Here is a 72089-nt window from a genome sequence, read left to right as displayed (position 1 = left end):
CTCAGGGCACTGAGAGTTGGAACATTATGTTGCAGTTGTATAAGACGTTGATGAGGCTGCACTTGGAGTACTGTGCACAGTTATGTTACAGGAAGGATGTGATTAAACTGGAAAAAGTGCAGAAAAGATTTAAGAGGATGTTGCCAGGAATAGAGGGCCTGAGTCAGAGGGAGAGGTTGGCCACACTCTTTATTCCTTGGAGAGTAGGATTTTTTTTAGAGGTTTATAAAATCATGAGAGGCATAGATAAGGAAGATGGTAACAGTCTTTACCCAGGGAGGGGAGTCCAAACCTAGGGGGCATAGATTTAGGGTGAGAAGGGAAAGATTTAAATGAGACTTGAGGGGCAACTTTTTCATGCAGAATATGGTGAGCATATGGAACGGGTTACCAGAGGAATTGGTTGAGGCAGGTACAATAGTATCATCTAAGAAACACTTGGATAGGTGCATGTAGGGGCGGGGCTTAGAGGGATATGGGCCAAAGGCAGGAAATTGGAACTTGATGGTTGGCACCGTGGTCAGCATGGACTTGTTGGGCCAAAGGGTCTGTATCCGTGCTGTATTGCTCTACGACTCTATGACTCTAAGTCTCAACTCTATGACTAAGTCTCCATGTCCAATTCAATTTCTCACCGCCAGTTCCCGTAACTCATTCATAGCTAAGTGCATAAACTTCTCCCAGAGAAATTAATTATTCTTGACTAAATCTTTCCTGACTTAATCTTAGACAATATCAGCTGGTGAATTAAACCCAAATAACCCTATCCAAAAACAATTTTGTACAACTTCTAATTTAATTATGTCATTTCTCTGTGGTTTAGAATTTTTAATGCATGTTAATATTTTATTTTGGAGCTCTGAAAAGCTTTTCTCTATTGTATTTACATAATAGATTGAAAACATATTTGTTTGATTAATTTAAATCTTGAAAATGTCCCAGAAAAACCACAATATTGTCCATTGTTTTTCATTTCAAGATCCGCAATCTAAACATTTTTGGATGAAGAGATTTTGTTTAATTTCCGCAATTAAAATGAATGTAGATGGAATGCTAATATCACAAACTTGCAATATTACAAACTTGCTCACAAAACACTGCAGCTAGCCGTGGGATCTCTATGGACCCACTGACTATAAATCAGCACATCCTGACCTTTTATCTCTGTGTCCCTCTCCGCAGATGCTACCTCACTTGCTGTGTGGTTATGAATGTTTATTTTAACAATCCTGGTTATCATTAAACTCTGTAATAATCAAATATATTTGCGGTTATTTTATATTTTCCCATTTCAAGTAATCTTGTTAAATAGCTAATAGATGACAAAAACTATGAAGATTGCATGAGTTCAGAAGGAAGCGGAGAGGACTGAAACATACATCACAGTGCTGTGAGGCCAGGTTTCACAGAGCAATTGTGTCAACCTGCCTGCCAATATGTATCTTCCAATATTACCTATTTGCAATTATGGTTTTACCTTGGAAAGCCTATTATGTGAAATAAATAAATCAGCAAGTTTGTCAAGGTATAAATTATTCAAATTGAAATATCATGACAGGTATTTGACATCACGAGCATCTGACTTTTATTTTCATCAAAGAGTATAATTATTGCTCTTGAGAAATAATATAATGTCAAAGCTACAGGATTGTTTTGTTTAGGGTGTGGAGAGGAGGACAGAGATGGAAATAATTAATCTAACATAAATACTGCTGAGATAAACACATATCTCTTTCCAATTTGGGAGCAGTCATTTAAGATTGAGGTGCTTGGATTTTTTTCTTGCAGTGCTTGAGAGGTCAAGTGATTTACTTCTGCTCCTGTTTTTTTATAGTTGAATTACCGATACTTTTCCTCCTTCACCCTTCAGGTAGACTATGTAGATGAGTATTGATTGAACATGGTTATGGTGCAGACTACAAGACAGTTGAGTTCAAGAATTCACCTGATTTTCCCTTTCTCCAACCTTTATTCTTGTCTCTCTTTTCAGCTATTTCACTGAACAAGTATAAGAACCTGTATGGAAAGCATAAAAAACAAAGTAATATTTCATTCGAAAGCAGCAGAGTTCTGCTCATTTGAGGCACTTCTGCTTTTCTCCTGCTCTCAAGGAAATATGCCTACTTAAGTAATGCTTCTCATGAGCTTTGATTTTACAGACATGAGTAGTTTAGTCCAGTCACTGTTGTAGTGTAAGAAATCAAGAGGCCGATTAGTGCACAGTAAGAACCCACAACTCTAATGTGGTTTTCTGTTTTTATTCATGCTGACTGCTAGATAACAATTGACCAAGGGATCTCTTTCTGAACTTACAGAATCATTAAGTGTTACCCCGGTCCAAATCACATTATAGAGCATAGAACAGTACAGTACGGGCCCTTTGGCCCACAATGTTGTGCCAACCTATCTAAATGTTATCCACATTCAATCTATTCCCCTCTCTCCTTCACCTCCCATTACCTTTTATATTTTTCTTTCATCCATGTCTAAGAGTCTCTTAAATGACCCCATCATATCGGCCTCTACCAGCACCCCTGGCAGTGCATTCCAGGCACCAACCAATCTGTGTGTAAAAGATCTACCTCTGACATCTCCCCTGAACTTTCCTCCATGCACCTTAAACAAATGACCTCTAGTATTGGCCATTACCACCCTGGGGAAAAGGTGCTGGCTGACTTATATTCAGATAAGTTCTGATGATAAGTTCACTGCGCACCTGTAGTTCTTCACAAAATATTACAATATTACAAAATATTACCTTAACCCTCCCCAATACAATTTCTCCTGTCTCAGTTCGTAAGCGTCTCATTAATATTCCTTCATGCATATCCCTTCCTGACTATTTTGTATGTTTCTTGCGAGCCTACTCTTATTTTCCACTTCTCTTTTCTTACCAATGTATTGGTCCTTCTTTGCTGAATTTTGAAATTATCCCAACCTTCAAACTTGCTCATTTGGCGACAATATGTGTCTTTTCCTTTGATCAAAAACTATCTTTATTTTCTCTTGATAGCCACCGTTCAACTAATTTTCTTATTGGACCTTTTTGCCTTAAAGGAATTTTTTGAACTGCTAAACCATGTATGAATTCTTTAAATGTTAGCTATTCCCTGTTTATTATCATATCTTCCAACCAATTTGGCAAACTCACTCATCATGCATTTGTAGTTTGCTTTGTACAGATTTAAGATGCTACTTTCAGACTGAAGTAAGCTAGTTTCAATTTTCATATCAAGCTCTCTATATTGTGATCTCTATATTCTAAATGCCTCTTAATTACTAGATTATTAATGAATTCTGCTCATTATGCAATACTAGATCAAAAATAGCATGTTCTCTTGTTGGTTCCTCAAACCCACTGATCTGGAAAACCATGGAAGATGTTTAAAATTATGAAGAGTTTCCCTTGAAAGACTGTTTCCACTCTCAGGACAATCAGTAATCAAATGAAGAATGTTTTAAGTAATTTGCAATTAAGTCGGAGAAGAAATAAGAGAAACTATTTAAAATAATGAGTTCATTCTGATCAGAAATAAATAAAAAGTGCTGGAAATATTTAATTGCTCAGACAACATCTGTGGAGAGAGAAGCAGAGTTAATGCTTTGAGTCAATGATCCTTGATCAGAAGTGGGAAAAGCGAGAATGTGTGTGTTTTTGTCCTGATTGGAAATGTAGTAGAAGAAGATTCAGAATTGATGGTCAAAAATGAATTGGATATACATTTGAAAAGAAAAATGTACAAAGTTCTTTATAAAAGTTGTAATTGTACTGTTGCAAAATTGTGGGATTTTGATTTCTGATATCTAATATCACTTCAGCCACAAACCTTCACAGCACAATTGATTTGTGCCAAGTATTAGAATGATGTCTTTCATGATTCACCGATTATAATTTACTAAGAATGCACAGTCTAATTTTCTTTTAATTTACACAGTCAGCTACTTTCTGCCGACCCACCCCAATGACTTCAATGGGAAGGTAAATCAGGTGGTTAGGTAATAGGTGGAAAATTCAGTACTGCTCTTTTATCTGCCCTGGTAACAGTTGTTACTTGTTCACGACCAAACCCTTCTTGCCCTTGGGGCACTTGACCTCCTTCACCTCTTCCAGCTGGTATCCCCTTGTGTACCCTCCACTCCTATTAACTTACTCTTCAATCTATCTCAGTGGCAGGCCTTCAGCTTCCATGCCCCTATCGTCTCTATTTTCCAGCCTTGCTTTCACTCATCTGCTGAACATCATCTCTCTTATTTCATCTGCATCAGTGGCACCATGTTTCTTCTCTCCTGTTATGTGTTTTGAGGCACTTTAATACATAAAGCCACAGAAATAGGTTCTAGTTCTTCTCACACAGGCTGATGAACCTGTGGAATTCCCTAAACCGGATAAGCTGAAACACAGTCAGCGACAGTAGCAACAGGCTGAACAACAGAAATCTAGTGGAGACACAAGAGACTGAAGATGCTGGAATCTGGAGCAACACACAAAGCGATGGAGGAACTCAGCAGATCAGGCAGCATCTATGGAGGGAAATGGATAGTCGACGTTTTGGGTCGAGACTTGTCTTCTGGACTGAAAGTTGTTGGCTACTCAGTGCTGGACAGAGTACTGACTATTACTCATGTGGCCTCTCAAATGCTACAGAGATGCAACGTTTAAGGAGGAAACATTTGTTGACGCATTGTAAGGGAATGTTTCGAATTGCTAACACAATGAATGTAGATAATGACATGTCCAGATTGTATTTACTCAATATATCATGGATAAAGTGTGCTTTTGAAAAGAAAAACTACTCCAGTGGTCATTACAAACCTTATGGCCAGTGGTCAGGTGGTGAAAATGGATGAGGTCTTATTCCTCCTCAATTCCCATTTCCCATCAGCCCACACTCTCTTCTGATTTACGAGCTGAAGGATGCACAATCACCTCTTGCTCCACCCTCCCCTAACCATTAACTTATCCTGATGCCTTTCCCTTTCTGGTTAGCCAAAAGCTCTCTCCCTCTGATCAGCGAATTATGGAGCTGCCTTGTGACATGTCTCATTGCGATTATTGAGGATCTTTAAACTATATAATTTAAATGCCAAACAAGAGTTGTTTACTGCATCTGGAGACCCAACTCAAATGTGCATTCCATGGTAACCAATGTCATTCAGTGCATGTCTAAATTTGGTTTGTGCAGCACCTGAATAAACAGGTCTACAAGATTCAATCTGAAGCCAATATGTTTATCTGTGCACCACAACAGTGCTAGATTTGTTAGATATGGCTCACCTAGTATATCATGACTGACTTGGATTGGCTCACCTGGTATATCGTGACTGACTTGGATCGGCTCACCAGGTATATCGTGACTGACTTGGATCAGCTGACACAAAACCAAAGTAGATAACTGGTTAAACCAATCGGTCTGCATTTTCCTATTTCTCCTTCCTTTGCTTCTTAAATAATAGTGACATCTGAAATATTCCGATTTAAAGATATCATTTTTAAATATTAAAAAAACTGTGGAATTTTATGGCTAATACATCCACAATTTTCCACTTATTTCAGAAAATATTTTGGATAATAATTGGCTTGCGAGGATTTTTACATAACAAACTGCAAGGTGGAGTCTCAAAACAACTATCAATCAGTCCTTACAACAATAGCGTCGGTGACAATTTTCCAACATTTCTCACCTCATAGGTGATGCACTGTGACTTAATAATCCTTCACTTCTCATGTCCACAATGATAGGAACAGGAATGTGTCACTTATCTCTCTGATTCTGTTCTGGCATTCAACCAAATTATGGCTGATCTGTATTTGTATCTGCAAGTGTTGTGAGAACGGGAGTGGATGTTGGTGGAGAAGGAAGAGTATACCAGAGAGTTGCAGATGGAACCATCTTTTCAGTCACTCCCGATATAAGATCACTGAACTGAAATATTAATTGTTTCTCTCTTCATGGATGCTGCCTGACCTGCAGTTGTATTTCCACCATTTTCTGATCTCATTTCACACATTCTGAGCCACAAGAGGTTCTGAGCTACGTGGAATCTATTGACAATACCTGCCTGATTTTGAAAAACCATCTCCCGATCTCTTGGACCCATTCTATTGAATGCTGTTGCCAAATCATGAGGCAATTAACATGCTTATTTTTGAGCTGGCTGAATCAAGTTGTAAATGTCAATGTTTTTGCTTCTTTCCCTTGTTCTTTCAAAAACCTGTACTAACATTTCATGTTATATTCTCATATTCTCTTACAACCTAGAAAGAAGATTATTCAGTTTATCAAGGCTAAAGCAGTTCTCAGACCAAACCCATCAATACCATTCTCTTTTTATTTCTCTGCAACCTGGTCTCTCTCACGTGTCCATCAACTGTGCCCTGATTTTCCCACCACTATTTACAGTAGCCAATTAACCTACCAATTGTCATGATTCTTGGACTCTTGGCTCTGTTAGGCAGCAGAACCAGCTGCTGTACACTATTAACATTAATGACTGGAGGGTTTAACATACAAAAGCAGTTTTTCCTGGCAGGGTGTGAAATGAGGCAAAGAAATATGTTGAAAATGTACTCACCTTCAGAAGGCGTCTGAAGGTGGGGCCTGTCATCAGAAACCAAATCAGCTTAGCCTCAACGTGCTTTTACTTGATTACAATTCACTATTATAAGATAATAAGATAAGATTTCTTTATTAGTCACATGTACATCAAAACACACAGTGAAATGCACCTTTTTTGCGTAGAGTGTTCTGGGGGCAGCTCGTAAGTGTCGCCACACAGCTGGCACCATACTGGACGTGGTACTAGGCAATGAGCCTGATCAGGTTTCGGATCTCTCAGTGGGAGAGCATTTTGGACACAGTGACGATAACTCCTTGATCTTTACCATAGCCTTGGAGAGAGATAGGAGCATATGATATGGGAAAGTATTTAACTAGGGAGGGGGAATTATGATGCTATTAGGCAGGAACTTGGGAGCATAAATTGGGGACAGATGTTCTTGGGGGAAGGGCACAGCGGAAATGTGGAGGTTGTTTAAGGAATACCTGCATGGGGCTCTGGATAGGTATGTCCCATTGAGGCAGGGTAAAGATTGTAGAGTGAAGAAACCATGGTTGACACAAGATGTAGAATGTCTTGTCAAGAGGAAGAAAAAAGCTTATCTGAGGTTTAGAAAGCAAGGATCAGACACAGTTCTGGACAATAGCCAGGAAGGAGCTTAAGGATGGACTTAGGAGAGCTAGAAGGGGGCATGAGAAGTCTTTGGTGAGTAGGATCAAGGAATCAAGGAAAACCCCAAGGCAGTCTACGCATAGGTGAAGAATAAGAGGATGACTAGAGTGAGGGTAGGACTGATCAGGGATAAAAGAGGAAACATGTGTCTGGAGTCGGAAGAGGTAGGGGAAGTTCTCAATGAATACTTTGCTTCAATATTCATCATTGCGAAAGACTTTGATTTTTGTGACGATGGCGTACGACAGACTGATATGCTTGGGCATGTTGACATGAGGAAAGAGGATGTGCTGGAACTATTGAAAAAACATGAAGATAGATAAGTCACCAGGGCTGGCTGGGATATATCCAAGGTTGTTACGGGAAGCAAGGGAAGAGGTTGCTGCGCCTTTGGCGATGACCTTTGCGTCCTCACTGGCCACAGGAGTAGTGCCAGATGATTGGAGGGTGGCAAATGTTGTGCCTTTGTTTAAGAAAGGGAGTAGGGATAACCCTGGGAATTACAGACCAGTGAGTCTTCCTTCAGTGGTGTGCAAATTACTGGAGAAGATTCTTTGAGACAGGATTTATGGTCATTTAGAGAAGCATAGGCCGATTAGGGGCAGTCAGCATGGCTTTGTGAGGGGCAGGTCATGCCTCACGAACCTGATTGAATACTTTGAGGATGTGACAAAGCACATTGATGAAGGTAGAGCAGTGGATGTGGTGTACATGGATTTTAGTAAGGCGCTTGACAAGGTTCCTCATGGAAGTCTTCTTCAGAAAGTCAGGAGGCATGGGATCCAGGGAAACTTGACTGTGTGGATTCAGAATTGGCTCGCCCATAGAAGATAGGGCGTGGTGGTAGATGGAGTGTATTCTGCCTGAAGGTTGGTGACCAGTGGTGTTCCGCAGGGATCTGTTCTGTGACCCCTGCTGTTTATGATTTTTATAAATGACTTGGATGAGGATGTGGAAGGGTGGGTTAGTAAGTTTGCTGATGATACAAAGGTTGGTGGTGTTGTGGATAGTGTAGAAGGTTGCTGTAGATTACAACAGGATATTGATAGAATGCAGAGCTGGGCTAAGAAGAGGCAGATAGAGTTCAACCCAGATAAGCGTGACATGATCTTCAGGAGATTGAATTTGAAGGCAGAATACAAGGTTAATGGCAGGACTCTTTGCAGTGTGGAGGAACAGAGGGATATTGGGGTCTACATCCATAGATCTCTCAAGGTTGCCACGCAGGTCGATAGGGTTGTTAAGAAGTTGTATGGAGTGTTGGCCTTCATTAGTCGGATTATTGTGTTCAAGAGCCACAAGGTGATGTTGCAGCTCTATAGAACTCTGGTCAGACCACACCTGGAGTACTGTGTTCAGTTCTGGTCGCCTCATTATAGGAAGGATGTGGAAGCTTTAGAGAGTTTGTAAAGGGGATTTACCAGGATGCTGCCTGGATTGGAGAGCATGTCTTATGAGGATAGGTTGAGTGAGCTAGGACTTTTCTCTTTAGAGAGAAGGAGGATGAGAGGTGAGTTGATAGAGGTGTACAAGATGATAAGAGGCGTAGATCGAGTGGACAGTCAGAGACCTTTTCCCAATGCAACAATGGCTAACAGGAGGGGACATAATTTTAAGGAGATTGGAGGAAGGTATAAGGGGGATGTCAGGGTTAAGTTTTTTACACAGAGAGTGGTGGGTGCTTGGAATGCATTGCCTGCAGAGGTTGTGGGGGCAGATACACTAGGGACATTTAAGAGACTCTTAGATAGCCACATGAATGATAGAAAAATAGGGGGCTATGTGGGAAGGAAGGATTAGACAGATCTTAGAGCAGGATAAAATGTCGGCACAACATTGTGGGCCGAAGGGCCTGTACTGTGCTGTAGTGTTCTATGTTCTATGTTCTAACATAGCATGCCCACAGCTCCTAATCTGTATGTCTTTGGAATGTGGGAGGAAACCGGAGCACCCGGAAGAAACCCACGCAGACACGGGGAGAATGTACAAACTCCTTACAAGATGGCATAGTTCTAATTTTTGTTGGACATGCATAAATTAGTTCTAATTAAAATACATTAGAACTACTCTTAATTTTTGCTAGATATGACATTTCTGAAATTAAGTACACTTGGGCCAAGTTAATAACTTTAAAATGGACACTCACTCAAGTAACACCAAGGCCAACTATTTCAGAGGGATTTTGCAGTCCTAATGATGTGACCTATAACTTTAAAATATAAAACAATCTGATATTTTGACATTAACATTTGATGTTAAAGGTGTAGGAAAGCATGGAATCCAGCTCATATAGTTTTCTGACCCAGATAAGTTTAACCACATCTATGATTTTGAATATGCTTATCAAATTTGAAAAATTCTAGAGAATAATTCTCAAGAAGCAGTGTTGGAGCGATTAAAAAGCATTAAGGTAGATAAGTCCTCGGGGTTGGATAGGATATATCCCAGGTTACTATGGGAAGTGAGGGCATTAACGATGATCTTTGCATTCTCCCTGGCCACAGGGGTGGTACCAAAGGACTGGAGAATGGTAAACATTGTTCCATTGTTCAAGAAAGCTAATAGGCATAATGCTGGTAATTATAGACCAGTGAGTTTTATGTCAGTGGTGGGCAATCTATTGGAGAGGATTTTTAAGGACAGGATTTATGAGCATTTGGAGAAGCATAGTCTTATTAGGTATAGTCAATGTGGCTTTGTGAAGGGCAAGTCATGCCTCATGAGCCTAATAGAGTTTCTCGAGAAAGTGACAAAACAAATTGATGAAGGTAGTGCAGTAGATGTGGTACATATGGATTTTAGCAAGACATTTGACAAAGTTCCCCATGGTAGGCTCATCCAGAAAGTCATGAGGTATGGGATCCATGGGGAATTGGCTGTGTGGATTCATAATTGGCTTGTCCACAGAAGGCAGAGTGTGGTTCTAGATGAGTATTCAAGCTGGTCGGTGACTAATGGTGTTCCGCAGTGATCTGTTCTAGGACCCCTGTTTTTTGTGATGTTTTATAAATGACTTGGATGAAGAAGTGGAAAGGTGGGTTGGTAAGTTTCTGAACTTATCAGAAGTTAAAAAATATGAATTTGAAAAATTAATTGGGACTGAGGGGTGATTAAATTCTCATGAACTTTGACCTCAGCCAAACATAGAAGACCTTTCTCTGCACAAAGGAGGCTTGGAGGCTGAATACGTTCAAGACCTGAATTGATAGATATTTGGATATTAAGAGAATCAAGAGATATAGATTTGGTGCAAGAAAGTGATGCTAAGGTGGAATATCTTATTGAGTCTTAGAGCAGGCACAAGAGATTTAATAGCTTACTCAAGCTTTTATTTCTTATGTTGTCATGTCCATAAACTCCAACACATAAAGAGATCATGCAGTTTATCATTGGTGTTGGTGCGCCATTGGTGGAAAATGATTGGTGATGGCCTTGGATGTATTTCAGTCAGGTGGCTGACCAATGACAGTAGAAAGTTCTCCCTTCAGAAAACTTCAGGTTGGAGTTATTCATCTTGCAAGACTCATTTAATTTCCTACCTGATTTGTGGATGAGCAGGAAACCCACCAGCTTGTATGTTTTACATTTGTCTTGCTGGAAGCCTTTGGAAAACACAAGTGCAATGCCTTAGTTGGAGATTGTATTCCTGTCTGCCTTGACCTGTCCAAAACAGTGAGTTAGAAAAATAGGTCCCAGGTTTCCCAATGTCACCTCAGATGTGCTGCTGGAGAAATCATAGGTGAGGTAGGATATTTATATCCAGTGAGGAGTTGCCCTGGGTCTGGGCCTGTGTATGAATTCCTGCCATAGAGCTGACACTATACATTTTCCAGGTCTGAGTAAACTCACACTGGTGTGAGTAAACCTTTCAAAGCTACATATGAATTGAGTCCCAGCACAGTTTCTGGAAATTGTTTGATGGGCCTAAAGCTTAAAATAGTACATAATTTGTCATTAATTTGCATTAATTTAACCTGAAGCCATTTTGACTAAGCTTACTGAAGGACCTCCAATATTCTCTGGAGCATGGAGAATGGAAGCCTTATGTGGACCATTCCTCCACAATCCCACACCCAGAGGGTGGACTGAATGGACGCAGAGTGGGAGGTGGGGGCTTTGGGCAGATGACAAAGGGCTGATCATGGGAGGGATGTCAGGAAACAACTGGCAGGAGGTGTTGGGTTGATTAATGAAGGAGGATTGTCAGGAAATGATTGGGTGGTGGGTCAACCAGATGAAAGAGGGAGTGGAGAGCAGATGTAAGTGGCAACCATGCAGATAATGATAAAGTCAGGCAGATGTTTGTTAGGGTTGGGGAAGGTGGCCGAGGACATCAGAAGCAACCATATGGTGGGTAAAACTGTATTGTGATTGCGATCATTAGCAATGAAAATTCAAATATACCACCCCTACCTGGAGTAAAATGGGCATCCCACTCTCTCACAGCAGCCCAGGTAGTGTGGAGCCCTCCAACCAACAATGAGGGAAGTATTCCAGTTAGATCTTTATCAGTATCCTCATGGATTTCATCTGCGTAGCCGAGATTTGCCAATGCTTTATTAAGTAAACGTGGCACTTGAATTGGTGTTGCTGCACATGTCCCATGACTTCCACAAGCAAGAGGGTCACATGCAATGATGTGTTAGCAAGAGTTTTATGCTGGTGCCTTCTCCTCCAATCTGAAATTAGCTCTCCAAGTCCAAATATTTGGGATTCCCTTCCTCTGTCGGATAGCGTTCACACTCCTTTTCATCTAAGCCCTGTGGACCAAATTTTTTATTCTGTTTCCTGGACAGAGGTATCATTCTATTTTGCATTCATTTATTGGTTTCTCCAATCCATACCTTGAACCAGCTAAGGTTTTTTATATCACTGTTTAGATTACTCTCTCTTATTACTCAATAGACAATGTAATAATGAATGAATTAAAATCCTCTGCTAAATCTTAACCATAATTGAACATTATATACACAATGTAATTACAAAGCTCTCTGCAATATAAAAAATCTTGGCTGAGGAAAAGTTGCTGTGGAAGTTGTCTGGATAGTTAAGGCTGGGGCTTCCACATGCCCTTTGAAGAGAGAGTGAATCACAGAATTAATAACTGAAGAGGAAGTCATCTGAGTTACAACATTGTAAGCTCTAAACCTTTCTGTTGCATTCCCTGCAATACACAAAAAGTGCTGGAGGAATTCAGTAGGTCCCTGTACCCTTTATATATTCATCCTTTGATAATATTCCTTTTAGAACATAGAACATAGTACAGCACAGGAACAGGGAAATTGTTGCAAAATAATATTACCCAACTTTAACTTCTTACTATAACCTGTGATAAATTCATTACCTTCACCTGCTGAACTAATGAAAATGCCGAACTAAACTGATCCTTTCTGCCTACACAATGTCCATATTCCTCCATTCTCTACACTTTCATGTGCCTCTAAAAGCCTCTGTCATATTTGTCTCCACCAACACCCCTGGCAGTGCAATCCAGGCACCCAGCACTCTCTGTGTAAAAAACTTGCACTGCACACCTCCTTTGAATTTACCCTCTCTCAGCTTAAATGCATGCCTTTTTAAGATGGTGTTATAAACTCAGCCATCATCCAGTTATGATTGAGCTTTGTAAGTTGTAATAAGGAATCTGCAGTCAGAGTTCATCACTTGTACAGAGGTGGAGAATGTATCATGGGTTATAGTAGCAAGTTAAAGTTGGATAATATTATTTCGCAACAATTTGCAATATTTTACATCATATGTTAAGCAATTTTACATAACATCATTCTCATTATGATACAGAATAGCTGTTCACTCTGTTATGTCTCTACTAGTTCCCAGCAGAGCAATACTATTCCCACACATATTTCCCTGTAACTTATTTTACCTCATGTGCCCATCAACTTCCCCCAGTTCTCCTGCCACCTGAACTAGGAGTAATATTATAGCAGCCACTTAACCTACCAGCACATCTTTAGGATGTGGGAGGACCCCCCCAGCTGAAACCACACAGTCACAAGGAGAATGCACAAACTCCACACATACAGCACCAGGCGAACCCGGGCTGCTAGAGCTGTGAGCTGGCAGCACTAACTGCTATGCTGCTCTGCCACACTGTAGCACTGTGTCATTCTTATGTCTTGCATTACTTCTAGTGTTTGTATTTATATTATTTTATTTGTGGTATTTGTTTAGTTTTAATGAACATTTAAAAGAATTTTGGGTTGTGCTGTTCTGAGTTTTGATCAGTTTGACTCCACTTGTACTGGTTCAGGCCAAATTTAAAGGATAGGTGTAAGGTCTAGAATACCTACCCTGGGGCATCTCATAAAGATTAGGATTAAAAAGAATAACATTTTCAGAACACTTGAATCAACAAGACATAGAAGGGAATGGACCAAATGTGAGTAAATGTGTTCAGTGGAGATAGGTACAATGGTTACCATGGATGCAGTGGGCCAAAGGTCCTGTTTGTGTGCTGTGTCACTCAATGACCCTTTGAAAAATACTCATCTAAAAGGGAGTATCTAAGGTACCAGCACCAACCTCCATCAGGATGATGAGGTAACTTGCCAGGCCTCCATCCTAATGCAATCCCAAGAACCCAAAACCCAAATCGCTGCATTTAAGAGGGAGTTAGATAGACACGTAAATAGTCAAGGCATAGTAGGATACTGCCGAATACGGGTAAATGGGATTAGTGTAGAGGGGTAAAAGGGTTGGCACAGATGTGATGGGCCAAAGGGTTTTCTTCTGTGCTGTACGACTCTATGACTAAGGGTAGTGAATGAAATCATACCTGGATTCACACTTGCAATAGAAAGAGAAATAGAACAATAGAAGTAAAAAGCAGATGATATTGTATTCCGGGAACTAATTCAAGACTAAGTCTGGCACTTCCTGTGTCTGAATATTAGGAGGCACAAGATTTCTCCATTTAGCTCTACAGTCAGTTTGACATCACAGTGGAAGTCTCTGCTGGATTGGTGGGGGAAGAGGCAGTGGGTGGCAGGGGAGTATCTGCAGGCCAGGCATTACAAGGCACATCTAAGCATTGCCCATTCTGGCAGAGTAGGAGAAGTACCTGCACGATTTTCTTGAGAAAAAGAGTTAATGTGAATCATCATGCTGTAAATGGATATGTCATTCTCATATACTGTATAGGCAAAACAGGTTTAACAACATTAATCAGGGAGAAATGGCTTGCAGAAACTTTGCAGCCAATCACAACATGTTGACAGTATAAATTTTGACAGAAGTTTATCAGGAGTCAGTGTAACAGAAGGAGCAGCAGAAAGGAGGATCGCTTCATTGATAGAACCATGGCAGCATGTGAGTTGAAATAAAGCTTTCTGTTTTAGGGTTGGGGGGCTGTAGAGGTGGGTGGTGGTGCAGAAAAGGAAAGATTTTATTATAGGAAGCATTTAGTAAAGTTAACAACTTTATGTGTGCATTAGAGAGATTACTATGTTGAAGCAATATTTTTAAAGAATAAATTTGCCTGGATACAAAACATGTCAGAGGAGTAGACTTTTATTTTAAACTTTACTTTTGAATTGCTGTATTGGAAGGTATATCTATGGAAAATACAGACACTTTATTGCAAACGCAACTGCCTAATGTACAAAGAGCATATTCAATTTATTTTACTGGACCTTCTTTTTAAAAGCCATTCACAATCCCATCCCACCGGTACTTTCCTCATAACGTGTTAAGTTTTATTTTCCACATGAATTCTGTTTTCTGTCACTACTTCTGAAAGGCACCTCAAGCAAACAGACATCCTTAACAATCTACTGCACAAAAATGTTTCTCCTCACAACTCCCTGAAACCTTTAGATAGCAACAGTTCTCACAGTTACCTTGATCTCTTAAGAATTAGTAAACCTCATTGTATTTTCCATGTAACTGGTGTTGTTTTGAATGAAGTCTTGAAGTGTCTCTAGTATTTATGATTATCTGAGCAAACCCCTTCAATATCATAGATGAAGCATCAATACCAGGCACAAACAAGGTAATTATCCTCTTCCCTTCTCTGTTGTATTTGTACATAGTATGGGGTGGACAATGGGAGGAGAGGCAGTCCATGAATGATATCAAGAGTAATGTGTTATCAAGTGATCATAATGTGATATCAAGAGTTCAGGAGCAGCATGTTCCTGTTAGGGTGATGCGTAAACCTGGCAAGTTTAGGAAACGTTGGCTGACAAAAAATATTGAGGCTCTGGTCAAGAAAAAGAAGGCAATGTACATTGGGTTTAGGAGGTTGGGGATGAGTGAATCCCTTGATGACTATAAAAAGATTAATAATACTCTTAAGGGGGAAATTAGGAGGGCAAAGAGAGGGTATGAGATGGATCTGGTAGGTAAACTTAAGGAAAATCCCAAGCGGCTCTATAACTATGTTAAGAATAAGAGGGTGGCCAGAGAGAGAGAGAGTAGGTCCCCTTGGAGGTCAACAGGGCCGCCTATGTCTTGAGCCGCAGGGGATGGGTGGGATTTTTAACAAATATTTCTCCTCGGTGTTTACTGAGGAGAAAATCATGGTTGCTCAAGAGATAAGGAAAACAAGTGGAGATATTTTGGAGGACATTCGTGTTATAAGAGAGAAGGTATTTGTTGCATTACAGCACATTAAGATGGATAAATCTCCAGGGTATGAGCAAGTGCATTCTTAGACTTGGAGGGAGGCTAGAGAAGAAGATATTTGCTTCATTGTTAGCCAGTGGTGAAGTTCCCAAAGACTAGAAAGTGACTAATGTTCTGTTCTTTAGGAAGGATAGCACGGACAAGCCAGGGAACTACAGCTGGTCAGCCTGACATCAGTAGTAGGGAAGTTACTGGAGGGCATTTGGATAGACAAAGTCTGATCAGGAGGAATCAGCATGGCTTTAGGAGTGGAAAGATGTGCTTGATAAACCTTTCAGAGTTTTTTTTTGAAGAGGTAACCAAAAAGGTAGATGAGGGTAAGACAATGGATGTTGCCTATTTGGACTTTAGCAAGGACTTCAACGAGGTCCCACATGGTAGGCCGGTCTGGAAGGTTAGGTCCCATGGAATCCAGAGAGAGCTGGTTAGGTGGATTCAAAATTGGCTTGGAGGTTCGAAGCAGAGGACGGTGGTTGAAGGTTGTTTGTCAGAATGGAAGCCGGTGACGAGTGGTGTGCCACAAGGGTCGGTGTTGAGACCCTTGTTACGTGTTATTTATGTAACTGATTTGGATGCGAATGCACAAGGCTTGATTAGTAAGTTTACGGATGACATGGAATTAGGAGATGTTGTTGATCATGAAGAAGGTTACCGTAGATTACAGGGGGATCTTGATCTTGAAGTGGTCCGAGGAATGATAAATGGACTTCAATACAGATAAGTGTGAGGTGATGTACTTTGGAAAGTCAAACCAGTGTAGGACTCATACTATGAATGGTGGTGCACTAGGAAGTGTAATGGAACAGAGGGACCTTGGAGTACAAGTGTATAGATCATTGAAAACAGCATCACAGGCAGACAATGTGGTGAAAAAAGCATTTAGCATGCTGGCCTTCATCAGTCAGGGCACTGAGTATAGGTGTTTGGACATTATGTTGCCATTGTATTGATTGCTGATGAGGCCACACCTGGAGTACTATATAGAGTTTTAGTCACCCTGTTATAGGAAAGATGTAGTTAAACTGGAAAGAGCGCAGAAAAGATTTGTGAGGATGTTGCCAGGTCGAGAGGGCCTGAGTTATAGGGAGAGGTTGGCTAGGCTAGGTCTTTAATCCTTGGAATGTAGGAGGATGAGGGGTGACCTTATAGAAATGTTTAAACTTATGAGAGGCATAGATAAGGTGGATGGTAACAGTCTTTTTCCAGGGTAGGGGAGTCCAAAACTAGGGGCATAGATTTAGGGTGAGAGGGGAAAGATTTAAAAGGGATCTCAGGGGCAGCTTTTTCACACAGGGGATGGTGAGTATATGGAACGAGCTGCCAGAGGAAGTGGGTGAGGCAGGTATAATAATATCATTTAAGAACTACTTGGATAGGTTCATGCAGGGGCGGGGCTTAGAGGGACATGGGCCGAAAGCACGAAGTTGGGACTAGCTGGGTGGGCATCATGGTTGGCGTGGACTCATTGGGCTGAAGGGTCTGTGACCATGCTGTATTGTTCTATGACTCTATGACGCATTTACCCAAAATTTCTCATCCGTTCTGAACGACTTGTGAAGGTATACTGCAATTAAACAGTGTCAAGGGGTATCAGTTTAACAACCAGCTGTTTATAATTCTGTTTGTTTTGGACTGGGGCAGCCAATCTAAGGTGCAGTTGCTTGCACTCCAGTATGAAATTGTTCATTATCAAAGTCAGACTGACTGGTATCCGGCCTAATATTTGTCTCCCATTTTGGGCAGACAGTGTATCAAAGCTGCTACACATTGCATACCAGTTGCGTACTAAGCAAAAACAATTACGGTCCATTACTATATGTCACTATTCTTAACCTTCGTGCCAATTCTGTATATTTGCTGTATTGGTTAGCAATCCACCATCACATCAAGTAAGTTACTTAATCTCCTTTTCATAAGAATAGCACCTACAAGAATTTTATCTGAATCTACGGAGGTTGAACCAGAAAGAAAGTGACTTTTATGCGATTTTCTGGGGTTCTAGAAGGTGCCAACAGCATCTATCTCAGACTTCAGGTGCTCAAAACTGCTGCAAGAGATTGCATTCTTTTAGCCGCATTTTGAAGCTAACTTTGCAGAAGTCCACCTTGAATGGAACCTTGGACAGGAGTGTGCAGACACAAGCTACACTGCGAGAGTCCTGTTTGTGTCCTGCATTCATATTTACCAAGACTTCACCTAATGGAATGGAGACTTAAAAATATTACTTGTAACATATTTCAATGCCCAATGTTCAGGCACATCTCATAATGTTACCATCAAATGTGAAAGCTCTTCAATTTCCTTTCCACAAAGCTGGCAGCAAGGCTGATGGTATCTTCATGTTACGGCATATGTTAAGCCACTGAAGCTAGTGAGAAATTAAAGGGGCAGCATTATTAGCCACATCAAGTGCATATTATCAGCCCATAATTTTCCTTCTAAATACTGGTGAGTTAAATACTGTTTTTGCTTATGTACATGTAAAGCTACAGTACCATCAGCCAATAGTGTGTTGCTAGTGGGGTGAAAGAGAGAACAATGCTGGACCTACAGCAAATCACAATATATACTGGAGACAGGATTTAGTATATACAAGTTTGCTGATCATATAAAACTAGATGGGAAACTTACCTTTGAGGAGGAAATGCAGAGCTTGTAAAATGATATAGACAGTCCAAGTGATTGGCAAGAAGGTGGCAGATGGAGGTTTATGTGGGCAAAAGTGAGGTTATTTACTTTAGAAGGAAATCTAGAAAAATATTTTCTTTAAAAAAGTGAGCAAACAGGAAATGCTGGGGTGCAGAAAGACTAAAGCTGGCTGGTTCATAAGAAACAGAGAGTGAATGTATAGAGTACACATGCAGTAGGCAATGAAGGAGGCAGATGGCATGTTGGTCTTTATTGTGAGGGAGTTAGAGTAGAAAAAAGAAGCCTTACTAAAGAGGTAATGAGCTTTGAGACCTCATTTGAAGGATAGTGTACAGTTGGGCCTCCATGTTTGAAGTAGGACACCTCAGCCTTGCACTCAGTTCAGTGTAGATTCACCAGATTGGTTTGAGAGGAGAAACTGAGTAAGATTGGCTTCATTGAATCTTAGAAGAATGAGAGGTGATCTCATTAAGACACCTAAAATTCAAAGAGGGTTTCATAGGCTGTTATCTCTTACTGGCATTGTATCAGGATAAATTATCAGACGTGAAGGGAATGTGCTTTATGTAGAGGGTTTAAACCTTTTAACTTCCAGCCAAGAGGGATGTGGATTGTCAGTTGCTGAGTATATTCAAGGGCAAGATGGATGCTTGGATGCAAGGCAATAAGAGGAGATCAGATGGGAAGGTGGATGAGGCACAGGATCAGCCACGACAGAAGGCAGACCAGGTTCAAAGGACTGTTATCTGCTCCTCCTTCTACTTGTTATGTTCCAACTGGAGAAATCCATCGGTTGCTATGGAGTTGCAGTATTATGTTGTTAGTTTAGTGAAAACAATTGATTCATTTTCTGAAATAAGTGACGTAAATGGTAATATACTTGCTCTGCTTTGGGAAATATGTGATTCTAGTGTGGCTATCTTTTGTGAACAGAATGCACATGAATCACAACTGATTCATTCTCTAAAGTGAGCATATTTAACTGACATTTCCTATAGGGTGATTTAGCTTCTGTAAACTTACACTATAAGCTTTCTCAAGTTGCTATCTGAGTGTACTCATCTGTTTGTTTCAACCGCACCCACAGAAAAACTGTCCTGCATTCAGTATACCCACATTAAAAAAAAGCTGGCAATAGAAGCACTTTCCATAGATGCAGTAATCTCACGATTAATAACTATATCATCATATCATATAGAAGTACCACTCCTCTCAATAGAAAAATCTAAGGTATTGCAAGATATTTATGGGTGTGGAGAACCTTTCATTCGCTAAGTAAGACAACTACTATGTTACTAGTCTCCCACATAACCACACTCAACGATGTTCACTACTGCTTCAAAAATCTAGATTTCTTGCCTCCACCATTCTACAAAGAAGGCACTTCTAACCATTGACCACCAATATTGTGTGATAGGGTGAAGTAGAAGTTAACAACACAGCTTTTAACAGTCTATAATTAATTTACTCCCCCAAAAGTCTAACAAATGTGAAATTATATTTTCTCCTCATAAAGATTGTAGTTCTCTTTACACTTGACTGTTTACTTTGCTTTTTATATGGATTCTGTTGCAGTTGCTGAAATGAGTTACACTGCTGATTTTCACTGTGAGAAGAACAACCAGCAGCACAGGACTGATGAGATCACCACCAAGCGACTGATTATCAGGCGGGGACAAACCTTCCACATCACGTTGCGAGTGAACATGAATGAATATACCATAGACCACAACAATATTTTGTTCATTGCTGAGACAGGTAGTTACTCATGAACGAAATAGGGAGGTTTGAACCTTAAGAATAAAATTTATTATAGTGTTTCTAAAACAAAAGAAATACACAACAAATTCAACAGATACCATTATGAATGTTGTTTCTTGTTACATTTTGCAATAATGACTTCAGTGAGGGCTTAAACACTTCTCTGAAAGGAAACTTAAACCAACAAAAGAGTTGTGGAAATCTGAATTGCTTCATCCAAAAAAACCAAGAATATCAAACCTCTCTCCTTAAAAAGGCTAAACTATGGGAAATATTGCTATCACATCACTCAATGTTTGTTAGGTAATGGTGTTAATGGATGTGCAGCAAAGGTAAATGGGACTGAAGAACATGGTTTAATTTTGGAACAGGTTTGAAGGGAGGGCTGAATTGCCTGTTATTCTCTGTATTCCCATTTTCTAATAACTCAGGCAACCAATCCTGATATAAGTAAACCCATAAATCCTATCATAAAGTGTTGGACTCATACAGCACAGAAAAAGGCTTTTTGGCCCACTTAGTCCATGCTGATACTAATTCCCTTTATCAGCATTTTGTCCACAGTGTTCTACAGCTTAGCGATTCAAGTGCTTTTCCAGATACTTTTTAAATGTTGTGAGAGTATGTGCTTTCACCCAGTGTGTTCCAGACTCCAATTCTTTTCAGATCCCCTTTAATCCCCTTTAAGATGCATTTCACTGTGTGTTTCGATGTACATGTGACTAATAAAGATATCTTATCTTATCTTGTCTCTTACTCCTCACCTTAAACCCATGCCTTCTGGTTTTCCTGTTGTGGAGTAAAAATTCTCATGATCCACCTTAGATATGCCTCTCATAACTTTGTATATCCTGATCAGGTCCCTACTCAGCCTCTTTTGTTTGCTCAACTTCTGGGATATGGTCAGGTAAAGAGCTGGTCTTTTAGACAGCAAATTCCAACATTTTCATTTCCTCCAATATTAGTTGTCCAGCTCACCTGAAGAAATTGCCTTGGTTCTCCTTGGGTTCTGATGACCAATGCTTGCTGCTGGGAAGTACCCACGAAGTCTGAATCATTTTTCATTGAGTTAATGAGATTCTAAATCTAGGAAAAGAAAACTACAAAATTAATTCCTGAATTATTAAATCATTCACTCAACGTGAGTATCAATGGTAAGACCCAAGTTTATTGTATATCCATAACCTCTCATTTTTGGAGGGTATTAAGGGTCTGGTATAGAACAGATGGGTATGGATCTCTAATTTCCTTCCCTGGAAGACATTTGCACAGCTAATATAGGTTGTCTGATCCTCAGAAGTTCATGGTTGCCCTCACTGATTCTGGGTTATTAAACAGATATCTTCTGAAAAACTTGAAATTATCATGTATGGAAGCAAACTAATTGGTGTGAAGACAGCGTGGTAACAGGCCCTTCTGGCCCAACGAATCCACGCCGCCCATTTTAAACCCAAATTCACTTACCCGTACATCTTTTGGAATGTGGAGGAAACTGGATCACCCGGAGGAAACCCACGCATACCTGGGAGAACATACAAACTCCTTACAGACAGCAATGGGAATCGAACCCCGATCGCTGGTGCTGTAATAACTTGGCGCTAACCTCTTTTGGAGAACAGCTTCCTGATTTATCACCACACAGTTACAATCTATCCAGATGTTGGCTTAGATTAATTTCTTTTCTTATCCCATGTCAGGACCAAAACCTTCAGAAGCATCTGGAACAAAAGTCTTATTTCAATTAAGATCAATTGATCCAAGGTGGTGGAGTGGAGCTGTTGTTTCCAGCACTGGAACGACATTGGTCCTGACCGTATCCCCACCACCAAATGCCAGGATTGGACAATATACTTTAACTCTCCTGAGCCCCATGGGACAGCAGATCATGAAGTATCGACTTGGAGAGTTCATTCTACTTTTCAATCCATGGTGCAGAGGTAGGCATAATTTTAATACTGTACTTGGGGAATTTGAAGCACACATTTTATTGGTGAGGGCCTCTATAAGGTTAAATTTATGTTATTCATGAAAACTTTGATGAACCTACTGGCATTTTGTACGTGGCCACAAATGGATGATCCCACTTGCACATGCATCAAGACATATACATATTCCAGTCACGAAGAAATCCTTTCAAAATTCGTAAAGGAATTTCTTTACCCAGAAAATGGTGAAAATATGGAACTTGTTAGCACATGGAGCAATTGAGGTGAAGAATATAGACGATTTAAAGAGTAAGCCAAATAAAGAGAAAGGAATGGAAAGATATGCTGAGAGAATTCAATGAATTAGGGTGAAAAAATATGAAGAGCTTTGAATAATCAGATCTTTTAGTCTGTTTCTCAGTTTTAAATTCCAAATAATTTTACATGGTTTTTATATTTCATTAGTAAATGTGTATAAAAAACAGAGCCACTACGTTTCATGACATAAACAGGCCAAACTAAATTCCACAGCAGACACTCAGTCATCTCTATCTTGTCAATCTGAATGCCTGGAGACATATCATTCGCATTACAATGCACTCTTCCAAGCATATAGTGCCTACAAGTAGATTTCTAGACAGATTCTTCTCAACAGTACAGGAGTCACACCTGACATGGAAAAGGTCAACAAATTCATTCTGATTTTACCTCGAGTGAAGGCAAAGTTAGCAGCATATTGTTGGTGCCAGGGTATTTATTGAATGCAAACAATATTCTGCTGCTCATGCATCCCTGTGAGACACTGCAGTCTGAAACTTCTACCATGTTTCTCTGTCTCCATATCTAACTTAGCACTTACACGACATCATACATGCTCATGCCTTTAGAGCAATATGGCTGCTGATTAGCATGGGGAATCATGGTTCTTTAATTAGAGACACAAGAGACTGCAGATGCTGGAATCTGAAGTAAAAAACAAATTGCTGGAGGAACTCAGCTGGTTGAGCAGCATCTGTGGGGGAGAAAGAACTGTCAACATTTCAGGTCAAGACCCTGCATCAGGACTGAGAGTACAGAGTAAAGATAGTCAGCATAAGGAGGATGGCAGGAGGGATGAGACAGGCACCTGTGGCTGATAGGTGGTCCAAGAAGGGGTGAGGGAGGGGCTTCTTTAATTCCCTTGCCCAGACCCCTCCTGCTTGGTTAACAGTGAAACATGCACTTCTACCCCAAGACTAACATAGAACTAGGCAGCCAGAAACCTTGGTTAGGGAATTGCCATTGTCTATCACAACCTCCCTGGTTAGCTTTAGACTTTCATTGTCTCAGCTTTACAGTTTTTCCAAAGTAGTTGTACTTCAAATAGTAGGCCCTCCCTGTCCCAGCTTCCATCTTGCATCACAGGTAGAGACTTTGTTTTGTTTTAAGTGCATAAAAGACCCATTCTCTTTTCCATTAAAGCCATTACAGTCACAGTTCACTTGTTAGGATTTCAAAGCATTCTGAATTGATGCTGAAATGATAAATAAAGTGTGAATAGTAGTTGCACACAAAATGAGCAATGGTGCGAATTGACATGAGCAGCCACATGGGAAGTCGCTTTGCACATGTATAAAAGTGTTGATCAAGAGACAAGATTGCTCATGAATCGGGCCAAATTTTAATGTGGAGCTATGAATCCAACTGGGAAACCTTGTACAGCTGTGAGGTATGCTGCTGTGGAAGCTGGGGCAGAGTGGGGACCAAAAGGTCGTCTGCCTGGGTCACTGGCTAAGGCCTTCAGAGACAACTGGTAAAAGAAAGGCCATTATTGGGGATGTGGAGGGAGGGTTTTGGTTGGTGGAGCTGGGACAGGAGAATGCTGACCTTTCACAGTAAAGCCAGAAAAAAACCTTTGATTGACTTTTCTGGTGGCGGCCTCTGGCATAGCTTTCAGGAAACATTAGGCTGTCTGGGGAATATCTGAATACATTAGCTTCAATAGGCAGAAGATGTGCTCTGATCAGTTGCAGTCTCATTTTGCCCAGAATCCTGAAACAAACATGGTGCTTCTACAATAAGCCTTACACCACAGAACCATAGAGTCATACAGCAGAGAAACAGGATCCTCAGCCCAGCTCATCCATGCTGATTATGAAGTATCCACCTATACTAATTCTATTTACCAACACTTTGTCCCTTGCCTTCTATGCCTTGGCAATTCAAGTGCTCATCTGCATACTTCTTAAATGTTGTGAGATCTCTGCCTCTACCGACCTCTCAGACAGTTCATTCCAAAATCCAACCATCCTCTAGGTTAAAAAAGTTCTTCCCTATATCCCCTCCGAAGCTCTTACTCCTTACCTATGCCCTCTGGTTATAGGCACTTCTGCTATGGGGAAAAGTTTACTATTGTCTGCACTATCTATGCTCCTCATGATTTTGTACACCTCTATCAGCTCTATTTATCAGGTCTCATCAACTTCAGTCACGTACCTCTGACACATGTGGAGCAGCCCTACCCAAAAAGGCAGCACACCTCAGGTTTGGACTGATCATGTGCACCCCACTTTGGACTTCTGGGTTTTAAATGCCTTTAAAAGATGTGTGGCATGATTTAAATTCTTGATTGTGGATGTGTACATTAAAATTTAAGCACAGGTCTACAGATTTATTGTAAATATATCTTCCATCTATTTGCTGTTCATAACTAATAGTCTTCAGTTTCTTGCGTTTGAAACTTCAGTTTCCTAATATGGGCCTGAGGAAATTTTTGTGCAGGTCTTTTTAATTCACGTATACACATTGCAAAAGATTGCTAAGTTATTAAAGCTGTGCTGTGCCCTGTCAGAGGACGAAGTCTTTCTGGATAGTGAAGAGCAACGACAAGAATATGTGCTGAATGAAGACGGAATCATCTATAATGGCAGTTGTCACCAGATTCAAAGTCGCTCATGGTACTTTGGACAGGTTTGTGAAATAATGAATCAATTTTCTATTTCAATCTGATTACCAGATTTAACTTTATCCTTTGCCTCCATTTGAACTTCATTTATTCACCACTGCTATCCTCTTGACTTTCATTGCCTCCTAGTCTACCAATGATTCATGTTCATTCTTGTAGGCCCTAAACTCTTCACTTCCTTCCGAATCATCTGCATCAACTGTCCTTTAACCTATCCCTTTGGTCATTCATTTGCTCACTGGTCCTAGTGTTTAGCATGGTGTCAATGTTCTCTTCACACTTCTGTGAATATTTTGGAATATATTATCACTGTAAAGATGCAACAGATGTAAATTATCATTTATTAGATGACTGAGTTCAAGTTACATCTTCCAGGGCTTTGGAACCTACATTCAACACAACAGATAAAGCAACACTAAACCCCTTGCTGACCCAATGAAATTTGTATTAGAATATTTGTAATTCAAATCCTGCAACAAGTGTGGGCTTCCTGCCTGGGATTCCAAACTGAAGATATATGCCCTGAGAGTAAATGTAAAAGTTTATATTGTGTTCCACTGTTACAAATCCTGTAGACTCCACTAGTGTTGTATTATTGGTTTAACACTTTCATACAGCACAGAGGGAGGGCACTCACCCACCCAAACCCTATGACAATTATTATCCAATTGCTTTTGTATCTATTTCCACCAGCCTATCAGGAGCGTAATCCAAATCTTAACATTGATTTTCTTCACATCTCTTCTACTTCTTTTACCAATCACCTTATATTTGGCCCCACTTTAGTAATCAGAAAACATCTCTTTGTATAAACCCTGCATCACTTTAGACAGCACTCACAAGACTCATTAAATCATCTCTGCTCCAATGAGAACACCACTAAATCTCCAGTTAATTCACACAACTGTAATCGCTCATCACTGGAAACATTCTAGTAAGTCTGCACCCTCTCCAAAATACTCTCACCCTTCCCAATGTGTGAGCCAACTGTTAAATATAATTCTTTGACTTTTCTCAGTACCTCAACATATGAATGTCAACTTTCCATTGAGCAGAAATTGTATTGTATAGCACCTCAGTTTTGTGTATTATCCAAATTAAGGTCTATGTAAATTAAAACTTGTGAGATCTGGGGACTTACTACATCGATCGCAATGTCTGCACTGTCATTTAAGATGCCTCTGTATACCTAATGCATAATGCACCAAGGTCACTGGGCCAACACAGGACTACCCAATTTCAAGGTGCCACTTCCAAAATTTTCAGTCATGCATGCATGGCCCATGTAGTCCACAGGCTTTCCCTGCAGGAGCTGCTTTTCAGTGAACCAATGAGGTCAGATACGTTTTTACATTGCCCTGAATCTTGTTCTCCCTCCAGCTTCTCCAGGTCATAGATTTTCCACCATCCTACTTACCTTTGGACCTATACGGTGTGCAATTTTGTCCCTAATATCATTTTCTGAAGCTGTAATAATGTACGTATCTAACAGCTGCACTTGAGCTTAGAACAATCCCCAAATCATTGACAATTTGGCTACCATTGCTTCCATCCTGATCTTACCTCCTCCAATCCCTGGTAACACTGCTGGTTGCTTGCAAATGGTTGAAACACAAGTAATTCAATTTGCGGTGAAAGCTTTTCATAGAGTCATACAGCACAGAAACAGGCCCTTTGGCCCAACTTGTCCCTGCAGACCAAGTTATCTACTTGAGCAATTCCCATTTCCCTGCACTTGGCCCATATCTCTATAAACTTTTCCTATCCAAGTACCTGCCTAAATGCCTTTTAAACGTTGTAATTGTACCCGCCCCTACCATTTCCTCTGGCAGCTCATTCTATATACCCACCACCCTCTGTGAGAAAAAGTTGCTTCTCGGATTCCTTTACCCTATCACTGCCCATAAGTGTCAGGAACACTGCACAGACAAATGCACAGCCCATAAGTTTCAGTTAGACTAAGAGAGGAGGTCACATCCTTTCATATACTTGTTATTCTAAAATCCCAACACAACGTTCATTTTTACTAGATAGTGAAAACTGCAATGATGTAAACGTTTGTTTCTCTTTGGTGCTCTATGTCTTGCAAACATTGTAGGGTCATAGTTCAACTAGCTAAATGTTTGGCAGCATTCTATAAATTAAATTTAAATTTAAATTTTATTTACAGCGTGGTAACAGGCCCTTCTGACCCAATGAGTCCACGCTGCCCATCTTAAACCCCCAAATTAACCTACCCGTACGTCTTTATAATGTGGGAGGAAACCGGAGCACCCGGAGGAAACCCACGCAGACACGGGAGAACGTACAGAGAGCGACGGAAATCGAACCCTGGTCGCTGGCACTGTAATAGTGTTCTACTGGGTATTCTATTGAACATTCCACAAGATTATTTCCTTACCTGCTATTTTATTTTTGTCTCTTACTATTGTCAAAAGATTTTGTCAAGTGAGCGTCTGTTTTGGACTGCACCGATCAACTGATAATAATAGTTGCTGAAGCAAAAGTGTGCATTTATATGAATGTCAGCAAGATTGGCTGAGAGGAAATGAATTAATGATTTTATTCCTTCACAGAGAAACATATGGACAAAATAAATAATCTGTGTAACAACTCAAAGTGGAGCACCTCTGCTGCCAATGAAGCAAACGATCATTCATTTGAGCAGGGTAACAGCCCTGCAAGTTCCTGATGAACAAGTCCTCTTGGATCTTGTCTCCATACCCTATTTTCTTTTACAAATTGCTCTCTTCAAATGGTGTAAGATGTTGGAGCAGAGCTTCAGAAGTCAAGCACCCTCAATTTGCATTTATTTCACAAGGATTTATCCTTTGGGTTTTTCTACAAGTATGAATGTTGTGCTAAGAGCTACTGATATATAATGGGCCAGAAGTGCTGGGACACCAAATAAGTGAGCGAGGTGGTTGTAGCCCAGAGCCCACTATCATTGCTGTCATTGCAGACTTCAGTGGCAGTGAAGGCTATACAGATGTTGTATTTTATTGGGGACAACATGTGCCCCCCAAGAGAGGGCAATTATTAATGGGCCCAACTGAGGCCTGCAGTGGGATTGATGATGAACTGGTTTTGTTGGGTAGTGTGATGGGAGGAAGATGAGGGTGTGAGGGCTGGGGAGAGGAGGAGGGGACAGAAATATCAGTTGAGCAATTGGCCATGTTAGTCTTACACTGGAAAAAATATCACTGAATGCTTCAGCAACTAAACACCAACCAGTCCTTGAGATAAACCTGTATTCTTATTGCTGCTCGCGTAATAATTTTACTAAAACTTTATTATCACTGAACATTTCTCAAACAGTATTCACAGAAATATCAAAATGTTTTTCCATTTTAGTTTGAAGAAAGTGTTGTGGATATCTGTCTTAAGATTTTGGATAAAAATATCAAATGCCAGAATAACCCAGCAAAGGACTATATACGCAGAAATGACCCTGTTTATATCAGCAGAGTTGTGACAGCTATGGTGAGCATTGAAATATTAAAGACAATATTAGTAAGAATAAAAGTGTGGATAACTTCTGATGGTTCCAACCTTGTTTCTTTGTTAAGTCATGCATTCATTGATTCTCTGACTCTGCAATACCCTTGTCCAGATCACCACCAGTACATTGAGACTGGAATGTTAGTTGTGGTCTACTGCCTTTTAAAGTATCACTGGACGAAGCTTTGAGAGGTCACTGGATATCTTTCATTCTCCTTTTACAGCACTGTCTCGGTGCCAATTTGAATTCTCACCCTTAACTTGGTCTGCACTACTCTGGCTCCTGAGTCAAATATTTTGTATTCTATTTTTGAAATTTTCCCCTATTTCTTTGTTCCTCTCTATGTTTCTTACTCTCTCTTTTCCTCTTTCCCACTTTTTCTCTCTTTTCTTTCTTTTATTTCTTCCTTATCTTTCTTTTTCATTTCCACATTCTTGTTTTTCCTTTATCTTTTCAATTCTGTCAATCCCCCCACCCCACCAACCCACTTCCAGGCAAGAAAATTAGTTGGAAAACAAAGCTGTATGTTGCCAAATATAATAACTGAAAGATACAGTAACTGTGAAAGTGGAAGCACTCTAGATCTTGCTTTTACTGAGTGATTCTTTTTTTTGTTCATATAACAGACTTTAGTATTAGAAAAAGAAAGATTGGATGGATTAAGTATATTCTTTCATACAAGGGTGACGATCTTGTAGCACTGAAGTGATACTACCACTTATTGCATTTCAAGATCATTGGGTGACATGGAAAGCAACATTAGTTAATTCTATCTTCAAGGAACATGTCAAAGAATGAATCTTTATCTATTTCCTTCATACTTTATTATTTGAAACAAGGATCTCAATCGAAGTTACATATTGAATTTGTTTTAGTAGTTGTATATTCAACTGTGTGTGCATTTAATGTTGCATTACTGTGTCAATGCTGCAAATGTGTGAATGCACTTGCAAAAGGAAGTTCCGTGCTGCATTGACAATTCAGCAGATTGATTCTACAGAAGGGAGATTTGTGCTATGAAGGGCGATTAAGCACATTGGGGCTGCACTCTCTAGTTCAGAACAATGAGAGGTGACCTCATTGAATCATCCAAAACTCTCCCAGTGGTTGACAGGATAGGTGAAAGGATATGGATTTTCCTGGCTATTGTGCAGGAAAGTGGCAAGATCTTATTAAATATCGGAGCTGGCACAAGGGGTTGATGGCCTCACTCACCTTTAATTTCTTACGTTCTTCCATTCCAGCAGAATGCAGAATCCCAATGAATCCAAAGACTTGGTTTTGGCTTTCAGTGCTATTCTTTCTGGCTTTAACGCAATCTTCCTCACATTCACATGTTCATTGCTATTTCTTCGTTCATGTTTTATGATTTTATTTCTGTAGTGTTTCTTTATTAATTTGGATGGTTAAACAAATTAAGTCTGATGTGAGAAATGATCTTCCAATCTTACTATTTCTTTGTTAAGGGCTTGATTTTATAACTGAATTCAACAATATCCCACTTTATTGCCAAGTTCATTACAGCTGCCTCTATGCTCTGCGGACTAGTGTGTGACCACACAAATTGTGGCCAAAGGAAGAAAATGCAGTAAATTTTAAAGAGGATGATATGCTCTTCACGTTCAGAGGAATGTGGAGAAGTCTGGCATTTTTGTAATAAATGTTTAATGAAAAACTAGAATGCAATAACTTATGGTCACATCCTGAATGGTGAGCTTTGATACTTTGATACATCATTCATCCTTTTTCAGGTGAATTGTGCTGACGACAAAGGGGTACTTGCTGGCAAATGGAATGAGCCATATTCTGGAGGGGTGTACCCTTGGTCATGGAATGGAAGTGTCCCAATCCTTCATCAGTGGTATAAAGGAGGCTTTCTGCCAGTTCGCTACGGACAGTGTTGGGTGTTTGCAGCAGTGGCTTGCACAGGTAAGGATTTTGTTCTGAAATTGAATCTATTTCTCAACCTCCTGTTAGAATGTAAGAGTGGCTAGTGAGAAGCATAACAAATAATGACCCAAGGTTATATAAGTATATAAAAAAGGAAAAGATGAATGGGGGGGGGGAGAACAAATAGAGGTAGTGGATTTTATAATGTGGAATAAGGAAATGGAAGAAGAAGGTTGGGCAGCACAGTGACACATAGTAGAACTGCTACCTCATAGCTCCAGTAAAATGGGTGCTGTCTGTGTGCGCAGTTTGCACATTCTCCCTGTGTCTGTATGGGTTTCCTGTATGGTGCTCTATTTTCCTCCCACATTCCAAAGACACGCGGGTTGGTGGGTTAACTGGCCACTGCGTATAGCCATATTGTGCAGATGAGCGGTTAAAATTGGAGGGAGTAAATGGGAATGTGGGGAGGATAGAAAAAGATTGTTATATGATTGTGGTAAATGGGCGGTTGATGGTCGGTACAGTCTTGGTGAGCTGAAGAGCCTGTTTCTGTGCTGTGTGATTATGAATTAAACAAGCTGTCATCATGTCATCATGAAAACCATGAGACATGTTGGAGAACCAGTGCAAATGGGGAAATCAAAGAAAGAAGTATAGGTAAAAAAAATCACAGGGGAAACTCATGAGTTTGGAAAATAATAATTCTTGAATATCCAGATGTTGACTGAGGTGGAGCTGTTGGATGCTCTGCCTGTCATTGTTCAAAATTCTTTCGGTTCTGGAATGATTCCAGATGTGAGCCCAGCACAGAAGAAAAAGAGAGAGAGGATCTGGGAAGCTATCAATTTATATGCTGATATTGACAGAAGAGGAAATGCTGGAATCTATAATAAAGAATGCAATATCAAGACTCTTGGAACACATTTAGGGCTTTAGAGCAGTATGGTCCAAATATATTTGGATTGCCTGTTCCCTCCGGGTGTCCCAAGTTAGTCCCACATCCCAAAGACATGTAGGTTGGTAGATTAATTTGGCCCTAGTATGTAATTGAGAGGCAGAATCCAAGGGGCAGTTGTTGAGAATTTGTAGAGAATAAAAAATGGGATCAGTGTAAGTGACAAATATGATTAAATATTCTGAGACAACAGAGGCATAAGGGCTGTTTACATGAATATTTGGAAAGCATTTCATGAAGTTCCACATGAAGTTGGTTAGGGCAACATACCCTTAAGCTATGTTTATTTGCCCATTGTGCCCATCTAATTATTTCTAGATCTGAAATTCTTTGGAGATGTCTAGGGGGTTCTCCTGATCTTATGACAATGGGCTATCCGACAACCAACATTATTAAAACAGATAATATACTAGTTTAGCATTTAGTTCATTGCCAGTTATAGATATTTCAAGTGTTCTGAATTAGCTGTGATACACATCAGGATAAGATTATGAAAGTGAAATCCTAAATGACCAAATATTAAGATGATTCTGCAGCTTTATTCAATTATATTCCTTTTTCACTTCTTCAGTTTTGAGGTGCCTGGGAATTCCTTCCCGTGTTGTCACCAACTTCAACTCTGCTCACGACACAAACTGCAACTTAACAATTGATGAAGAAATTGATGAATGTGGAAGACTGCTTGGTGAAGATGTATGGTGAGTCACACTAGTGCTAACTAAAATTTAATATAGGAGTAATTGCAAATGTTACCACTTTAAACTGAAAATAATAACCAAAACTATTGGATAAGTCAACAGGGAAGTTTTCATTGTTAAATGAAAAAGTTAGCTTAACCTTTTGGATACTTATCCTTCAGAAATTAAGTTCCTGTTTTTGAAGGACCTAAGACCAGCATCCATCAATAGAGGCACAAACTTTGTTACAATGACTAACCTTTACCTCACTGGACAAAGGTGCGAGCAGTTCTTAGCCTCTGTTATTCATCACCTTCTCTTTGACCACGTGCAGGGTGTTTAGATCCAACTTCAGGCCAAATTAATCCATTTTTCTCTGTACAAATGTGCATCTGCTCTGTCTGAGTTTAACAATTATACTCATGAAACCTCCTGATACTACTTCAAGTATTCATGTACTCAATTGCAATGGCAATTGTGGTGAAGAGGTTAACTTGATTGCATGGATGGTGTTGAACATTCTTTCCTAGCATATTTGTGGCACTATATAATATTTTGGGTGAATGCCTTCATGCTTTAAAACATATTGGTATGTGGATAAGGTCCCCATGGACGATGATGTTAAATCGTGTTGACTTTGTATAATTTATGTTAATTTATATTTGTCATGTTTGTAATGTACTGCATGCTGCTGCTACAAAAGTTAATTTTCACGGTATTTACCCCCTGCATATATACATATGCCCATGACAATAAACTTGAACTTGAACTTTGTGTATGCTTGGAAAAGGTCCAACTTGCACAAAGACCTGCTCTTGCCAAATCAGCATACAGAACTTGCAATGTGGACAAAGTGTATCACAGCTTTGTTGTGTGTAATCTTTATAATCCCTGCAAATGCATAAAGATTGGCCTGCCTTGGACACCACAATAACAGGTGTCACTCAATCATTCTGTAAAGGTCCAATCAACATGTTCAACTTTTCCTCCTGCTGAGCCTTTGCCACTTAAATGAAGCATTCAGCTTAACAAGTATATGGGCTCTGTTCCCCTCAATATCAATATATGAGCCTAGGACCAGTTCTAGAAGCTTATGTAGATGTGTTTGTGAACTGGTCACACAAAATTCATTCTTCCAATCCACTTAATTTTGTCAGTTAGTCTTTCCCTTGTGTGGTGGGCAACAATATAAGAAAATGCATTTGACCTGGAGTTCTCAATGTCTCACTAGAATATGTCATATAATCACAGAGATATGCAGCACAGAAATAGGCCCTTTGGCCCCACATGTCCATGCCAACCATCAAGCTTCCTTCTATAACAATTTCATTAACCAGTACTTGGTCCATTGCCTCCTATGCCTTGGCAATTCAAGTTCTCATCTATATACTTCTTCAATGTTGTGTGAGTCTTTTCCTCCACCACTCTCTCAGGCAGCATGTTCCAGGTTGTAGCCACCCTCTGGGTGAAAATATTCTTCATTGGGGAAGAATTAGTGAGTGGATTGGGAGGTCAATGCAGTGCAGGATGTCCAAGGATGTAGATAAGCATTTTACTTACTAAACAAGGAACCCAGTCCATTCTGTACGATTAGACCTTTTGTCCATATGAGGGTCACAAGAGTGACTCCAGACAAAATTGCCCTGTCATATTTCCTAAATGGGGTAGAATTTCCTAAATGGGGTGAGGTAGAGAAGGAATGGCAGGGTGAAGGAGCCGTGGGTGACAAGAGAGGTTGAACGACTAGTTAGGGAGAAGAAGGTAGTATACGTAAGGTATAAGCAGCAAAGTTCAGACAGGGCCTGTGAGGAATATAGAGTAGTGAGGAAGGAACTTAAGAAAGGGCTGAGGAGAGCTAGAAGGGGACATGAAAAGGCATTGGCTAGTAAGGTTAAGGAAAATCCCAAGGCATTTTTCACGTACGTGAAGGGTAGGAGGATGGCTAGGGTAAAGGTAGGTCCGATTAAAGACAAAGGTGGGAGAATGTGCCTGGAGGCGGCGGAAGTGGGAGAAGTTCTCAATGAATACTTCTCTTCAGTATTCATCAAGGAGGGGGGTCTTGATGACGCGGAAGGGAGTGCTGGTAAGGGTAATGTTCTCGAGGTTGTAGATATCAAGAGAGAGGATGTGTTGAAGTTGATAAATAATATCAAGACAGATAAATCTCCTGGGCCTGATGGGATTTTCCCCAGGCTGCTTCGAGAGGCTAGGGAGGAGATTGCTGAACCACTGGTAAGGATCTTTGAGTCCTCGTTATCCACGGGGATTGTGCCAGAGGATTAGAGGGTGGCAAATGTTGTCCCCTTGTTCAAAAAAGGTAGTAGGGATAGTCCAGGGAATTACAGACAAGTGAGCCTTACGTCTGTGGTGGGTAAGCTGTTAGAAAGGATTCTAAGGGATAGGATCTATGGACACCTAGAGAATCATGGACTGATTAGGGACAGCCAGCATGGATTTGTGAAGGGAAGATCTTGCCTCACAAGCCTGTTAGAGTTGACGAGGAAGATTGATGAGGGCAGTGCGATGGATGTGGTCTGTATGGATTTTAGTAAGGCGTTTGATAAGTTACCTCATGGTAGGCTTCTTCAGAAGGTCAGAGGCCAAGGGATCCAGAGAAGCTTGGCTGTGTGGATTAGGAATTGGCTTGTCTGTAGAAAGCAGAGGGTTGTGGTGGAAGGAGTGCCCTCAGATTGGAGGGCAGTGACTAGTGGTGTCCCGCAGGGATCGGTTCTGGGACCTCTACTTTTTGTGATATTTATAGATGACTTAGATGAGGGGGTGGAAGGCTGGGTTAGTAAGTTTGCGAACGACACTAAGATTGGCGGTGTTGTGGATAGTGTGGAGGGCTGTCAGAACTTACAGAGGGATATTGATAGGATGCAGAGCTGGGCTGACAAGTGGCAGATGGAGTACAATCCGGAGAAGTGTGAGGTGGTACACTTTGGAAGGACAAACTCCAGGGCAGAGTACAGGGTAAATGGCAAGGTACTTGGCAGTGTAGAGGAGCAGAGGGATCTGGGGGTTCACATTCACAGTTCACTGAAAGTTGCCTCACAGGTGGATAGAGCAGTTAAGAAGGGCTATGGGATGTTAGCTTTCATAAGTCGTGGGATTGAGTTTAAGAGCCGTGAAGTGATGATGCAGCTTTACAAAACTCTAGTTAGACCACACTTAGAGTACTGTGTTCAGTTTTGGTCGCCGCATTATAGGAAGGATGTGGTGGCGTTGGAGAGGGTGCAGAGGAGATTTACCAGGATGCTGCCTGAATTAGAGCGTATGGAATATGAGCACAGGCTTAAGGTACTAGGGCTTTATTCACTGGAAAGGAGGAGGATGAGAGGAGACATGATAGAGGTATATAAAATATTGAGAGGAATAGATAGAGTAGACAGCCAGCGCCTCCTTCCCAGAGCACCAATGGTCAAGACGAGAGGGCATGGCTTTAAGGTTATGGATGGGAGGTTCAGGGGAGATGTCAGGTGGAGGTTTTTCACCCAGAGAGTGGTTGGTGCATGGAATGCACTGCCTGGGGTGGTGGTGGAGGCAGAGACATTGGACAGGTTCAAGAGTTTGTTGGATAGGCACATGGAGGAATGTGAGATAGAGAGATATGCGGGAGGAAACGTTTAGATAGTGTGAGGGTGGTTTGATGGACGGCTCAACATGGTGGGCCGAAGGTCCTGTTTTGTGCTGTATGGTTCTATGGTTCTATGGTTCCTAAATGGGGTAGAATTACCTGGAAATTGTTGATAGCATGGTTTTCCTGGTTTTCAATTCCATTGCTCTGTAAAAGACATTTTTAGACATTTGACTTTCCCAACAAATATTTCTGAAATGTTCCCCAGTTAACATTTCATCACTCTCAGTCCTGCTGAATGCATTCTCAACTGAGACATAAAAAAAGGCCCAAACCTGTCACAAATACGTCATTGGGAATAGTATAAATAGATTGGGATGAAGACTGAAACATTTCACTGAAGTTCACATTGTAAGAGGAAATGTTCATTTTCATTTTACTGAAATGAAAGAGCTAATAACCACTAAAACTGTAGTTGTGGCTGGTGGCTACCAACAGATGAATGAAGCACTTATCTGTATTGCTAATATAAAGTTCACAAAGACATTTCTTCCTCTTGCAGGAACTTCCACGTCTGGGTAGAGAGTTGGATGGCACGAAGTGACCTGAAGCCAGGCTATGATGGATGGCAGGCTCTGGACCCAACACCACAGGAGAAAAGTGAAGGTAATAGTCTATAAATATAACAGTCAGTCAACAGAGAAAGATCAGAAAATAGTTTAATTGCAAAGTCTTATAATAATAGTTCTCCTCAAGTATTTAATATCTCTTTTTAGAATCTTGACTTAATTACTGCTGTAATGACAATAAATTGTGCCTGGGTTGTGTGTTATTAGCTTCTCAGAGGAATATGTCTCTTAGTTATTCAGTTGGTATAATAAATTCCAAAATCTAATTTATTCATGCCTTTTTTTCTGCTTCCAGTTGTGAGGGTGTAGAACTATTTCAACATTATTGCATGGCAGGAATAAAAATAGACAAGTTACAATTTCACAGAAGTATGTAATTTCTGAACATCCATGTGGCAGTCCGGGCTTCTGGAAGGTACTTGTTAAATTGGAGATGATTCTCAAATGGATTGATTTCTTTTCCTCAATCATTTCCATGATTTTTTAGGAATTTACTGCTGTGGACCTGCTCCAGTCAAAGCGATCAAAGAAGGGGCAGTGGAGATGAAGTATGATGTCCCCTTTGTTTTTGCGGAGGTCAATGCAGATGTGGTAACTTGGATGTGCTGCAGGGATGGCAGGAAAGTAAAGACATCTGTCAAAACTCAACATGTGGGCCAATATATCAGCACCAAGAGTTGTGGCAGTAATGATCGTGAAGACATCACATACAATTACAAGTATCCTGAGGGTATGCGAAAGAAACATTTGTTAGAAAATATACTTGTTAAAATTTCTTATTACTCCATTACATCACAATACCTCATAAAAATCATGTTTTATAGCAGAGCTAGAAAAATGGCATCATGTCTTATGATGAACTGCATGGCAATTTGAAATTTAGTGTATTGTTTTTAATTAAATATATAGATTAAGAAACCATTCATAATTTCAAAATTAACATGTCAGAAAATGAATAGATTACATTACCCATTTTTATATTCTTTAATCAATGTTTTTATCAATATATTTAGGCTCTCATAAAGAACGAGCAATATTTGATGAAGCTCAATTCAGAAATAAACTGCAACCTCCGCAAGAAGAGAAACTCCTTGCGCACGTGAAAACTCATGAATCAGTAAACTATGGATCTGATATTCATGCTGTTGTGAACATCTCCAATAACAGTTCAGAGAGCATGGTTTGCAAACTTCACCTCAATGCTCAGATACTGAAATATACCGGATCAGCCGTGAAACAAATTATGGTACTGAGTGTGAATGAAGTTGTAGTTAAAGGCAATGAAGGTAATGAAATTACTACTGATTTTGCATCATGCCTGTGTTCCTTTGTTGCTTTAGCAAATAATCTGTTTTAAGATTTAGTTGTATCTGCCCTGATATCAGAATGACATTTGAAAAAAATCAGACTTACAACATAAGAGATGCAAAAGTTTTCAGCTGCTTATCAATGACCTTCCTTCCATCATAAAGATAGCAGTGGGAATTAATGATTGTGCAATGTTGTACTTTCAGATCTCTCAGAACACAAAGCATCCCATGTAGCAAGTTGAAGAAAACATTCAGGCATGGGCTGATAAATAGCATCCCCAATCCTATTGCATAACTTCAACTCTTTTGTGGAGAATTGAGGGATTTTGCATAACTTCAACTCTTTTGTGGAGAATTGAGGGTTGTAAACACATATGTATGTGTGAAATGAATATTTCATATAAACTAATAACTCATTTTAATGTTCTCTGTTTTTTTAATTGTTCTTTCAGTTACAACGATGCCTGTAGACGTGCCTTTCAGGGAATTCGGCAATTACCTGGAAAATCATCAATTGCTCAAGCTGATAGCTGTGGTAGCTGATACAAGAACAAATGAAAATGCGTTGGCAGTGAAAGACATTTCTGTGGTCAAACCTGCTATCATAGTGAATGTAATAATCTTCAACAAAGATTTGGATGAAAATGTAGATGAGTGAATGAACAAGTTTGCAGATGACACCAAGATGGTGGAGTTGTGAACAGTGTAAAGGACTATCAAAGAATAGAACAGGATAGAGATCAATTACGTATATGGGCAGAGAAGTGGCAGATGGAGTTTAATCTGGGCAAGTGTGAGGTGTTGCGCTTTGGGAGGTCAAATGAAAGGAGAAAGTATACAGTTAATGGTAGCCCCTTAATAGCACTGAGGTATAGAGGGATCTTGGGGTCCAAGTCCATAGTTCACTGAAAGTGGCTACACAAGTGGACAAGGTGGTAACAAAGGGAAATGGGATGCTTGCCTTCATTTGTAGGGGTGTTGAATACAAGAGTGAGGAAGTCATGCTGCAGCTATATAAAACTTTAGTCAGACCATGCTTGGAGTATTGTGTGCAGTTCTGCCCCCCCCCCCCCTTTATAGGAAGGATGTGGAGATTGTGGAAAAGGTGCAGAAGAGGTTTACCAGGATGCTGCCTGCATTAGAGAGTATGGGCTATAAGGAAAGGTTGTTTAAGGAAAACTTGGGTTGTCCTCCTTGGAGCATCAGAGGCTGAGGGGAGACCTGACAGAGGTTTTTTTTTAAATTATGAGAGGCATAGATAGGGTACACAGTCAGAATCTGTTCCCAGCATAGAAATATCAAACACCAGAGGACATGCTTTTAAGGTTAGAAGGGGGAAGTTTAAAGGCGATGTGAGGGGCATGTTTTTTACGCAGAGAGTGGTAGGTGTCTGGAATGGGTTACCAAGGGTAAATAGTAGAATCAGGTAGTTTGGTGGAGTTTAAGAGGCTTTTAGGTAGACACATGAAAATGAAAGGAATGGAAGGATATGGATGAGAAAATGAGGAAGACACTTAGTATAAATTGGCATCAGGATTAGCACAACATTGTGGGACGAATGGCCTGTCCAGCGCTGTACTGTTCTCTGTTCTGTACATGAACAATGTTAACTGCATCTTCACTGCAAACACTAAAACTAATCAGTCCATCTATGGGGATATTTCACCATTTCCCATGATCTCATTCAGTGGTGTCACTGTATTCGTCTCTATTCAAACAAAGAACAGTTTTTCAACCCTAACTTTTTAGAGCATACAACCAACCACATCTGAATTATCATGGAGTTAAATTGGATTTTTTTCCTTAATGATTTAATGGAAAAACAATTACAATTTAATGAGGTAGCTCCAGCACTGAAAGAATCAGAGTGCAGGTGCAACTCCAACCAGTTCCTTCTGACTTTCCCTTTCTCTAGTTGGGAGCAGCACGGTGGTACAGTTAATACAGCTGCTGCCTCACAGCTCCAGCGACCTGGGATCACTTCTAATCTTAAGTATTGTCTGTGAGGGATTTCTCCTAAAGATTATGGGGTTTCCCTCTAGTTTCCTCCCACTTCCCAGAAACACTCAGGTTGGGAGGTTAGTTGGTCACTGTAAATTGCCCCCAGTAGGTGGATGTGTAGTAGAATTGGGGGTGGGGGGGCAGAATGGGAATGTGAGGAGAATAAAATGGATTAGTGTAGGATTAGTGTAAAAATGGGTGCTTAATGTTCAGCATGGACTCAGTGAGCTGAAGTGCTTATTTTCATAATCCATCTCCCTCTAACTCTATGATTCTGTTGTCCCTGTTAATACTGATTCTCTTTTATGTATCTTGCCAATAAATTCAATCTGGCATTTTTCTCTCAGTCATAACTGACCTTCTTTGAACTGGCACTCAACCTCAACAGTGTTCTTTAGCTGACACTGAGATTCATCCAACATTGTGTCTCATTCATCCCAAAACACCAGCTCCAAGCCCTCCCACTGGTCACAGAGCAATGGCTAAAACTGTGAACATCATCTTCCCCATCCCCCCACCATCAACTCCTTTGCTCTTCTCCTTTCTTCTCCAATATTCTTAATTCTCATGCTTTGTCTTTTCCCCTCTCTCTTCCCTTCTGCTCAAACTAGAAACCATCTGCAAATAGATTGATTCAGGTTAGTAAACAGATAATGCAAAAACCTTCACTTTCATAGGAATTCCCAATTATACTGTGCAGTGGCTAAAAGCACTTCAAACTTGCAGAAGATCCCAATTCTGAGGGGAGGAGGATTCCAAACACATTTTTCAGTCACTACTGACATTGGGAATTCTCTGTCCAAAATGTTGATGTCAACTCAAAAAGTGTAGGGATAGAAAGTGAGTAAGAGTGCCAAGTTTTCAAGTTAATAAGAGAACATTCCCCAATATTGAAGACTAGTGATTGTTCTCTAATTTTTTTGAAATCTTTAGGATAAGATTTTGTCTTACTTTAAATCAGCATTTGGGCCACAGTCATACTAAGTAACGTGAATTTGACTGATTTCAACAGTCTGGAAGATGGGATGATTACAGCATGTAACACATTTGTTTCCTCAGATTCTGGGGGTTGCCATTCTGAATCAAGTGCTGACTGCAGAAATCAGTTTTCGGAATCAATTGACCGAACCACTCTATGATTGTGTCTTCACTGTAGAAGGAGTAGGACTGATTGATGGCATGCAACAAATTAGGTAAGTAGAAAGAGAAGCAGTTGCTGAACACACTATAGAACAAATAAATTATTAGTTTTTGAATGCAAAAATCTCTCTGGCATTCCTTGAATTACGTAACATGTTACTGGTTCTTTCCCTCTGTAAGATCTGTACAAAGCTGAAATCAGGCTCACCTGCAGGATGTAATTCAGCTTGTTCTGACATACAGTAGACACAGAGGATGTCTGAGAATAAACTTCAACTTCAGATGGTGAATAAAACAGATGGCATCAGTTAACAAATGGCCAATCTATATAAGTAGTCAAGGGAGCATTTTAGTGTTTAAATATATATTTAATGGTTGATTCTATTCAGTACCTCAAAAGATTTCTTTTGCCCAGGAAAGGAAGTTAATTTTAAACAAAAAAAAATGGGCCAATAGCATGGCTGGTGTTGGGGTAAACATAGAGATTGGATGGTGGTGGAAGATGGGTCTTCACAATGTCAGAAGAAATGGAATGTTTGGGGGAGTACAAAAGGTTGTATGATTGATGAGGTTTATGAAGGCTCCCACAATGTTCTGAAATAGGGAGATACAAGATCTTCATCCAGCAGTGTTTCAGTTTTAACCCTCTCACATATTTTCAAATTCTTCCATGGATTGCTCCATGTATCCCTACAACCTCATCTAGCCCTATAACCCTTCGAGGTATCTGAACTCTTCCAACTCTCACCCCTGGCTGCTTATCAAATTTAACCATTCTACCTTTCCAATTTTGTTTTTATCCACTGTGGATCTAAGCTCAGAATTCCCTCCCGAAACCTCTACACTTCTCTACCCCTGGAGGCACAGAGTCATTGAATCTTACAGCACAGGAACAGGCCCTTCGGTCCACCAATCAAGCAACCACATTCACTAACTCTATTTTATTCTCTGCACACTCTCATCAACTCCTCCCCACCCCGCCCCCTATCACCATTCACTATTCACCATTCACCATTCACCTACACATTGGAGGCTATTTACAGAGGCCACTGAACCTATCAACCTGCATACCTTTGGGATGTGGGAGGAAACTAGAGCACCCAGGGAGAAACCACTGTCTGAGAAAGAACATGTAAACTCCACAAAGACGCCACCAGAGGTCAGGATCAAACCTGGATCTCTGGAGATGTGAGGCAGTGGCTCTACAAGGTGTGCCCCTGTGCCGCCCTTCCTCTCTTGTCCTTTTAAATTACTCGTTAAAATCTCTCTATTTCACCAAGCCTTTGACTATCTGCTTAAGTATCTCCTTGAATATTGCAATAATATTCTTTTAACATAAATGCCCTGCTGAGAAATGTTTTGGGTCATCAAAAATTAACAGAAGTTGGTGTTATCACTGTGAATTCTGCAGATCAATGTTGTTTTTTAGCTTTGTAACAGAATGATTTCAATTTCTTTCAAAAACTCTAAAAGTATTTTATGAGATTGTTTCTTTATCCAGTGATGTTGTTCTTACATTGTTCCAGGGTTGGGGAGATAAAGGCGAACGATGAAATTGCATTTAAAGTTCAATTCATCCCCCATAAATCAGGACTGCGGAAATTAATGGTGGATCTTGACTGCAACAGAATGAAGGATGTGAAAGGTTTCAAGAATGTAGTTGTCCAATGCTTTTAAGTTAATCTGATTAACTGATACTATATATTTACCAACAAAAGTTGCATCATGTTAACCTTTGTAATTTGTTTCAATCAAAATTAGTCGGAATGCTTAAAACGCTGATGTGCACCTGTGATTTCCATTATATCAATAATTAGGATGGCCATGATTGGTGTGAAATTAGGCTCCACTGTGTGCAATTTCTAGGCAAAATGCCCAACTGCCAGAATGTAATTACGTTTTGCTCACTGAAAATAGGTGTTATGCTGTTTAAGTATGTTGATCAGTTCCCAACTTGACCGGCACCCAAGGCCAATAAAGAGCAGTTCAGTATTTATTCCTGTTTTGTGCTTAATGCAGAGTGAGAGAAATAAGTGCATTTTTCATGTCTTCACAGTAATGCGGTGGGCAATGGATGGTCCACCTTTTTCATCTATTTGTCAATTATCTCCCCCAAACATTATCAGCAGTTGCCTGAGACGGATAATTTTGCAGAGCCCCCAATCCATGAACAGCATCAGGGCACACTATTTGCATCTGAGTTTGCCATCATTGTAGAGATAGGGCTCAATTTTCAGCAAACCTTAGGCCTCCATATTTAGGCATGTATTGTGGTCACCCTGTCCGTGTGGTGCCAGTTTTTAATGTAGGAGTATTTCATTGGCTACACTATTCAAACCTGTGTACATCTAAAATTTTATTTCCATAATATATTTCCACATTATGATTTTAATTATGAATCCAACTGATGTCTACCTTCCAGATATTTTAATTACAGCTTTGCTTTCATTGCACATGAAAGATACTGTTACTGTTAAAGGATAGTGGAGTAAAAGGACATTAAGATAAGAGAGAGATCATCAATTTGAAACCATCTGGCCTCACTTGCTGGGAATTTTCAACATTTTGTGATTGATGTCAGGTATCTAGCATGTATGGTATTTTGCTTTCAGTTATTGATTTCCAGGGTACTGACAATTGCATTAATTGTATTCCATTAATGAAGAAAATAAAGCTGATTCTCCTGAATGAATTCTAAGTATGTTTGGACTGGGCTCCAATTAGCATATTAACAAAGTAATTTAATTGATAGATAGTCTGGGTGTTGCTTGTAGTGATCCTCAACAATAATGATCGGTTGGGCACAGAGAGAATCTGTATTAACTGACAACTATCTTTATTGGTTCAGTTAACAACAAGCATGCAAGTCAAACGAAATATCTGTGCGCACTCCCACTAGGTTTCTCTAACCCTCCCTGAACAAAGATTGGAAAAGCTAATACCCGTGAATAGGAGTTGACACTGGCCAAGCATTCCTCTTGATCCTGACATAATCTCCACATTTCCAATGTGGGGTCATCCACTTCCGTGATGGTTGATGTCCAGAGTTTTCGCTGCTTCTACTCCCAAAATCCTCCATTCGTATCATATTGAACTGTTGTTTTTTGATTTTGTTGGCTCAGGCACATCAGCGTAGCCTGTGTCAGTTTCTCGTTGGACCTGGCCCAAGGCTACAAGCAGTATTACTTTATTGCTTTTTCACCAGACTTGTGTCTCATGTAACTTTCTATGTTCTTTCTGAATCAGACCAGTTCAAACCAGTTTAGCCAGGTCAGCCAGACACTGAGTTCAGCTTAATTCAGGGCACAAGCTGTTCTTTTTACAAGCCTGTAATTTCTACCAAACCAAATAAACAGCATCTTATTTGGAAATGATCTCAAGTTTAGCAGATCATCAGCAGGAACCTCATTGTGTCGACTTTCAATTACTCTGATTAAGCCATCCCTGAGCAAAAACCAATTCACAAAGCAGTTCACAAAATGGTGGCTGCAAGAACAGTCCCACAAAATGGCAGCCTCTATTCCTTCGACCAAGAACAAAGACATTTGGTTTGTCTGCTTCCACTGTCCTTGGCTCATTCCAGTTCACTGATTTGCAGATTTTAATTCCTTCTGGCCAAAATCTCCCTCCTCTTGTTCTAAAGATATTTATGTTAGGATTATCATTCTCCTCTCATTCTGTTGATTTCCCATGGGACCGCCATAGGCCCTCAATGGGTATGTTACACTTAAATTATATAATTAAAACACCCACCTACCTAATTCACACAATTACCTTTCATACCCACGATCGTCCCTTCTGTTTTATTAGAACATCACCTTCTTTCACCTTGCAGAGTCGGGAGTTGGAGCGAGATTTCTAGCAGGACCTTTGATAAGAGGTGAGTCTCTGTGCCTGATCATGTGAGTTTCACCTTGCAAGACTCTAAAAGAGGCATATTTGCAAATTGTTACCTGCTGATTGGCTTATTAACAGCAGCAAATAAAGGTAAGGCAAGTTTAAGTGGAGTGGCCATTGTATGAATGGACAGTGTAAGAGTGGGGAGCTGAGGCTTTGGTTCAAGAGGCATCAGTGAGAAGAGGTGAAGGTAAGTCTCTGGCAAGTTTCTTTCTTTGATTTTAGTGTTCCCTTTAGTGCAGAGTGGTGAGAATGGCTCCAGGGTCAGTTGTGTTTTCATCTTGTGAGATGTGGGAGTTCTGGGAGACATCCAGTCTCCCTGATAACTACATCTGCATGAGGTGCATCCAGCTGCATCTCCTTACAGACTGTGTTAGGGAACTGGAGCTGCAGCTGGATGACCTTCGGCTCCTACGGGAGAATGTGGAGTACATAGACAAGAGCTACAGGGAGGCAGTCACTCCGAGACTGCAGGAGGCAGGTAGCTGGGTGACTGTCAGGATAATGACGGATAGTAGGCAGGTAGTGCCCTGTGGCTGTTCCCCTCAATAACAGGTATACTGCTTTGGATACTGTTGGGGGGGTGACCTACCAGGGAAAAGCCGCAGTGACCAGCTCTCTGGCACTGAGCCTGGTCATGTGGTGCAGAAGGGAAGGGGGGAGAAGAAGAGAGTTGTTGTGATAGGGGATTCCATAGTAAGGAGGGCAGACAGGAGATTCTGTGGACACGAAAGAGACTCCCGGATAGTAGGTTGCCTCCCCGGTGCCAGAGTCAGGGATGTCTCAGATCAGGTCCACAGAATTCTGAAGGGGGGAAAGTGAACAGCCAGAGGTTGTGGTACATATTGGTTGAAAAGAGATGAGGTCCTGAAGAGGGAATATAGTGAGTTAGGTGGGAAGCTGAAAAGCAGGACCTCAAGGGTAGTAATCTCTGGATTGCTGTCTGTGCCACGTGCCAGTGAGGGTAAGAATAGGATGATTTGGCAGATGAATACGTGGCTGAGAAATTGGTGCAGAGGGCAGGGTTTCAGATTTGTTGATCATTGGGATCTCTTCTGAGGAAGGTATGACCTGTACAAAAGGGACGGGTTACACCTGAACTGGAGGGGAACCAATATTCTTGCGGGCAGGTTTGCTAGAACTGTTGAGGAGGGTTTAACTAGTTTTTCAGGGGGGTGGGAACCAGAGTGATAGGTCAGAGTTTGGTTCATTTAGTGTACAAGTAGATGCAGAGTGTAGAAAGACTGTGAGGAAGGCTAGGCTGTTGAAAGGGCAAAACTGCAGTCAGTTGGATGGGCTGAATTGTGTCTACTTTAATGCGAGAAGTATCAGGAACAAGGCTGATAAGTATGGGTAAGTATGTCGAACTATGACCTGGTGGCCACTACAGAGACTTGGCTGTCACAAAGGCAGGAATGGCTGTTAGATATTCAAGGGTTTAGATGTTTCAAAAGGGACAGGGACGGAGGTAAAAGAGGTGGGGGAGTGGCTTTGCTGATCAGGGACAGTGTCACAGCTGCAGAAAGGAAGGATGTCTTGGAGGGATCGTCCACTGAGTCAGTGTGGGTGGAAGTCAGAAACAGGAAGGGAGTGATCACTCTATTGCAAGTATTCTACAGACCCCCCCCCCCCCCCCCCCCCCAATAGCAGCAGAGATGCTGAGAAGCAGATTGGGAGGCAGAGTTTGGAGAGCTGCAAATATAACAGGGTTGTTGTCATGGGTGATTTCAACTTCACTAATTCATTGGCACCTCCTTAGTGTAAAGGGGATAGATGGGACGGAGTTTGTTCAGTGCGTACAGGAAGGATTCCTGACACAGTATGTGGACAGGTGACTAGAGGAGAGGCCATCCTGGACCTGGTACTATGCAATGAGCCTGATCAGATTTCAGATCTCTTGGTGGGAGAGCATTTTGGATATAGTGACCATAACTCCTTGACCTTTACCATAGCCTTGGAGAGGGATAGGAGCAGACAATATGGCAAAGTATTTAACTGGGGGAGGGGGAATTATGATACTATTAGGCAGGAACTTGGGAGAGTAAACTGGGAACAGATGTTCTTGGGGAAGTGCACTGTGGAAATGTAGTGGTTGTTTAAGGAATACTTGCATGGGCTTCTGGATAGGTTTGTCCCATTGAGGCAGGGTAAGGATGGTAGAGTGAAGGAACCGTGGTTGACACGAGATGTAGAATATCTTGTCAAGAGGAAGAAAGAAGCTTACCTGAGATTTAGAAAGCATGGATCAGACAGGGCTCTGGAGAGTTGCAAGGTAGCCAGGAGGAAGATTAAGAATGGACTTTGGAGAGCTAAAGGGGGACATGAGAGGTCCTTGTCGAGTAGGATCAGGGAAAAACCCAAGGCATTCTACGCGTATGTGAAGAATAAGAGGATGACTAGAGTGAGGGTAGGACTGATCAGGGATAAAAGAGGAAACATGTGCCTAGAGTCAGAAGAGGTAGGGGAGGTCCTTAATGAATACTTTGCTTCTGTATTCACCAGAGAGAGACCTTGATGTTCGTAAGGATGGCTTATGACAGATTGATTTGCTAAGGCATGTCGACGTGAGAAAAGAGGATGTGCTGGAACTATTGAAAAACATTAGGATAGATAAGTCACTGGGGCCGGATGGGATATATCCAAGGTTATTACGGGAAGCTAGGGAAGAGATTGCTGTGCCATTTGTGACAATCTTTGTGTCCACACTGGCCACAGGAGTAGTGCCAGGTGATTGGAGGGTGGCAAATGTTGTGCCTTTGTTTAAGAAAGGGAGTAGGGATAACCCTGGGAATTACAGACCAGTAAGTCTTACTTCAGTGGTGGGCAAACTACTGGAGAAGTTTCTTAAAGACAGGATTTATGGGTATTTAGAGAAGCATAGGCTGATTAGGGGCAGTCAGCATGGCTTAGTGAGGGGCAGGTTGTGCCTCACGAGCCTGATTGAATTCTTTGAGGATGTGACAAAGCACATCGATGAAGGTAGATCACTGGATGTGGTGTACATGGATTTTAGTAAGGTGTTTGTTAAGGTGCCTCATGGAAGGCTTATTCAGAAAGTCAGAAGGCATGGGATCCAGGGAAACTTGGCTGTGTAGATTCAGAATTGGCTCGGCCATAGAAGACAAAGGGTGGTTGTAGATGGAGCATATTCTGCCTAGAGGTTGGTGACCAGTGGTGTTCCGCAGGGCTTTGTTCTGGGACCCCTGCTCTGTGATTTTTTGTAAATGACTAGGATGAGGATGTGGAAGGGTGGGTTAGTAAGTTTGCTGATGATACAAAGGTTGGTGGTGTTGTGGATAGTGTTGTGGTTGCTGTAGATTACAACAGGATATTGATAGAATGCAGAGCTGGGCTGAGAAGTGGCAGATGGAGTTCAACCCGGATAAGTGTGAGATGATACACTTTGGGAGATTGAATTTGAAGGCAGAATACAAGGTTAATGGGAGGACTCTTAGTGACATACCAAATCTCCTCACTCCTAATGAAGTAGAGCCGCTGGCGTGCCTTCTTCGTGAGCTAAAGAAATTTGACATGTCCCCTTTGATACTCGCCAACTTTTATCGATGTACCATAGAAAGCATCCTATCTGGATGCATCATGGCTTGGTATGGCAACTGCTCTGCCCAGGACAGCAAGAAACTGCTGAGAGTTGTGGACACAGCCCAGTGCGTCACAGAAACTAGCCTCCCCTCCATGGGCTCTGTCTATACCTCTCGCTGCCTTGGTGAAGCAGCCAGCATAATCAAAGACCCCACCCATCTGGGTCATTCTCTCTTCTCCCCTTTCCCATCAGGCAGAAGATACAGGAGCCTGAGGGCACATACCACCAGGCTCAAGGACAGCTTCTATCCCACTGTGATAAGACTATTGAACGGTTCCCTTATACAAGTGACAATAATAAACCAATACCAATACTCTCTGATGATTAATTGTCAGGAACAGCTCCCTAGGATCATCCCTGGGCACATATATCCCAATATCCTTGGCAATATCCCTCCGCTGCTGTACCCTGTAGGCCAGGGGGTAGTGTATGTTATATTCTGGTTTTGATTTCCTGCCCCAGCTCACCTTTCTCTGGTAGGAACCAAGGAGGGGGGGGAGGCAGCAGTGCTGACAGCAGCACCTGCTCCTTTTGGTTGTATGCTGGTGGGGGATCCTCAGGAGGAGGCTCGTCATCATCATCATAACCATATCTGGCCGCTTCATCTTCTAAATCACTCCAATCTGTATCTCCTCCTCACTTCCCTCCCCTCTTTCAGATCCAAAAGCACATTATTCTTCTCTGAGCAGCAAGTTGGTCTTGCAGCTTTTCTCTCTGCTTTAAACACATTGTGTGATCTCCAGTGTTATTTTTCTTCTCATGTACTGATTTCTGTATCACATTCACAGCCATCTTTAAGTCACTACACTGCCTTCTTAATCCTTCCAATTTGTTCTTCACTACTTGTACTTCTTCTTCTCTCTCATTCTTTTCTTTAACCAGCTTTTCACACTGCAGTTGATACTGTTCACAAGCATCAAATCTAGACTCCTAGATTTCTGTTCTCCTAACTATAGGAAGGGTATCAGTTAGATTGAAAGTGCAGAGGAGATTTACTAGAATGTTGCTAGGTCTTCAGGAGTTGAGTTACAGGGAAAGATTGAACAGGTTAGGACTTTATTCCTTGGAGTGTAGCAGAATGAGGGGAGATTTGATAGAGGTTTACAAAATTGAGGGGTATAGACAGAGTAAATGCGAGTAGGCTCTTTCAACCTAGATTAGGAGAGATAAGTATGAGAGGACATGGCTTTAGGGTGAAAGGGGAAAGGTTTAGGGGGACCATTAGGGGGAACTTCTTCACTCAGAGTGGTGGGATTGTGGAACGGGCTGCCATCTGATGTAGTAAATGCGGGCTCACTCTTAAGTTTTACGAATAAATTGGATAGATAAATGGATGGGAAAGGTCTGGAAGGTTATAGACTGGGTGCAGGTCAATGGGACTAACGGAATAAAGTTTTGGCACAGACTAGAAGGGCTGAATGGCCTGTTTTCTGTGCTGTAGTGTCCTATGGTTCTATGGTTCTCTGCTCCTCTAAGTCAGTAACCTTCTCCTTAAGCTGTGCTACCTCCTCTCAGAGTCTTTTGTTTTCCTCTTCTAATCTGTCCCGCTGTACTTTAGCTTGTTGCTGACGTTCTATCCTGTCCTCAATTAAACAGCCAACTGCTACTGGCTTCTGTACTCATTTAAACTTCCTGTCTGATGATTTTCCTTGGGCAATCTTCAGAAGGGCTTCCCCAGTGGTTTTTCCTTTGCCACCAGTGTGACCTCCAAACGCTTCATATTGCAGCCACTTCCCCATTACTTTTTTCTGGAGGAGTCCCATCCAGTCAAAACAATCCTAGGCCTCTGGACTTGCAGAATTCCCTGAATTCTTCATCCTTGGTTAGTAACAACTAGCTACCCTGCTCCCAGTTCCCTCTGTACTTCCCAAATCTGGTCCGGCTCAAGTCTCCCACTGACTCAATGGAGAGATTTATCGTCAAGGCCACACTAAGGATGCTAATTCATTGTTGCTTGTAATTCGCCTCAACAATAATACAGAGAGAATCTGTATTAACTGACACTACCTTTATTGGTCAGTTAACAACAACCATGCAAGTCATACAAACTAAATATCTGAGCACACTCCCACTAGGTTTCTCTGACCCTCCCTGAACAGTCAAAGAATAGAAAAGGTAATACCCGGGAATAGGAGTTGACGCTGACCAGGCGTTCCTCTTGATCCTGACATAATCTCCACGTTTCCAACTTGGGGTCATCCACTTCCTCAATGGTTGATCTCCATTCGCAGCAAAGCTTTCACTGCTTCTTCTCCTGAAATCCTCCATTCTTATCAGATCGAACTGTTGTGTTTTGATTTTGTTGGCTCAGGCACATCTGACTAGCCTGTGTCAGTTTCTCATTGGACCTGGCCCAAGACTTCAAGCAGTTTATTGCTCTTTCACCAGACTTGCGTCTCATGTAACTTTCTATGTTCTTTCTGAATCAGACCAGTTCAAACCAGTTTAGCCAGGTCAGCCAGACACTGAGTTCAGCTTACTTCAGGGCACGGGCTGTTCTTTCTACAAGCCTGTCATTTCTACCAAACCAAATAAACAGCATCTTATTTGGAAATGATCTCAAGTTTAGCAGATCATCAGCAGGAACCTCATTGTATCGACTTTCAATTACTCTGATTAAGCCATCCCTGAGCAAGAACCAATTCACAAAGCGGTTCACAAAATGGTGGCTGAAAGAACAGTCCAACAAAATGGCAGCCTCTATTCCTTCAATCAAGAACAAAGACACTTGGTTTGTCTGCTTCCACTGTTCTTGGCTTATTCCAGTTCACTGATCTGAAGATTTTAATTCCTTCTGGCCAACATGAGAATAAAGATTTGCATTTGCAAAGAATCTGAATGGTAGAAAGAATGTCCCTGCTTGGTCACTCCTAGGGAAGAGGAGGAGAGCAGTAACCAAACTAAAGGTTTTAAGAAGACAGTTTAAAGGAAGTGATTCTGGAGAACTGGGACCATGGGCTGATTTCACAAGGGCTTTGTGCTTGCATGAAAGAATCCAGTTAGAAGATCAGGTCATTTATTTGGCTAAAGCAGTTACAGAGAATAGGGCACGTTGAGCCAATGAAGCAAGTCATACACAAAGACGTGGTTTTAAAACTGGGGGCACTGGGTTAGCGGGAGTAAATGGAAGCATAATGTATGCAAAAGTTGATGGGGGATAAGAGTTTTGGAAATGCTGATGCTTATGGAAATTGAAGGATGTGAGGTCATGCAACAGAACACGAGGATAGTTGATTGCAGATGTTGTGATTGAGGGTTTTGGTTGCTGAATTGAATAAGAATTGGAGGCTGGTGATGAAGTGGGTGTGAAAATGCATGGACAGGGAAATCTGGGATGGAGAAATCAGTGTGGAAGATCACCTCATGGTCAAATCAAATGCTGAGATTGTGAAGAGTCATGTTCAGCAGAGAAGTGGTCAAAGAGATGAATTGGAATGGTAGAAGTTCAGAGATTGGGGGTCAGGGGAAAAACATGTCTGAAAATAATGGCTTCAGTCTTCCAAATATTTATCATCTGTAAAACTATTGTCACCCAAGATGCACATCAAATGAATTTAATAACATTCATTTTGGTTCCTAAGACTTGCTTTGTGTCTGTAACACAAACATGGAAGCAAATTTATTGTTGACAGAGAATGTTTGATGCAAAGATGAGAGGGCGATGATAGATCCTTGCAAAACTCCATCATTTACAGTGGTCATGCAGGAAGGGAATCAATTTCTAGTGATATTTTTCATTTATTCCTTCAGGGGTGTCAACCCTCACTGTGCTCGAAACAGAATAATTACCTGGCCAGTTGAAGAGGCTGGTTGGAGTTACATATAGGTGGGTCTGTAGTCATAGGAAGGCAGATTTCCTTCCCTGAAGGACACTAGTGACCTGGGTGTGTTTCTACATCTTTCTGACATTCACTATTACTGGCATTTTGTTTCAGATTCATTCAGTCAGTTAATTTAAACTCCACGGCTGCCTTGATGGAATGCAAGCTCTCAAATGTAGACCAATTCATTAACTTAACTTGCCTCCCCATTTTCAGCAAGGTTTACTCATAAATTACAATTGGCTCCCTGAACACCTTTCATGCTTTTGGTAGAGTTATAGCAGATAGACTTAGGATGTCTGGAGTGAGTGTGGGGAAGGGTGTATGAGAGTGAGGGTGAGACTACAATAGAACCCTGGTCTCACTTCAAGCTACCCGGACACACTTTGAATACAACATGCCCTTGCTGACAGAAAAGGAAGGTGATGAAGGAAATGTAGCCAGGACTCTTCTCGACTGTTCTTCAGAACTCTTGCTTGGTTCAGTGACATGGTTGTTGAATGTTACAACCTCTGCTTTGTTCTCTGTTTCTTAATCAGTATTCTGGCCCTACTTGTTTCAAGTACCATACTTTGTTAGCATGTGGTGGAAGTAGATACAGTGGTTGCATTTAAGAGGCTGTTCGATGGACACATGAATATGCAGGGATGGAGGGATATAGATCATGGAGAGGCTGAAGAGATTTAGTTTAATCTGGCATCGTGTTTGGCACAGGCGGCATGGGCCAAAGGGCCTGTTCCTGTGTTGTACTGTTCTATGTCTGTGTTCAAACACATCAACACTCCCACTGACGATATTAGTGCACTGGCTTTCATATCAAACAGTTTTCAACATAATTCTGCTTCAGTATGTTATTTTCAATCAGCATTATTTTTGAATTAGCTGACCATCATGCTTTGCTTTTCAACTTTATGCCATTTTAATAGAGTTAATACTTCAAATGAAAGAGAGACCAATCTTTAGTGAAATAAGGAAAAATGTCCCACAAAAAGTAGAAGAAAGCTGGAACTCAACTGCAGAAGTGTGAATGCTGAGGCAATTGAAATTGGTAGATATTTTAAAATTAGGTCAGTATATCAATGATGTGTTGCAGAGCCAGGGTTCGGCTTACGATGCAGATCATCCACAATCTAATTGAATGTGGGAACAGGCTTGGGGAGTCAAAGGGCAGCCCCCAGGAAGACTGCGCTGGGGACGAGACGGTCGCCCACCTCTTTGCAGGCAGTGGGTCTGTGAGGAGGGTGTGACGAAAGATGCAGGGGTCCTTGTCACGGTTCATCCCCAGCAGCAGCGTAACAGAGGATTCTCTGATCTACGGGCTATTCCCGGGGACACACACAGAGACGGACATCAACTGCTGCTGGAAGGTCATCAGCTCGGTGAAAGACACTCATTGGTCTGTCCGAAACTTGTTGGTCTCCCGGCACTGCGAGATGTCCGTAGGGGAATGCTGCCGGCTGGCACATTCCAGGCTGCAGGAGTATGTGCTGAGGGATGCACTGAAGCTGGGTGCAGCCAACGCAAAGGCTTGGTGGGGAAGGACTACAGTTTAGGGTTCTTCTGCCACTGGAGAGGGAGGGGTGTGGACAGGCAAGAAAGCCCCTAGATATTGTAAATACGGGACCGGGTAGCTTCCAGGGAGCCACATGTGTGACATTGGTGCTGTCTTTTTATATATATATTAAAAAAGCTAACACTAATAAATGATCTGTACAAGAATGTAAAGGTTTACACTCTTTTGTAATGGTATATAGTTTGTCTTTTATTATGAATAAAGTTTATTTTATGAAAAAAAGCTCCTTTCTTATATTCAGACTGACACCTGAGACTATGCTCTCAAACTTGTTGAAAAAACTCTAACATAAGAATGTAAGAAGTCAAAGCCATTTAGTCCCTCAAGCCTGTCATTCAATAAGATCATGGCTGATCTTTTACCTCAGTGCAACTTTCCAGCACTAAACTCGTATCCCTTGATTTCCTGTAAAATCTATCAATCTCTGTCTTGCATATACCCAGCAATTTTGGCTCCAAAGCCCTCTTGGGTAGAGAATTCCAAAGTTTCATTACCCACCAGTGTTCTCTCTTCAATCCAGAATGGCTGACCCCTTAAAGTCTCTCTACATTTTCCTCACAGGCCCCCCTGCCACCCAGCATTGTAACATTAGCATACATCCTATTAAACCACAGAACCATAGAACAATACAGCACAATACAGGCCCTTCGGCCCACCATGTTGTGCCGACCTTCAAACCACTCCTAAGCCTATCTAACCCCTTCCTCTCACATATCCCTTTATCTTAAATACCTCCATATGCTTATCTAACAATCTCTTGAACTTGACCAACGCATCAGCCTCCACCACCACACCAGGCAGCACATTCCATACACCAACCACTCTCTGGGTGAAAAACCTCCATCTGACATCTCCCTTGAACTTCCCAACCATTACCTTAAAACCATGTCCTCTTGTATTGAGCATTGGTACCCTGGGAAAGAGGCACTGGCTGTCCACTCTATTCCTCTTAATATTTTGTATACCTCTATCATATCTCCCCTCATCTTCCTTCTCTCCAATGAGTAAATCCCTAGCTCCTATAGTCTCTCCTCATAATCCATACTCTCTAAATCAGGCAGCATCCTGGTAAATCTCCTCTCCAGTCTCTCCAAAGCCTCCACATCCTTCCTATAATGAGGCGACCAGAACTGGACACAGTACTCTAAGTGTGGCCGAACCAGTGTTTTGTAAAGCTGCATCATTACTTCGTGGCTCTTAAACTCGATCCCACGACTTATGAAAGTTAACATCCCATAAGCTTTCTTAACTACTCTATCCACCTGTGAGGCAACTTCTAGTGATCTGTGGATATAAACCCCCAGATCCCTCTGCTCCTCCACACTGCCCAGAATCCTGCCATTAGCCTTGTACTCCGCTTGGAGTTTGTCCTTCCAAAGTGTACCACCTCACACTTCTCTGGATTGAACTCCATCTGCCACTTCTCAGCCCAGCTCTGCATACCATCAATATCCCTCTGTAAGCTTCGACAGCCCTCCACACTTTCCACAACACCACCGACCTTTGTGTCGTCTGAAAACTTGCTAACCCACCCTTCCACTCCCTCATCTAAGTCATTAATAAATATCACAAGAAGTAGAGGTCCCAGAACCGATCCCTGTGGGACACCACTAGTCACAGCCCTCCAATCTGAATGCACTCCCTCCACCACAACCCTCTGCTTTCTACATGCAAGCCAATTCTGAATCCACACAGCCAAGCTTCCCTGGATCCCTTGGTCTCTGACCTTCTGAACAAGCCTACCATGTGGAACCTTGTCAAATGCCTTACTAAAATTCATGTAGACCACATCTACTGCACTACCCTCATCAATCTTCATGGTCACCTCCTCAAAGAACCCTATCAGGCTTGTGAGGCAAGATCTTCTCTTCACAAATCCATGCTGGCTGTCCTTAATCAGTCCATGATTCTCTAAATGCTCATAGATCCTATCTCTAAGAATCCTTTCTAACAGCTTACCCGCCACAAACATAAGGCTCACTGGTCTGTAATTCCCTGGACTATCCCTACTACCTTTTTTGAATGAGGGGACAATATTCGCCACCCTCCAATCCTCCGGTACCATCCCCGTGGACAACAAGGACTCAAGGATCCTAGCCAACGGTTCAGCAATCTCCTCCCTTGCCTCACGAAGCAGGCTGGGGAATATTCCGTCAGGGCCCAGGGACTTATCTGTCCTAATATTTTCTAACAGCTCCAACACATCCTCTCTCTTGATATCTACATACTCTACAGCATTAACCTTACCAACACTGTCCCCAGCGTCATCAAGACCCGTCTCCTTGGTGAATACTGAAGAGAAGTATTCATTGAGAACCTCACCCACTTCCACAGCTTCCAGGCACAGCTTCCCACCTTTGTCTTTAATTGGACCTACCTTTACTCTAGCCATCCTTCTGCTCTTCACGTACAAGTAAAAAGACTTGGGATTCTCATTAACCCTACTCACCAAAGCCTTTTCATATCCCCTTCTCGCTCTCCTCAGCCCCTTCTTAAGTTCCTTCCTTGCTACTCTATATTCCTCACGAGCCCTATCTGATCCTTGCTGCTTACACCTTATGTATGCTGCCTTTTTCTTCCTAACTTGTTGTTCCACCTTTCTTGTCACCCATGGTTCCTTCACCCTGCCATTCCTTCTCTGCCTCACCGGGACAAATTTATCCCTAACATCTTGCAAGAGATCCCTGAACATCGACCACATCTCCATCGTACATTTCCCTTCAAAAATGTCATCCCAATTTACACTCTCAAGTTCTCACCTTATAGCCTCATAATTTGCCTTTCCCCAATTAAATATCTTCCCGTCCTCTTTGCTCCAACCCTGTCCATGACAATGATAAAGGTTATGGAGCAGTGGTCACTATCCCCCAAATGCTCACCCACCGATAGATCTGTCACCTGACCCGGTTCATTACCTAAATAGTAATCTAATATAGTATTCCCTCTAGTCAGCCTGTCAACATACTGTTTTGGAATCCGTCCTGGACACACTTAACAAACTCCGCCCCAACTATTACTAATGTTAATGTGCCCTGTTACCACTTTGTTAACACTACATTCCAACATTTTCCTGTAACTGATGTTGAATTAACTGGTCCATAATTCCCTGCTTTATCTCTCTTTCTCTCTCTCTCTCTCTCTCTCCCCTTTCTTAGGTAATGGGGCTAAATTTGCTATCATCTACTTGGCGAGTTCTGTTCTCAAATTATGGAATTTTGGAAGATAATCCATACATCTCATTATCCCTGTAGCATTTACTGCAAAACCAGAGGGGCACAAGTCATCAGGTCCTGTGGATTTTAGCACCCTTCGTTCCTTTTAATTTCTCCAGTACTCAGACCTTGCTCATTGTAATTTCCTCAAACTCCTCATTCACTCGAGATCTGCAGATCTCCACTGTTTCCAACAGGTTTTTTTGTCTTCTTTCACGAAGACCAACACAAAATGTTTGTTTAATTTCCTTGCCTTTTCCTTATTTGCTGTATAATTTCTCCTGTCTCTTTCTGTAAACTGCTCACAATGACTTTAGCTAATCTTTTCTTTTTTACATTTCTATAGAAAAGCTCCTACAATCGTTTGTAATATTTATTCTGAGCCTACTCTTGTACTCTGCCTTCCCTTTCCTTCTCCTCTGCTGAATTCTGAAAATTTCCCATTCACATGCTTACTACTTTTTTAGCAACATAACAATCCTTTTTCTTTACTTTATGATCCTTATCTTCTCTTGATTGCTGTGGTTGGACCACCTCTCTTTTCTTGTCTTGAAAAGATACATATTACGTGTAAGCTATATATTAATTCTTTGGTACATTCATTACCAGGGCAATAATGTTAATGAAGTTTAAGCATTGGTTTTTGGCATTCTTGAGCAGATGCTGAGCTATTAAACAATAATAGTCATATGAACAGTGTGTTGGGGTTTAAATTCCAGTAATCCATAAGAAAACAACTGTATGCTTCACGCAATTAAAAGATTGAGATTAAGTTTGGAAAAGCAGGGGCAAAGGTGCAGGCAGTGGAAGTCCTGCTCATCAGATGATTAGTGGCAAAGGGAGTCTGCTGGAAAATTTGACCCAAACAGAGTGAATCTCAATAATGATATCATTGTTGCAATTCTGTACTGAGAACCTGGTCCTGAAAAGGACTGTTGCTGGTCATTAATGAGAATAGGAGAACTGTCAATCTAAAATTCTATCTTCCTTTTAGTTTGTTGTTTCTCTGTGAAGCAACTTGGGAAACTTTCCATGTAAAAGTCTCTGTATAAAGGCAAAATGCTTTTTTAAAGAGTTTTCCAAACGAAAAATAGAAACCTTGAAACATATTTTACATTTTTCACAAGAATGAGTGAACTATAAAAATAAATAACTTGCTACAAGGAGCAGCAGGATATTTGCTTCAATTGTTATGGCTTTGGGCATCATTATTTCTTACTTAACTTCAAAATAGGGAAGTGTTTTTTTCAAGTGACCAGTGCCACGTGGTGGCTGTTAATAGATGTACCAATTACTATCTCCTTGAAATACCAATGCCAACTTCCAGCACTGTTTTCCCAGAAGGAAGATGGTATTGCATAAAAATTATTGTTCAACTCATGATACCTCATTCACGCTACTGCTGTCGTTGCCACCACTTCTATGAAGTCAGTTAAATGAATGGAAGCCATAATACAGTTTACAATTTGATTCTTATTTCCTTGGTAAAACTTATTTGCTGTTTTTCGGTGTCATAGAGTCACAGAGTTATACCAGCACAGAACCAGGCCCTTTGGCCTGTCTTGTCCAAGCCAACCAAGTTGCCAACCTAGTTTGCCTGTGTTTGGCTCATATCCCTCTAAAGCTTTCCTATCCATGTATCTGTCCAAATGTCTTTTCAATGTTATAATTGTACCCACCTCTACCACTTCCTCTGGCAGCTTGTTCCATTTACCCATCAACTTCTGTATAAAAATCTTACTCCTCAGGTCCCCTTTAAATCTTTCCTATCTCACCTTAAACCTATGCCCTCTAGTTTGAGGCTCCCCAGTCCTTGGAAAAAGAATGTGATGATTCACCTTATCTATGCCTCTCATGGTTTTATGTTCCTCTATAACATCACCCCTCAGCATCCTACGTTCCAGGGAAAAAATCTCCAACCTGTTTAGTCTCTCCATATAACTTAAGCACTCCAGTCCCAGTAACGTCCTTATGAATCTTTTCTGCACCATCTCCACCTTAATGACACCCTTAATGAGTTAGGCAATCAGAATTGCACACCATACTCCAATTGTGGTCTCACCAACAGTTGTAACATGTCGTCTCAACTTTTCTACTCAGTGAATTAACAGGTGGCATCCACAATATTGAAATTACAGGCTGAAAATAGCTATTTGAAATAGCACTTTGGGGAAAAATCTGTTGATTTATATAAATACTTTTGACAAGTATACGTACAGTCCTTTGGAATTTGCTCAGGAGCTCAGGAACTTATTGGCTAACACGCTATATACTAATGCTCCAATCTCTTCCTGCCTGAAGGTTTCATCAGTGTGTCTGTCCTTTCTCTGAGAATGTATGGTCTCATTTGAGATACTTGAGCACAGAATCCAGGCTGATTCTCCGGTGGAGCAAAGATGGAATGCTGCACTGTTGGAAGTGCCATCTCTTTAAAGAGAATGTTAAACCAGGACTTCAGAAGATTTGTTTATCCAAGGTAAAACAATAAACTTGTAAATATATTCTTTAGTGGCTAGGGCTATGATTGCACTGCTACCAATCACTGGCAGAAATGTGGTGGAAAAACAGAAGAAGAAGGGTTAATTTCCCTATACAGCTTGTTCATATTTATGCCAAACACTGCTCTTATATAAATGAGTTGACCAAGGAAATTCTGGCATAAATTTCTCTACAGACCACCACCAGACACACATCATTTTACAACAAAATAATATGGAATTTATGGACTGTCTTTCATGCTGAACTTGAGATATTCTGGGAATTGTTTGTGTGAGTCGATCAAGAGTTGATGTTTGTTGCTTCAATGTATCTCTAAAAATCATATTCATCCCTGTCAAACTCATAATAACCGACACACAGCTGCTCTGTATGTGAAGAGATTTAGAACATAGAAAACATAGAACATAGAACATAGAAAAACTACAGCACAATTCAGGCCCTTCAGCCCACAAAGCTGTGTCGAACATGTCCCTACCCTAGAAATTACTAGGCTTACCCATAGCCCTCTATTTTACTCAGCTCCATGTATCTATCTAACAGTCTCCTGAAAGACCCTATCGTATCCACCTCCACCACCGTTGCCGGCAGCCCGTTCCACGCACTCACCACTCTCTGAGTAAAAAACTTACCCCTGATATCTCCTCTATATCTACTACCCAGCACCTTAAACCTATGTCCTCTTGTGGCCACCAATTCAGCCCTGGAGAAAAGCCTTTGAATATCTACCCTATCAATACCTCTCATCACCTTATATACCTCTATCAGGTCCCCCTCATCCTCCATCTCTCCAAGGAGAAAAGGCCGAGTTCCCTCAACCTGCTTTCATAAGGCATGCTCCGCATTCCAGGCAGCATCCTTGTAAATCTCCTCTGCACCCTCTCTATGGCTTCCACATCTTTCCTGTAGTGAGGCGACCAGAACTGAGAACAATACTCCAAGTGGGGTCTGACCAGGGACCTATATAGCTGCAACAATACCTCTCGGCTCCTAAATTCAATTCCCCGATTGATGAAGGACAACACACCATATGCCTTCTTAACCACAGAGTCAACCTGCGCAGCCGCTTTGAGTGTCCTATGGACTCGGACCCCAAGATCTCTCTGATCCTCCACACTGCCAAGAGTCTTACCATTAATACTATATTCCGCCAACATATTTGACCTACCAAAATGAACCACTTCACACTTATCTGGGTTGAACTGCTTCTGCCACCTCTCAGCCTAACTCTGCATCCTATCTATGTCCCTCTGTAACCTCTGACAGTCCTCCAAACTATCCACAACACCCCAACCTTTGTGTCATCTGCAAACTTACTAACCCACCCCTCTACTTCCTCATCCAGGTCGTTTATAAAAATCAGAAAGAGTAAGGGTCCCAGTACAGATCTCTGAGGTACACCACTGGTCACCGAACTCCACTCAGAATACGACCCTTCAACAACCACTCTTTGCCTTCTGTGGGCCAGCCAGTTCTGGATCCACATGCAATGTCCCCTTGGATCCCATGTCTCCTCACCTTCTCCATAAGCCTCGCATGGGGTACCTTATCAAACGCCTTGCTGAAATCCATATACACTACATCTACTACTCTCCCTTCATCGATGTGCTTAGTCACATCCTCAAAAAATTCAATCAGGCTCGTAAGACAGGACCTGCCCTTGACAAAGCCATGCTGACTATTCCTAATCATATTATACCTCTCCAAATGTTCATAAATCCTACCTCTCAGGATCTTCTCCATTAGCTTACCAGCCACTGAGGTAAGACTGACTGGTCTATAATTTCCTGGGCTAGCCCTACTCCCCTTCTTGAATAAGGGAACAACATCTGCAACCCTCCAATCTTCCAGAACCTCTCCCGTCTCCATCGACGATGCAAAGATCATCGTCAGAGGCTCCGCAATCTCCTTCCTTGCCTCCCACAGCAACCTGGGGTACATCTCATCCAGTCCCGGTGACTTATGTAACCTGATGCTTTTCAGAAGTTTCAGCGCCACCTCTTTTCTAATATCTACATGCTCAAGCTTTTCAGGCCACTGCAAGTCCCCACTACAATCCCCCAGATCTTTTCCCGTGGTGAATACTGAAGTAAAGTATTCATTAGGTTCCTCCGCTATTTCTTCCGGATCCATACACACTTTCCCACTGCTGCACTTGATAGGCCCTATCCTTTCGCATCTCATCCTCTTACTCTTCACATACTTGTAGAATGACTTGGGGTTTTCCTTAATCCTGCCCGCCAAGGCCTTCTCATATCCCCTTCTGGCTCTCCTAATATCTTTCTTAAGTTCCTTCCTTTTAGCCTTGTACTCCTCCAGATCTCTAACATTACCTGGCTCTCTGTACCTTTTGTATGCTTTTCTTTTCCTTTTGACTAGATTTATTATAGCCTTCGTACACCACGGTTCCTGTAACCTATCATGACTCCCCTGTCTCATCAGAACATGTCTATGCAGAGCTCCACCTAAATACCCCCTGAATATTTGCCACATATCTTCCGTACTTTTCCCAGAGAACATCTGCTCCCAATTTAATCTTCCAATTTCCTGCCTGAGAGTCTCATAATTCCCTTTACTCCAAGTAAACACCTTTCTACCCTGTTTGTACCTATCCCTCTCCAGTGCTAACGTAAAGGAGATAGAATTATGATCACTATCACCAATATGTTCACCCACTGAGAGATCTGACACCTGACAAGGTTCATTACCCAATACCAAATCAAGCACAGCCCTTCCTCTTGTAGTGAGGAAGAAAAGGGTTAAGAATTGTGACCATACCTATAGCTAATAGAAAAAATACCTCTCCAGCAAGAGCAAGCAAGCCGCTGACTCACTAGATGGAGTGTTAAATACTTTGTTCCGGGTATTGATCTGTCCCGATCTGCTAGACTGTAGCGATACTGGGTGCAATAAACATCAAGGTGGAGGCTTGGTCTAAACAATGAGGGGTGATACCTGCCTTTGAATTTCTTGATTATAACTCAATTATAATAAACAATAGGTGCGATGTCTGTCTCAGGTTGACCGAAACTCACGGCGCCGTATGCATTAAGTGTGCGTGACAATACCTGTATAAATCTCTGTCTACCCCTTTAGAACATAGAACATAGAATAATTACAGCACAATTCGGGCCTTTTGGCCCCACAAAGCTGTTCAGAACATGTCCCTACTTTAGAAATTACTAGGCTTACCCATAGCCCTCTATTTTACTCAGCTCCATGTATCTATCTGACAGTCTCTTGAAAGACCCTATCATATCAGCCTCCACCGCTGTTTCTGGCAGCCCATTCCACGCACTCACCACTCTCTGAGTAAAGAACTTACCCCTGACATCTCCTCTATACCTACTCCCCAGCACCTTAAACCTATGTCCTCTTGTGGCCACCAATTCAGCCCTGGGGAAAAGCCTCTGACTATCTACCCTATCAATACCTCTCATCTTATACATCTCTATCAGGTCCCCCTTCATCCTCCGTCTCTCCAAGGAGAAAAGGCCCAGTTCCCTCAACCTGCTTTCATAAGGCATGCTCTGCATTCCAGGCAGCATCCTTGTAAATCTCCTCTGCACCCTCTCTATGGCTTCCACATCTTTCCTGTAGTGAGGCGACCAGAACTGAACACAGTACTCCAAGTGGGGTCTGACCAGGGACATATATAGCTGCAACAATACCTCCCGGCTCCTAAATTCAATTCCCCGATTGATGAAGGACAATACACCATATGCCTTCTTAACCACAGAGTCAACCTGCGCAGCCGCTTTGAGCATCCTATGAACTCGGACCCCAAGATCCCTCTGATCCTCCACAACTGCCAAGAGTCCTACCATTAAGACTATATTCCACCAACATAGAGAACTCGGGAAGCGACTCTTGATGAGTGCTGAAGAGCCTTCTCCTTAGTGGTGCACTGTTAATAAACATGATTTATCGAATCAACCTCATGGCACTGTGTAACTTTACATCAGACAGTGGTGAGAATTGAATTACGGGACAACAGTAGGTCTATCTACATACTATGTCAAGAACCCTTCCTGGACACACCTAACAAACTCCACCCCATCTAAACCCTTCACTGTCTGGAGATGCCAATCGATGTTTGGAAAATTAAAATCCCCCATCACAACAACTGTGCTTGTTTATCGCTTGGTTGAAATAAACTTACCATCATGAAAATGTTGCAAGTTCATATCCACCATTCTCTGGCAAATATCTCAACAGAAAGAAGTCAACATAATCAGGCCATAAAAAGATTATTTATGCTTTGTCTCCCTTTTGTTTGTGGAGCTCACAGCTCGTCCTTTGTTACCCAGTCTGGTCTGTATGTGATTCTAGACCCACCCCAGGTGGTTGACTCTTAAAAGTTTTTTGAAATGACCAACAGGCCATTCAGTTGTGTGATTGTTGCTACACTCAAACAGAGAAAGAATTGTACAGTCACTGTGCTGGTGTGAACCTGCCTGCTGATTCCATGTGTTGTATGTTCTGTTGTTATCCATTTGCAATTATGATTCTTCCCCAGGGGGCACAAGAGCTAAAAGTGAAGACTAGATGTGACACAAATAAAACAGACAGCTCAACACTATGTAAAAAAGTAATATTAAAATTTGAGGATAGATATTTGGCACTTTTTCAAGCTGAATTGTCAAAATGAAGTACACTGTTGAACTGACTGTCAAAGTGAAGTACACATCTTATTAACAAAGAAACACGCAGGCCAACACATGCACATATGGATACAAAAAGGGCAGGGGGGTCGAATCTTGTTAATGCAACATAAGTGTACAGCTGAGATGAGCAGAAAAATTCTTCCAAAATGCTGACTAATCAGTAGAACACAAATTCCAGGAACTAGTAAGTGTTTTGAATTCAGTGTTTGTTTTTTGAACTCTTACATGGGTTATGAACATTGTTGGCGAGACCAGCATTTAATGTCCAGTCCTAATTGAGCTTGAGAATGAGGGTGTAAGCAGACTCTGAGTACCACAGCAGACGCTGTAAATGAGGAACTGCTCTGATTGCATCTGGAAATTTGTATACAGGTCTGCTTTCATTTTTCAAGGGAAGGATGTACATGCACAGAAGGACCACAATCTTCACTCCCATATTGCCCAACAGTGATACGCTACATGGAAGTGTAGGGACAGGAGTGTGCTACTGAGCCCCCTGACACTGATCTGATTTTCAGGTCAACCTGTATTTTAACTCCATTTACCATAAAAATGCATTAGAAATACTTGCACATTGAAATCCGAAAGTATAAAAAATGCAGATGCTGGAAATCCAATATAAGAACTAAAAAATACTGAGAAGCCCTAGAGGGGTCAAGAGGCATCCAATGAGAGTGAAACAGAGCTGATGATTCTGGCCACTGATCTCATTGTGACCTCAATTCCACTTTCCTATCAACCCATGGTAACCTGTCCCCCATCTATCTCTGACTTGAAGACTGTGCAAGGCAAGTTCAAGGGCCAAGTGACCTGAACCTGCTCCTAATTCACTCCTATGCAAATGTTATGAGCCTATTGTTGAAGTGTTGTATTCTGAGTGGAGGTCAGTGACCAGTGGTGTACCTCAGGGATCTGTACTGGGACCCTTACTCTTTCTGATTTTTATAAACGACCTGGATGAGGAAATGGAGGGGTGGGTTAGTAAGTTTGCGGATGACATGAAGGTTGGGGATGTTGTGGATAGTTTGGAGGGCTGTTAGAGGTTACAGAGGGACATAGATAGGATGCAGAGTTGGGCTGAGAAGTGGCAGAAGCAGTTCAACCCAGATAAGTGTGAAGTGGTTCATTTTGGTAGGTCAAATATGTTGGCGGAATATAGTATTAATGGTAGGACTCTTGGCAGTGTGGAGGATCAGAGGGATCTTAGGGTCTGAGTCCATAGGATGCTCAAAGCGGCTGCGCAGGTTGACTCTGTGGTTAAGAAGGCATATGGTGTATTGTCCTTCATCAATCGGGGAATTGAATTTAGGAGCCGGGAGGTATTGTTGCAGCTATATATGTCCCTGGTCAGACCCCACTTGGAGTATTGTGCTCAGTTCTGGTCGCCTCACTACAGGAAAGATGTGGAAGCCATAGAGAGGGTGCAGAGGAGATTTACAAGGATGCTGCCTGGAATGCGGAGCATGCCTCATGAAAGCAGGTTGAGGGAACTCGGTCTTTTCTGCTTGGAGAGACGGAGGATGAGGGGGGACCTGACAGAGGTGTATAAGATGATGAGAGGTATTGATAGGGTAGATAGTCAGAGGCTTTTCCCCAGGGCTGAATTGGTGGCCACAAGAGGACATAGGTTTAAGGTGCTGGGGAGTAGGTATAGAGGAGATGTCAGGGGTAAGTTTTTTACTCAGAGAGTGGTGAGTGCGTGGAATGGGCTGCCAGAAACAGTGGTGGAGGCTGATACGATAGGGTCTTTCAAGAGACTGTTAGATAGATACATGGAGCTGAGTAAAATAGAGGGCTATGGGTAAGCCTAGTAATTTCTAAAGTAGGGACATGTTCGGCACAGCTTTGTGGGCCGAAGGGCCTGAATTGTGCTGTAATTGTTCTATGTTCTATGAATGAATTAGGATTTATTGTTCTCATGCTGTTACAAAGGACAGCTGAGTGCTTGGTCTCACATGAAGCAGAGGGTAGGTACAAACAGCTGATTTTCTTTACTGAAGAACATTGGTGAACTGAGTATGTTTTTGACAATCTGGAAGTTCACAGGCAGCTTTATTGATGCTAGTTTCTTAAATGAATATCTCTGGAAAAACTTGAAATTATCTTGCCTGAAAGCAGCTCAACTGGTGTGAAGAGAAAGGCCAGAGCAAAAGATTTGCCCCTATGTGTGGAAAATATAATTGCAAAATTATAGGAAAATTGTTGGAATTGTATAGCTTCTGTATAATCCAAAAACTGAAAACAAAACTAAATATACTTCAACAATTTTTATTGACCTGTTTATTTTGTTAAAATGTAAAAAGAAGAGGATTATTTGGAAAACAGACTGATTCAGTATCTCCAATCAAATACAATCTGTCCAGTAGTATTGCTTTAGTTACTATTATTATTCTATCAGAAGGACAAAGTCTTCAACAACGTTTGGAACCAAAATCCTGATTCAATTAAGATCAATCAATCCAAGGCAGAGAGTGGAACAGTTTTTCAAGCAATGGAAACACATTGACCCTGGACATATTCTACTCCTAAATGTCTGGATGGAACGACAAACTCTATTGCTTTTCAAAACTATGTGAACGGATCTGAAACAGGACAGTCTTTGGGAGTTCATCCTACCGATTTAATACTGATCCTGTACTTAGAGAATTTGAAACACATGGTATATGAGAAAGGGCTTCCAATAGTTGAAAATTTGCTTCTGTTATGCAATTCATTAAAATCTTGCCAAATCTGGTGACATTTATTTCTATGGCCAGAAATAAAATTTCATACCAAATCTAAATAGCTTGCCTGAAATTTCTGCGACATGTGGAGAGTTTAGAACTTGCCCATTCCCCAGGGGACCACTTGTGTGGTAGCTATCTCTGGGTGATCGAGCACAAACTCAATATTTCTGAGCTTGAGGGACAGCTGGTAGCAATAGAGAGTGAAAAGGCGATTTCCTGGATCATAGGTTCCAGGCATTGGTCACCCACAGCCAGATGAAGTTCAGGAAAACGAGCTGATGGCCCCTTGAAAAGGCAAGAATTGTGGGAAGCTTTGAGGTGTACCTAACTCAGAAGCTGGTGCTCAATGTTAGAGACTGATGGAAGCAACAACTCTTCAAAGGATTGCAGTCCATAACATGGCTCCATAGGACATAGCAGTGGGTGGTAGGGAGGAAAGCAAAGGGTAAAAGTTCAGTATTCACAGGGGACTCCATAGTTAGGGAGCAGGCATGTGTCACTGTAACCTGCCATGTGAATCCCATGTGGTTTGTTGCCTACCTGGTGCCAGAATGAAGGACGTCACTGAGAGGATACAGTGTAACCTGTGAGAGCAAGGTGTAAGCCAGAAGTGACATTACATATTGGTACCAGTGAACTGGTGCCAATCCAGTGGGGAAGCCAAGAATTGAGGTTCTACATTCAGAATCTTTGGAGTTAAGAAGGAAGATAAAAGGTATGGACTCAAAGGTTGTAATCTCTGAATTACCTTCAGTAATAGAGGACTCCAGATTCTTAGAATAACAGAGCCATTTTCTTCAAAGTGGACGCAATGACCATCAAAGGAAACACAATCCTCATATGTGAAGGATTGCTAGGATGGTGTGAAGGGTTTCAAACACAATCAGTGGTGGGGTAGGCACCCGGATATAGGAGTTGAATAGATATGATGCTCACAACAGAGTAGGAGGGGCAGACAGCACTAGTGTAGAAGGTCCTCCGGTTCTGGGTGCAAGCAGAGTAAGTGAGAGTACAAGAAAGTCTAAGAAAGGTTTAGAATGTAGGTGAGTAAATGCACATTGTGTGCTGAGTGAAGAGGATGAGCTACAGGCACAAATAGCAATATAAGAACATGACGTAGTGGAGGTCTCTAATGTCAGCAAAACAAAAGGTCTGGTCATTGACTTCAGGAAGTGGACAGAGCACATGTCCCTGTGTGCATCAATGGTGCTGAGGGGGAGATGGTGGAGAGCTTCAAGTTCTTAGGTTAAACATCAGCAATAGCTTGTCCTAGTCCAACCACATAGACACTATGACCAAGAAAGCTCACCAGCATCTCCACTTCCTCATGAGGCTAAGGAATTTCAGCACGTACCCATTGAACCTCACCAGTTTTTACAGATGCACCATAGAAAGCATCCTATCTGGACACATCACAGATTGGTACGGCAACTGCTTTGCCCAGGACCACAGGAAACTACAGAGTTGTGGACACAGATGATGAACACTTTAAAAACCAACCTCCCCTCCATGGATTCTGTCTACATTTCTCCCCGCCTCAGTAAAACAGCCAGCATAATCCAGATGAAGGGTCCCGACCCAAAACTTTAAATGTCCATCTCCCTCCATAGATGTTGGTTGATCTGCTTAGTTCCTCCAGCATTTTGTGTGTTACTCCAGATTCCATCATCTGCAGTCTCTTGGGTCTCCATTCTGCATTCTGTTATTGTTTTTCCCTTGTACAACCTCAAGGTACTGACATTTTGAAATTATCTATATGGATGGATTGCAAAACGTTTCACTGTATCTTCCTACATGTGACAATAATAAACCAATACTTTCAGAAAAAAATTGAGAAGGAAAATAAAGGAGGCAGGATGATGGTACTGATTAAAGATGCTAAAATGTTGAACAGTGAGGATGTCCTTGAGGGGAAAAGAGCAGAATCCACTTCTCTGGAAGAATAAAGGTCATTATGTTGCTTCTGGGGCTGTTCAATAATTCACTAAATTGGGAATTCACCAAACTGAGAGATTGAGGAGCTCAAGTATGGAAAATATGCAAAATCTGTATGAGGATGATATTGAGGGGTTTGCCTTACATCAATATTAACAGGGATAACGTTAGAGTGAAGGGCAAGAATATTAAAGAAACCTTTTAAATATGTTCAGGAGAACTTCTCACATCAGTATGTTTTCAGTCCATTCAGGAAAGAGGTAATGTGGTAATGAGAATTCTGGTTCTGCGGAGTAAGGTGAATGAAGTGGACCACGTGCTAGTGGGAAAACATTTGAGGTATAGTTACAGCCCAATCACAAAGTTTAAGGCTGCAGTACAGGAGTACAACGAACAAGTTTAAACAGGATGTTTTAATTGCACGAGGACTACTTTCAGTGGGTTGAGAGGGGAATTTACTCAGTGCAAAGATTAAAACTGTAATGGAAGAAATTTCTCCTTTTAGTTCATCTCACACTTGCTTGGATTAAATGCCGTCTGCCACTTTTTAAAAAAAATTTTATTAAATTAAATTTTTAAAACCTTATTTACAGCATGGTAACAGGCCCTTCCAGTCCAACGAGTCCATGCCGCCCATTTTAAACCCCCAAATTAACCTACCCGTACGTCTTTAGAATGTGGGAGGAAACCGAAGCACCCGGAGGAAACCCACACAGACATGGGAGAACGCACAAACTCCTTACAGACAGCGACGGGAATCAAACCCTGATCGCTGGTGCTGTAATAGCATCGCGCTAACCGCTACACTACCATGCCACCCCAATTCTCTGCCAGATCTGTAACTGATCTATATCCTGCTGTATTCTTTGATAGTTCTTTACACTGTTCACAACTCCACCAATCTTGGTGTCTTCTGCAACATTGCTAATCCACCCATCTACAGTTTCATCCAAATCACTGATATATATCACAAAGAGAGGTCCCAGCACCGATCCTTGCGGAAGACCACTGGTCACAGAAACCCAGCCAGAACAACAGCCTTCCACCCCTACTCTGTCTTCTATGGGCAAGCCAGTTCTGAATCCAAACTGGCAATTCACCCTGGATCTGATGCATCTTTATCTTCGGAATCAACATACTATGAGGGACATAGTCAAATGCCTTATTAACGTCCACTGGCTTCCCCTTATCAAGCACATTTGTCACCTCCTCAAAAAACACAATCGTTTGTAAGACATGACCCGCCCCACATATAACCACGCTGACTGTCCCAAAGCAGGCAAAGCTTTTCCAAATGCACGTAAATCCTATCCCTCAGTATCCTCTCCAGTAGCTTCCCTACCACTGATGTGAGGCTCACTAGCCTATAATTACCTGGATTATTCCTGTTTCCCTTCTTGAACGAAGGCACATTTGCTACTCTCCAACCCTCTGGGACTTCACCTGTTGTTATTGAGGACACAAAGCCCCAGCAATCTCCTCACTTGTTTCTTTCAGTATTCTGGGATATATGCCATCAGGCCCTGGGGACTTATTCACCTTAATGCTTTTCAGAAGACCCAGCACTACCTCCTAATCTCAAAATGTCCCAGCACATTAGTATGCCCCACTCTGCTTTCACTATCCTCCAAATTCTTCTCCTCGGTAAATACCAACGCAAACTACTCATTTAGCACCTCAGTCATGTGCTCTGACTCCAAACACAAATACCCTCCTTTATGCTTTACCGTCTCCTTAGTTATCCTCTTTTCCTTAACAGAAATATAAAATGCCTTCGGATTATCCTTGATCCTGCTCACCAAGGACATTTCATAGCCCCCATTGGCCTTCCTGATCGCCTACTTGAGCACTTTCCTGCTGCCTTTATATTCCAGTTTGCGCCCAGTCTGATATTAGTATCCTAAACTTTATGTATGCTTCCTTTTACTTTCTGACTAAATTTAGGACCTCTCAGGTCATCCAAGATTACCTTACCATGGTTGTCCTTACTCCTTATGTGCCAATCCTGAACTCTGATCTTTAAACAGCTCCCGCATGTTAGGTGTGAACTTGTTTGACAGCAGCTGATCCCAATCAATGCCCCTTAGCTCTTGTCTTATCCTGTTGTAATTTGGCCTCCCGCAGTTTAGTAGCTTCTGACAAGATCCAATTTTATCCTTGCTCAAAACTATCTTAAAATGTAATGAGTTGTGGTCACTATTCCCAAAATGTTCACCCACTATCAGGTCTGTCCCCTGGCCTGGCTCATTTCCCAAAACCAGTTCTCTACTCCAGTTGGATTCTCCACATACTGTTTCATGAACCCCTCTTAGATGCACTGAACAAATCCCACCGTATCTAAGCTTCTTGTATAAGGAAGTACTAATCAGTACTGGGGAAGTTAAAGTCCCCCACGATGACAACCCTGTTGGTTCTGCACTTTTCCATAATCTGTCCACATATCTGTTCCTCCACCTTGGTGGCCATTTGGAGGCCTATAGTATAATCCCATCAGTGGAATTGCACCTTTCTTATTTTGGAACTCCACCCAAATTGCGTCTGTCGATGAGCCCTCCAGCATGTCCTCTCTGAGTACTGCTGTGACATTCTCCCTTATCAGTAGTGCAACCCCCTCCACCTCTTTTACCCCCCCTCTCTATCACATCTAAAACAACAAAACCCAGGAACATTGAGCTGCCAGTCCTGTCCCCCACACAACCAGGTCTCTGTAATGACACCAACATAGTAATTCCATGTACTGATCCAGGCTCTCAGTTCATCCTCCTTACCCATAATACTCCTAATGTTGAAATAGACACATCTCGGCCCATCAGTCCCACCGTGTTTATTAGCTTGTCCCCTGTTGTCCTGCCTTTCAGTCTTACTTGTCATATCATCTTTCTTGCCCTGAACCTGTTGCCCTGCTGCTGTGGTTCCCATCCCCCTGCCACTCTAGTTTAAACCCTCCCGAGTAGCACCAGCAGACCTCCCAGTGAGGATGTTGGTTCTGCTGCAGTTCAGATGCAAACTGTCTTGTTTGTACAGGTCCCTCCTGCCCTGGAAGAGAGCCCAATGATCCATAAATCTAAAGTCTCCTTCCTGCACCAGCTCCTTCACCACGTATTGAACTGCACCTTGTATCTATTTCTCACCTCACCAGCACGTAGCATGGGAAGTAATCCTGAGATGACAACCCTGGAAGTTCTGCTTTTTAATTTTCTACCTAATTCCCTAAAATGTCTTTGCAGGACCTCATCCCTGCTCTTGCCTATGTAATTGGTACCTATATGGACCACGACCTCTGGCTGCTCACCCTCCCATTCCAGAATGCCCTGTACCCACT

At 41.6% G+C, this 72089-nt stretch overlaps 1 protein-coding gene across 1 annotated transcript; it reads left to right on the top strand.

The window, feature by feature from the left end:
* Positions 1-14433: 14433 nt before the first annotated feature.
* LOC127578746 (protein-glutamine gamma-glutamyltransferase 2-like) lies at positions 14434-43517 on the top strand. Its single transcript, XM_052031158.1, has 13 exons — positions 14434-14559; positions 20101-20283; positions 21984-22223; positions 25042-25160; positions 28510-28638; positions 30409-30586; positions 32077-32203; positions 36322-36425; positions 36876-37118; positions 37402-37674; positions 38151-38311; positions 40759-40892; positions 42366-43517. Exons 1-13 carry the CDS (start codon positions 14550-14552, stop codon positions 42514-42516), a joined length of 2052 nt encoding a protein of 683 aa, XP_051887118.1. The 5' UTR covers positions 14434-14549; the 3' UTR covers positions 42517-43517.
* Positions 43518-72089: the final 28572 nt, after the last annotated feature.

Source organism: Pristis pectinata, chromosome 16 (genome assembly GCF_009764475.1).
Source record: "Pristis pectinata isolate sPriPec2 chromosome 16, sPriPec2.1.pri, whole genome shotgun sequence".
In the NCBI taxonomy this organism is placed as follows: Eukaryota; Metazoa; Chordata; class Chondrichthyes; order Rhinopristiformes; family Pristidae; genus Pristis; species Pristis pectinata.
This window is presented reverse-complemented; position numbering and strand designations above follow the sequence as displayed.

What these genes read in the sequence shown, in the direction of transcription:
- LOC127578746 (XM_052031158.1), top strand. An exon ending in TTTCAATCCATGGTGCAGAG is followed by an intron (nt 22,224 to 25,041) that starts GTAGGCATAATT and finishes GTGCCCTGTCAG; the next exon opens with AGGACGAAGTCTTTCTGGAT. An exon ending in GATGGCATGCAACAAATTAG is followed by an intron (nt 40,893 to 42,365) that starts GTAAGTAGAAAG and finishes ACATTGTTCCAG; the next exon opens with GGTTGGGGAGATAAAGGCGA.